Source organism: Ursus maritimus, unplaced genomic scaffold (genome assembly GCF_017311325.1).
Source record: "Ursus maritimus isolate PB19 unplaced genomic scaffold, ASM1731132v1 scaffold_34, whole genome shotgun sequence".
Taxonomy (NCBI): Eukaryota; Metazoa; Chordata; class Mammalia; order Carnivora; family Ursidae; genus Ursus; species Ursus maritimus.
Window position 1 is genome coordinate 18,299,292 of NW_024426008.1, and position 71,805 is coordinate 18,371,096.

The 71,805-nt window shown below is 44.1% G+C and overlaps 1 protein-coding gene and 1 non-coding gene across 2 annotated transcripts; one reads left to right on the forward strand and one right to left on the reverse strand.

The window, feature by feature from the left end:
• Positions 1-7,926: 7,926 nt before the first annotated feature.
• On the reverse strand, positions 7,927-29,481 carry FXN (frataxin). Its single transcript, XM_040620264.1, has 5 exons — positions 29,282-29,481; positions 22,290-22,387; positions 20,045-20,165; positions 12,934-13,031; positions 7,927-9,593 (listed from the first exon to the last, which is right to left on the reverse strand). Exons 1-5 carry the CDS (start codon positions 29,447-29,449, stop codon positions 9,443-9,445), a joined length of 636 nt encoding a protein of 211 aa, XP_040476198.1. The 5' UTR covers positions 29,450-29,481; the 3' UTR covers positions 7,927-9,442.
• A 37,977-nt stretch (positions 29,482-67,458) lies between these two features.
• Positions 67,459-67,561, forward strand: LOC121100158. The gene has a single exon (XR_005831899.1). It is a non-coding gene; the product is annotated as a U6 spliceosomal RNA (small nuclear RNA).
• Positions 67,562-71,805: the final 4,244 nt, after the last annotated feature.

A 71,805-nucleotide genomic window follows, 5' to 3' on the forward strand; every position in this document is an offset into this window, starting at 1 on the left:
ATAACAAAATACATTTATTTAAAAGAAAACATTATTTTATAATTTTGTAAATCTCTAATGTTTGGCTTAAGTCAAAGGTACCAGAATATGCCACTCCAAGACAGGCCTCTTTGGCGTATGAATTATTTTGGGCTAAAGGCCAGTGAGAATCAGCCGACTCAGGAAACACTCTACGAACTGGCCACAAGTTTTCCTTTTGTAAAGGGGAATTTACATTTCTAAAGGAAATTTCCAGTTGTAGAGATACCTCCCTCCCCCTGACCTGGTAGAGGATTTAACAATTCTTATGGTGGAGAGAACAGTAACTTAAATTTGCGTTACAAACTTTACTAAACAAGTCGGTGTAGGATCCCTCTCCTGGTCACCTTCCCAAAACTCGGCTATCCTGCCTGGAAGGCCAAAAACCTTCTGCCTTTTTGTTGAACCTAAGATGGTACAGAAGCCCAAATTCCAACCACCCCTTTGGGCAACTCATCCTCGGTCCTCCCTCCTGTTCATGCGTAATGCATGTGTTAATAAACTTATATTTGTTTTTCTCCTGTTAATCTGTCTTTTGTCAGTCTTTTTTTTTTTTTTAAGATTTTATTTTGAAGTAATCTCTACACCCAACATGGGGCTCAAATTTATAACCCCGAGATCAAGAGTCACATGTTCCTGGTTTTTGTCAGTCTGATTTATAGGGCCCCAATTTGACAATCTAAGATGGGTCAAGGAAAAGGATTTTCCCCCTTCCTTACACCCTTCATTGACAGTCTCCCCCGCCCCCCCAACCATTTTTCGATAAAATTTACATTTCTTATTAACACTTTTGGAACTACGTATATTTGGAATTTATTTGGGCTACACTGGTAAACCTCTAATCACAACACATTCATGTTTATGGAGCCCTTTTTGTGTGCAAGGAATTGTGCTCGGTGCCGGGGCTACAGCAGTCAATGGAGGGATGCAGTTCTGGCCTCGTGGAGTGTATGACCCAGCAGAGGCGACATTCCCATTGCCATCAGTGCTGGGAACAAGAAATACCGTGCACCGAGATTATGCGACCATCAAGGGGGTCCAGGTAAAGAGGCCCAGTGGAGGAGGGGACAGCAAGGCTGAGCCAGCAACATTTTTCGGGTTAAACAAATGCCCTAAGCAGGAAAGTGGGGAATAAGGACCAGCTTGGGTTCAAAGCTGGCCAAGCCTCAGAGCCAGGAGAAACAGCACCTTTAGGGAGCTGGGGATTTGGAATTGTAGCTGAAGTGTTGAAGAGTGGGGGGGTGGGAAACGTAATTATACTGCAGTGTCAGTGCAGGATTAGGTCAGAGAAGGTCGGTTTTCATGCCTGGTTCTGCGGAGGTTTTCCAGAGGTAAGGGATCATATTTACACTTTCGAAAGCTCCCTCCGGCTGCAGCATGGAAGATGGGCTGAGAGAAGGGGGGGGGGGCGGAAGCAAGAAATCTTCTGTAATAATACAGGCGAGAAAGGATGAGGACCTGATTGTGGGTGGGTACGAAGTAGTTCCGGAATGTTAGTGCGGTCGGAGCCGATGGCCAAGAAGGAATTCTTGAAACGTCTTCGGTGCAAAAAGGTGATTTTATGAAAGCAACGGGACAAGACCCATGGGCTGATTATATACTATGGGGTTGGGGGAGGTAAGGAAAAAGGGATGTGTCCAAAAGAGCTTTCATATGCTAAAGAAGGCCCTTAGGATACTGGAGGCCTTGCTATTATCAGACTAAGGTTGTTTTTCCCTCTAGCAAAGCATTAACATTAAGATAGTGAGAAGTTTCCTGGAGGAATGTCACACATATTGTCCCTCCCAGGAGGCTGGGGAGGTTGTGGGGTGTCACCTTGTGCTTTGTCTTCAGCTTGCCTTCTCCTCCCTCATCAGGTAGAAGGGGGCGAATTTAGAGAATGTTTGGTGAAACATTTGAGGAGACTTGCTTATGGGCTGCTGAGATGAATTCCAACATAATCAAGTGGATATGCTCTGAATAGTTTGCACAGCTCTAGGTGGCACCTTTCGCGTCACATTGTGATTATTTTGATCTCTGTGAATAGTGATGCCTAGATTTGTGCAGTGCACAGCCTGGGCAGCCTTACACGGTAACTCTGTAAATTCATCTGCTTCTATTACTTTTGAGCTTGGAGATTTTTAAAGTTTTCTTTCTCTTATGGTTTTATTTAAGCTGCTTGCTTTTGGAAAAATTTCAGTTAACATTGAAGGGAGGGGTTGGAAATAAAAGTTAACTAGGGAATGGCATTGTCTTATTTTTCCAAATAATTTAGCCACGTTTTCCACTTAACATGGCAGAAATAAGAGCTAAAAACTTTGAGGTCAGGGTGCAGCACTACCAATTCTCCCACAAGTTGCAGAAACAGAACTGTTAAAGTAGACTTACAGGGTCCGGGTGTTGGGCTAAGATCACTTTTTGCCCTTAGCAAAGTATTAACATCGAGGCAGTTGAGTCCCTAGCAGAATGTCACTCTGCCTGTTTCAAGGACTTGTCAATAGGCTTCAGTTAGTAAGGAAATTAGTGATTTTTCTTCTGCCTTTGTTTCCCACGTCAGGTACATGTGCTTTATTCAACAGTTTAAATAAATCTTCAGTGAACAGCTCAATAAATCTGTTCTGGTTTATTGACTTAAACTCTCTAGTTCTGGTTTATTGTCTCCATAAGACTAGAAACAGTCTATTTCTTTTTTTGTCACTGAAAGTTTGTACCCTTTTACCAAACTGCCCTTTATTTCCCCCACCCCAAACCCTGGCAACCACTTTTCTACTGTTGCTATGAATTCGACTTGAAAAAAAATATTGATTCATCGGTTGATTTACAGATTTCACGTATAAGTACCATGCAGTCTTTGTTGTCCTCTGTCTGGTTTATTTCACTTAGCATGATGCCCTCCAGGTTCATCCTTGTTGTAAATGACAGAATTTTCTTGTTTTTTAAGGCTGAATAGTATTGTGTGTTTGTGTTCGTGCATGTACACACATGCACAATGTACATAAACATCACAGTTTCGGGGCACCTGGGTGTCACAGTCGTTAAGCGTCTGCCTTTGGCTCGGCGTGATCCCAGCATTCTGGGATCGAGCCCCACATCAGGCTCCTCCGCTAGGAGCCTGCTTCTTCCTCTCCCACTCCCCCTGCTTGTGTTCCCTCTCTCCCTGGCTGTCTCTGTCAAATAAATAAATAAAATCTTTAAAAAAATAAAAAATAAAAATAAAAATAAACATCACAGTTTCTTTATCCATTCATCCATCAGCAGACACTTAGGCTGTTTCTGTAACTGGGCCATTAGGAATAATGCTGCCATGAACATAAGACGCAGATGTCTCTTCGAGATAATGGATTTGTTTCCTTGCATATACACCCATAAATGGGAAAACTGGATCATACGGTAGTTCTATTTTTCATTTCTCCAGGAGCCTCCGTACAGTGGGACTAATTTACATTCCCACCAGCTGCGCACAAAGGTTCGCTTCTCTCCATATCCTCAAAGACACTTGTTATTTCTTGTCTTTTTGATAATAGCTATTCTAACAGTGTGAGGTGAGATCTCACTGTGGTTTAGATTTGCAATTTCCGCATGATAAGTGATGTTGAACACCTTTTTTATACCTCTTGGTCATTCATATGTCTTCTTTGCAAAGATGTTTTGTTTAGGGCCTTTGCCCATTTTTAATTGGGCTATTTATTTTTTGCTATTGAGTTTTATGAGTTCCTTGTGTCTTTTGGTTATTAACCCCTTATCGGATATGTAGTTTGCAAATATTTCCTTCTATTCTGTAAGTTTCCTTTTCATTTTGTTGATGGTTTCCTTTGCTGTGCAGAAGTTTTTTTTATTTTGATGCGGTCCCACTTGTTTATTTTTCTTTTGTTGCCAAATCCAAAAAGTCATTGCCAAAACTGAAGTCAAGAAGATAACCCCTGTGTTTTTTTCTGGGAGTTTTATAGTTTCAGGTCTTAGGTTCAAGCTTTTAATCCATTTTGGGTTGATTTTTGGTTTTGGTATAAATAGGGGTCCAGTATCACTCTTTTGCCTGTGGCTGTCTAGTTTTCTCATCACTTATTAAGAGATATTCTTTTCCTGGGGCGCCTGGGTGGCGCAGCGGTTAAGCGTCTGCCTTCGGCTCAGGGCGTGATCCCGGCGTTCTGGGATCGAGCCCCACATCAGGCTCCTCCGCTATGAGCCTGCTTCTTCCTCTCCCACTCCCCCTGCTTGTGTTCCCTCTCTCGCTGGCTGTCTCTCTGTCGAATGAATAAATAAAATCTTAAAAAAAAAAAAAAGAAAAGATATTCTTTTCCTGTTGTATATTCTTAGCTCCTTTGCTGGAAATTAATTGCCCATGTATGTGTGAGTTTATTTCTGAGCTCTCGGTTCCATCCCATTGATCTATGTGTTTTATGTCAACACTATACCATTTTGATTACTATAACTTTACAGTGTAGTTTGAAATTATTAAGTGTGATACCTCCTGCTTTGTTCTTCTTTCTTAAGATTGCTTTGGCTATTTGAGGTCTTTTATGGCTCCACTAAAAATCTTGGGATTGTTTGTTCTAATTCTGTGAAAAATGCCATTGGAATTTTGATGGGGATCTCACTGAATCTAGAGATCACTTTGTGTAGTTTGGACATTTTAACAATATTAATTCTTCTAATCCATGATCACAGAATAGTTATCCATTTATTTTTATATTCTTTAATTTCTTTAATCAATTTCTTCTGGTTTTCAGTGTACAGATCTTTCTTTTTCGGTTAAATTTATTCCTTTTTTTTTTTTTAAGATTTTATTTATTTATTTTGAGAGGGACAGCATGAGTGGGGTAGGGGTCAGAGGGAGAGGGAGAAGCCCCCTGAAGGGGAGCCTGTTGTGGGGCTCCATGCCAGGACCCCAGGATCATGACCTGAGCCAGAGGCAGATGCTTAACCCACTGATCCACCTGGGTGCCCTGGTTAAATTTATTCCTATGAACTTAATCTTTTTGATACTGTTGTAAATGGGACTATTTTCTTGATTTGTCTTTCTGATAGTTCATTGTTGTTGTATGAAAACGCAATTGATTTTTGTATATTGATTTTGTACTCTGAAGATTTACTGAAACTATTAGCTGTAATGGGTTTTTCTTGGAGTCTATACGGTTTTCTATATAGTCATGTTATTTGCAAATAGTGACAGCTTTACTTCTTCCTTTCCCCTCTGGATGCCTTTCTTTCTTTTTCTTGCTCACTTGCTTTGGCTAGGACTTCTAATATCACGTTGAATAAAAATGGTGGGAGTGGGCATCCTTGTCTCGTACCTGACCTTTGAGGAAAATCTCTGTGTTTCAGTTCTGAATATGATGTTTGCTGTGGCCTTGCCATATATGGCCTTTTTTTATGTTGAGATATGTTCCTTCTCTACCCAGTTTCTTGAGAGGTGAAACATTCAATATCTTAATTAATACATCCAGAAAAGATGGACCGTTGTGAACTCAGATTCTCTTTCTGTAGCGGACATCAGAATATAAGTGGGCTCAGTTTTATATATTCCAAAGGGGCCGTTAATTGGGATCTTTAGGATATTATGGGTAATTAAGTCAAACTAAGGATTTGAAAGCATTTCTTACTGTTGTAAGATGTCTAACAGTAATGTGATATGATGTCTAACAATAGTTGGATGCTGTGAGACAGTCATGAAGTCATAGTTTTGAACATCAGGAAAAATTTATGTGATTCATACCAGTGCCCCTCCTTCTCCTTCTGGTATGTGACTGTTTTCGTTTACAGAAGATAAATCCATGCCAAGAATTCAACTGGACATGACCTAAAATTACTTTAATCTTAGTGTATACCTTGGAGGTGTGAAGCCAGCTTTCCTTGACAGCCTTGCATAGCCAATCCACACAAATTTTTCACATTTATGAACATGGGTCTTTCTCTAGAAGTAGCAATGGGGTTTATTAAAATATGGGGGCAGGTATAGCTTAAGAGACATATTGTAAACTTATTAGTTAATACAAACTATCAAACTTAAAGTTGGCCAAATTATTTTTAGAACTCCATGGAAGATGGAGTAAAATATAAGCACTGTAGGGGGCAAGAAAGCTTGTTCCAGGAAATCCTAATCTATCACCAGGATAACCAAGGCGAGCATTTGGACTACGTTTGTGGCTCAGTAGAGGGTGTCACCAATAATACTTTGGGGGAAACCCCAAAATGTGATTGTGAACTTGTGCTGTATATATGATAATATTTGCCATGTACTGAGAGCTTTGCATGTGGGCTCAGGTGCCAGAGGTTAGATATCACCATTTTACAGATAAGAAAAGTGAGGCTACTGTCAATAAGTAGGTCCGTAGCAGAGTTTGGATACATTTAAAAAGTTCTGGTAAAAACCAAAACAAAAACAAAACTCAGGTTCGGTTTTGCATACCCAAGTGTATCTCTGTATCCTCAGAGAGAGGTAAATAAGTCCTTCCGGGCAGTTACATTTTCAAGTAGCCAGGGGTCTATCCACTCGGGAAGCTAAACGTAATAGAAAGCGTTCTGAAATTATATTGCATATTTTCTTGCCTCCTTTAACATGTAATACTGAACATTTTCAGTGTTTTCCTGAAAACTCATCCTTCATGTGGGTGAGACCACAACTGTGATGATGCTCCTGGGGTCTGAGGTGGGGGAGGCTCCAGGCCCCACACTGTGGTGCTTTTCCAGTTTGCTAGTCAGAGAACCATTTTTTTTTTTTTTTAAGATTTTATGTAACCACCATTTAGAGTGGGTGGGAGAGCACAAGTAGGGGTAGCTGCAGGGAGAGCAGGCGGAGGGAGAAGCAGACTCCCCACTGAGCAGGGAGCCTGGCGTGGGGCTCGATCCCAGGACCCTGGGAGCCTGAGCTGAGCCAAGGCAGGTGCTCAATCAACTGAGCCACCCAGGCGCCCCAGAGAATGACTTTTATTCCTCCCTGGGTGGCTGCTCTTGTGGTCTGGTTCTTTCACTGCCTCAAATGGGAATCTCCCAGGGCCTCAGAAAGGAAATAATTAAACCAGTGAGCATTGTATGTAAAGTAGAAGTAAGTAGGCCTAAGAAGCTAGGCCCTAAGGGAAGTATTAAGAGCACAGATCCCCTTACATTCTCCTGGTAACAGCAGCCTGATGAAATCTTTTTTATATCATGTCCCAGATAGGTGAGTGCATCAGTTAACTGACTTCCAAGTAAGCAAGATGGTGAGACTTTCATCAGGAGAGATAGATGGCGTACACACACACACACACACACACACACACACTTCTATTTATTTTCTCGCTGGTACTGAACTACCACACTTAAAAATTTCCACCCACACTAAAAAATAATTTCATTTTTGAAGAAAGGGAAAAAAAATTTTTAAGAAAGGAAATATTTTAAATAACCATTTGGTGTTTGTTTATATTGTTCCATTGTTAAGAGTTTTTTTTCCATAATAGAATGTGTTTTTTGTTCACCCTTTGCCAAACCCTTTGCTACACATTTGCATAGACTTGTCACTAATAAATCTTCCTTTAGTGAGAACAGAACAGGAGCATAACTCTGGAGGGGTTTTAATGTTCCTGAATCTTGGTTTCTTCATGTGTAAGATGCAGGTCAGTCAAGATTAAAATGAGTTCCTTTGGGGGCACCTGGTGGCTCAGTTGGTTAAGTGTCTGCCTTCAGCTCAGATCATGATCCTGGAGTCCTGGGATTGAGCGGCATGGGTGGTGGGCTCCGCGCTCAGGGGGGAGTCTGCTGGAGATTCTCTCCCTCTCCAGCTGCCTCTTCCCACCCACCCCTACTCCTGCTCGTGCTCTCTCTCTTGCTCGCTCGCTTACTCGCTCACTCTCTCAAATAAATAAAAATCTTTAAAAATAAAATAAGATGAGGTCCTATGGTGTGGCAAGCTGTCTTAGTTTGGGCTGCTGTAACAGAATAATAGACTGGATACCTTCTAAACAACAGAAATTTATTTCCCACAGTTCTGGAGGCTGGGAAACCCAGGGTCAAGGCCCCAGCACATTCAAGGTCTGGTGAAATTCTATTTCCTGATTCACAGACGGCTGTCTTGTCACTGTGTCCTCATACGGTGGGAGGGGGAAGGAGCTCTGTGTGGGGGGGTGTGTCTCTTTTATAAGGGCTCTGTCCTTGTGACGCAATCCCCTCCCAGAGGCCCCACCTCCTAACTCCATCACACCAGCGGTCAGGATTCAACATAGGAATTTTGGGGGGACATAGACATTCAGTCCAGAGCACAAGCTCAGCACAGTAACAAGGTAAGATGGGTACTATCTGAACACGAATTCAACTGAAATTCTGGTGGAACAATACCAATAACCAGATATTTCTGCCATAGCTTAAGAGAACTGTTCGTTGTCATCTCCTCATCTACCAGAAGGCATTAAAACCAGCCGGTTAAGTTGGCCTGACAGGACCACTGAATGTCTGGATTGGGAATCCACTACATTCTGCCAGTTCCACCCTCATTTAACACGTGGGGAAACAGGTCCAGGAGTTTGTGAAACTCACCCAGAGATAGAGAACAGAGATGCTGTGTATCTGCATAGACTTGTCACTGAGAACTTTCTTCAGTAAGAAAAGGTGGCACTGAGCCAAGTGAAGGACCAGGGCTCTTTTCATTAACACAAACATCTTTTTATTTATGTGGTCCTTCACGTTTGCAAAGCACCTCCTCAGCCCCGTGACCTAGTTTATTACGTTACATCCACGAGCTTATGAAGATGGCCCGTTTCCCTTCTTGTCTTTGGAGTTTTCGCATTCTCAGACCTGTGCTGCGGCAGCTCAATCTATGCGGACCCCTCCCTTAAAAAAAATACACACACACACACAATGAAATGAAATGTGTGCATATGCCCCTATATATGTCTCTCTGAGTGTCTCCTGCAGGCTGCACCCCGGCAGACACGAATGCAAAGAGAGAATGATCTTTGGGTTTGAGAATTACTGACTGTCACTGACACTTTTGTACCAAAGGGCTTAGGAATGCTGACATTTTCCAGACGCGTGGTAACATTATAGGCAACCCCTTAATGAATCTCATTTGAGGACAGAAAGGGGAGGTCGGCCAGCTGCTCTTCATGTGGTTTTATGCAGTTAAGTCCTTCAAAGAACGAAGAGCGAAATCAAGTCATTTCTCCTTCTGAATTTTTCCTTCTTATTTTTCTTTGTTGTAAGGTTATATATAAATGTAGGAGTATAGGGACACTATAAAAGAGAAGGGATATCCTGTGAGGGAGGAAATCAGACAACAAATCCAAAAACACTATGGAAATTAAAAATCCGAACTTGGGGAAGGGTGGGAGGCAACACGTTCTTTTCACCAGAGCCCTTAGAGCCATGCAACTGTCCTCAGAAGTCAGAATGGACCAACCTAGACACTTGGCTGCAGGATGGAGCTGGGGTCTTGGCTTTTGCGCTGTTCATGTCTTTGGGATTGGGCTGGGCATCAAGGGCCCTTTCCGGAATAGGCCAGAGAAGATAAGTCCAGTTTGGTTTTTAAGGCTTTAGTCAGCTCCGTGGCCAGCAGCTCGTGGAGGGAAACACCGTCGTGGGCATACACCCAGTTCCTCCCCGTCCAGTCGTAGCGCTTGGGCCCGCTGCAAGACAAAATAAAGACACAGGAGTCCACGAGGACAGCCCTTGAGGAGGAACACTGGCTTCACAGATGCTGCCAGCAAGAAATGACCAGAAAGAAGCTCCAGAAAGTCAGCTTAACCTTTGACTTCTTGTCTCAGGGTCTTTCTATGTAAGAGTAAGGACACGATTATCCCCTGCAACAATTCGACAGAACAGTTCTCAAGACCCGAAGACATCTGAACCCTCTCAGTGAGTCTCTGTAAATCACACTCTGATCTTTCGCTTTTGGGAACTCTATGTCGTAGCAGTGTTGTTAAAATGGCGGCCATTCGTGTACCACTCACATGATTTGTCCCTTACCTATATTATTATTATTTTAGTACATTCATAACATGTGCAACCACCACCTTTCCCTACCAGAACACTTCATCACCCCAAAAGTGAACTCTGTGCCCATTGAGCAGTTACTCCCCTCCCTCTCCTCTCCCCAGCCCCTGGCAAGCACCTATACTGGTTTTTGGTAAATGTACTTTTTCTTGGGACGCCTGGGTGGCTCAGTCGGTTAAGCGTCTGCCTTTGGCTCAGGTCATGATCTCAGGGTCTTGGGATCGAGTCCCACATTGGGTTCCCTGCTCAGTGGGGAGTCTGCTTCTCCCTCTCCCTCTGCCTGCCACTCCCCCTACTTGTGCTCTCTCCCTGTCTGACGGATAAATAAAATCTTTAAATGTAATTTTTCTTTTTTTTTTAAAGATTTTATTTATTTATTTGAGAGAGGGAGGGAGCACGAGCAGGGGGAGGGGCAAAGGAAGGGGGAGAAGCAGACTCCCCGCTGAGCAGGGAAGGAGCCCAACCCAGGACCCTGGGTTCCTGACCTGAGCTGAAGGCAGATGCTTAACTGAGCCACCCAGGCAACCCCCCCCCCCCAATATATTTTTCACAACACTGAGAGTTCCTCCACCTCAAGCTCATCCAGTGAACAACAGTATACATCCATTCACGCTGGGAGGCTGTATTTGTGTGGCCCCGGGTGTAGTCGGATTTTGACATGTCTTGTCATTCCAGATGTACCCAACTGTGCCCATTAATTCTGCCTCCTCTCAGCCTGGTGGGGGGCGGGGGCGGGCATGCCAGCAGATAGTGATGGTACACGGGGGTGCTTTGCTGGAGGTGGAGCAGAGAGCCCTGGGGGCCAACGAGAAGGGGTGCCTGGGTTCACCAGTGCACTGAGGGAGAGATTTCCCAAAGTCAACAAGTTTGCCAGGGAAGAGGGAAGCTTAGCACGGAGCATCTTTGCGGACTATACAAACATCAAAGATTTCTGTATTATCAACCAAATGCTGGGGTTTGAACACTTTTCGAATCATGGAGATAATAGGGACAAACCCAAAGGGCTGGGGCCTTTGTTTAATACACATGACCAGCCAAATGCAAACTACTTGGGCCATAGAGAAAGAACTGATAATCCAGACCAAATCTAGAGAACATTCCCTTGGCCTTGGACTCTGATTTGCTGGGGAATGCCAGGTAACGCGTGAGAAACCCGCAAGCCCCTCCACTGCCTCCGTCCAGGTATCCACCCAGACCCCTGCTTTCTCCCATCCTCCCACCACCTCCGGGTGGGCAGGCTGGCTGGGAGTGACCACTGTTTCCACAGGACCTGAAACGCTGTCATGTGAAAAAACATACGTATATCAGAAATGCAGTCCCGTGAAAGATTATTTTGGACGTGAAAAGTTGAGTGGAAAATAAGTTTTTTTCTTGAGGAACACAGTATCTGTGATAGTAAGTGGCTGCTTGGCAGATTTTCTTTCCAGATTCCCATCGTGAATTACAGATTAAACAAGCCTGGGGTAGGATCCTATTGCTGGTAGGTGTGTCCAAACATGATACGGACTTTTCTGGTTTCCAGACATGACAGAAAGGGAATTCCTTCAGTGCACCCGTGATAGATGGTTCCGGTGCCCTGCCGATATTTACACAGCCACCAATCCCCAAAGGTGATGGCTGGGTTTGAACTGATCCACCCAGTTTCTCATATGATTCCTCCAGGTGAAGGATAAGAACGGACAGTCCTCATGCCTGGCTCTGGTTAGGGTTAGGACAACTGTTGGAGGCCAAAGAGAACAGGCTAATTGGCCCACACAAGATAACACACCCAAGCTCAAAGTAATTGGGTCTAAAAAAGCAATGCAGTCTATAGGGGTCTTGCTAGAAAGGGGTGATTTCTGGAGTTGTTTGTTGAATTATAACATACTTCCTAGATGAGGCTGGGGCAAAGGAGGCAGAACACTTTATTTATTTTGAACAAATAATTACACACCATGGCATGAGAAACAGTGTAATATTAACTGCCTAAAAATGATGTGAACGTTGGGGCAGAAGAAGAGCTATAATTTTTTTTTTTAGATTTATTTATTTATTTGAGAGAGAGAGAGAGAGAGAGAGCGAGCCAGGGGAGGGCCAGAGGGAGGAGAGAGAAAATCTCAAGCAGACTTCCTGTGAGTACAGACAGGACTCAGGGCTCGATCTCACTGTGGAGATCATGACCTGAGCCCAAGCGTTGGATGCTTAACTGACTGAGCCACCCAGGCGCCCCTATAATTTTTTTAAAAATGTAAATACCACTGGGCTTTCAAAGAATTGCATGCTGGTTATATTTGGCCTTTCCCAATGCACAGTCAGCATGTTGTCTTTGGAAGCGCTAATGAGTGACCCAGGAAGGGTTGGTCTGAGAACTTGTGAGTTTCTCTCTATAACTCCCTTATAACCACCCAGATAGATGCAGGCGGATGAGGGGCCCTCTCTCCCTGTATGTGCTCAGGCCTTGAGATGCAGGGCAGGCGGCCTCCAGCACAGTGGTTCCATGAGATTGAAAGCACATCAGTGATAAAGGCAGGAGAGATTCAATGCCCTGGAGTCCCAGCTTAAGAGGCTCTCCCCCCTCCACAGGGCACGCAGCCCGATTTCACAGAGGGAATTCAACCAACTTCAAGCGAGATGCTCAAAGCAAACTAGAGGTCAAACTTTAACCTGCTTTGAAGACAAAGTGCAACTCATTCTGAGGCTGTGGCATTGTAAGTGGCTTTTTTAAAGGCAGGGCAATGATTTCATAGAGAGAAACTGTCCAGGCCAGCTTCTGAAAAGTTATAAACTTCTTGCTTCAGATCTATATCTCAATATGTGCTTATAGCGGCCGGATTACTGGTAGACCCAAATTGCTGAAGCAGGGTTAACTGTCCTACGAGGCTGGGGTGAGCCTGAAGCATCAGGAGAGGGGTGCTCACGGACCACCCACCCGTGAGGTCACCATGCACACCTCACAGGAGCTCAACAAGGGCAGATGTGGACTTCTGGACATACCTGGAGGGTGAAGATAACCAGATCTGCTTGTTCGGGGTCTGCTTGTTGATCACGTAGGTTCCTAGATCTCCACCCAGTTTAACTGTTAAAACACCACTCTGGCGGATCAGGTGGCAAAAGCATGAGGAAAAGAGAACAAGACAGAGTTATTACTTTGCCACAACTGCTTCAGATTCTGACACTTACACAAGTACGCAGCACACACCGCGAAGAAACGTCTTTCGTGTTAGACACGGCAGATCATGCAGAAAGCACCCCGCTCTCAGAGTCAGACTGTGATTGTTCACGATAGCACTCAGACCTCACCGCGCTTTCCCTCGTTCCCTGGGAGGCTGGCGAGGCGAGAATTCTCACTATTCCCGTCTGGAGGTGAGGAGACAGCAGCGCTTGTCTGAGGAGTGACAGCTGGCAAACAGGAGGCTCCGTCCTGCCTGCTGCCTCAGTTCCCTCAAAGACCAGCCCGAACCCACAAAAGGATGTTAAAAAATGCAGACCCCAACTCTACCGGAGTCCCACGTCATCCCAAAGATCGGACAGGACATCTTCACTACCAAAACAAGGAAAACAGGCAAAAAAGAAGGAAGTAGTCAAACCACTGGCTTTGCTGGTCTTAGAAAAGCCACAGAGCCAGCTCGGCTGGTAGGAGGCTGGCTCTCCAGACAGAGTTTTTATTTTCAGACCCTTCCCACGCATGTCACAAGCTGCTCTCAAGGGCATTATTTTCCCCTAAAGAGCCCTGAATTCTTGAAAAGATGGGTTGGTCCATCTTTGCTCAATAAATGCTCATTTAAATTTGAAAAAACTCTTTCAACAAAGGAGCCCTTTACTCCCAAGGTCTGAGGTTTCTTTAGAATGCGCAGAATATTACAGAAGCAGCCACACAGCTCAGTCCCTTCATTGGGGCGGGTGTGCCGGAGACAGCGGCTCGCTGTTCCCCACCCCGGGCATAACCCGCGGGGAGACACACCGCCACCTTTCTCTGGGCTTCTCGAGCCCCGGTCCCATCAAGAGGCCCCAGATGTTTCTTAGAACACTTTGTGTTTGGTTTGCAAAGACAGAGAGCTATTGAAAAGGTAGACGGCAATGACAATAATAATATATAATAATAATAATGTAACTCACAGGCAAGGGAGGACTCTATTGGGTTATACTTTAAAAAAATTTTATTTACTTATTTGAGAGAGAAAGCTAGAGGGAGAGAGCACAAGATGGGGGGCAGAGGGAGAGGGAGAAGCAGGCCCCCCATGAGCAGGCAGCCCGACGCGGGGCTCGGTCCCAGGACTCTGGGATCATGACCTGAGCTGAAGGCAGACGCTGAACCCACTGAGCCACCCAGGCGCCCCAGTAACATGTTTTCTGATTAAAAAAGAGAAAAAGAGAAATCATACAGACATCGGGAGTACAGAGAGTGTACATAAAATGAAAACATCAATTATTATTGATGTGATATGAAAACATCAATATTAACGACTACTGTCCAGGACCTACTCTGTGCCATGCACTGTATTTGGCACTTTGTGTACAACTGTTTCCACTGTGACCATAACTATCAGAGGTGGGAATCATTATCCCTGTTTTACAGATGAGGGAAACAGGGACAGAGTAATAAAGAATACTTAGTAACTGGCAGAGCTGATCTTAAACCCAGTTTGGATTGTCCTGTTTGGGTCCAAAAGAAGCCGTTCTTGCCCTACTAACACCAAGTGTTCTCTCAATCCCATTAACTGGCGATAAAAGCTGCTCACCCCCAGGTATCGGCTGCCAGTTTGTAAACGGATTTCTGAAAAGGGCTGGGATCACAGTGTACATTAAGTTTGTTTTTCCTTTTAAAGTTCATTTTTTAGTAATCTCTGCACCCAGTGTGGGGCTTGAACTCACAACCCTGAGATCAAGAATCACATGCTGCACTCACTGAGCCAGCCAGGCACCCCCTAAGTTTGTTTTTCAAAAAATTTTTTCCTGACGGTGCCTGGGTGGCTCAGTCAGTTAAGCATCTGCCTTCAGCTCAGGTTGTGATCTGGGGGTCCTGGGATCGAGCCCCAGGTTGGGCTCCCTGCTCAGGGAGGAGTCTGCTGCTCCCTCTGCCTCTGCCTGCTGCTCCCCTGCTTGTGCTCTCTTTCAGTGTCAAATAAATAAAAATCCTTAAAAAGAAATAAAATAAAATAAATTTTTTCTTGAATCCCACCTTTACTATTTTGGTAGGACTACCACCTTTCCTTTACTTGGAAGTGTCTCATTGAGGCAACTGGGGGGCTCAGTCGGTTAAGTGTCCAACTCTTGATTTCAGCTCAGGTCATGATCTCAGGGTTGTGAGATCAAGCCCCCATTTCATCGGGCTCTGCACTGGGCACGGAGCCTGCTTACAATTCTCTCTCTGCCTCCTTCCCTCTGCCCCTCCCCACCTCTTTTTAAAATTAAAAAAAAATTTTTCCCAATACCCTCTTAAAAAATAAGAAAAAAGGTATATTAAAACTCCACAATTCAACAGTTTTAATATTTCACAAAGTGTTTTCATAAAGTGCACAAACATCACTAATTCTCGGCTATTTCCACCACCCCAAAGAGAAACCCCACACCCATCAGTCCTTACCCATTCCTTCCTCCCCCCATACAAACTTTCATGACTTCTTTTTCCATGAGATAGTAGGCTCAGGGGACCGAGACATAACTGTTTCCAGTTTGACCTATTTGTGGCCCCTCAGTGCCCCATTGTGCCTTGCGGCCCCCCCCCCCAACGTGGGGAGGTGCAGGAACAGCGGAGAGGGCAGAGGGCGGGTCTGAGTCTCACCAACCCTGCCACCTTCCTCAGGACAACGTCTGTGCTGCCTCCTTCGGAGACACAGTGCAAGGATCGAGGGGCACAGGTGCTCAAGGCTTGTGTAGGCTCCTGATCACGGCCACACCCTAGAACAGGACACCAAATCAAGGATGGCACATCCAATCACTGAACGCCAAAATCCACTCTTTCCAACTCAGAATCTTCTGGAATTATTCCAGGGAACTGGCCACTTGTTCACAAAGAGCATGTTAACAAAGCAACCCTGAGATTTCTTCTAGGTGTGCAGACCTCAAGTGGTCTCCTCCACCCGGCACCTTCTCTGCAGCGCCCCTCCCCGCACAAGACCTCGACCCCAGCTGAGGCACCCCGGACATGGTTACCCTGAACCCCCCACAGCCCCTGTGCCTTCCTCCCTGCCTCTGAGCTGCTCTCTTGTTTGCTGGACACCCGTGCCCTCCCCTCCACTACTCTAAGCTCCTTGAGAGCAGATCTGTCTTTTCAGCTAAGCACCCGCGGTGTCCAGCACATACGTTCTTAGTGCGAGATACGGGATGGAGACAGTGCATCTGTGGAGGAACGAACGGCGCCGACGGTGACCAGGGCTGGTGATAACACGTGCGAAGTTAAGGGCAAGGTTACATGAGGCAGAAAGTCTCAGCACTTAGCCAGCCAACCCCCCTCCTGTTCATTGTGTGTCATCATTTTTTCCCATGGAGCCAGAGGCTGTTTCCAGAGGAAACCGGCAAGAAGAGGAAGGAACGGAAGGAAACGAGCTGCCTTACTGGTTCTCTGGGAGTTCTTAATGCTCTTGGAACTATCCGCGAGTAGCCCAGATGAAGAGGGCTTTTTGTTCATTAGTATTATTCCTTAAAGGCCACTCGGAGGCTATTTTGGGAGTGTGGGCAGACTTAAATGCATGGGAGGGAGGGGGAGTGGGGGAGAGTCAAAATCCTTGGCAGGTTCAGCCAGGGGCACTAAGCAGTCAGAATCAGCCCCTGTGCAGGGCTGGTGGAGGCTTATTCCCCCAGGAAGTATCAGCCCCGCACACTCGGGAGCAAGAGGAGCACTTCCGTCGTCACTAGCTCGTTTTGTAGAAACAGACACCTATGGGACGATGCGTTGCGTCAGGAGACTTCAGGTATATGTGGCTTCTCACACTCCAAAAATAGATAGCACTCTTCAGGAGTAAGAATAACGAATGTGAAGCCCTTTTACAATGTAATGCTAACAGAAATCCGCACAAGTAGAGGGACGTCACTCACTTCCCGGCTGAAGAAACTGCCCCGCACAGAAGTTAAGATAATTCACTTACAGACTCTCGCTAAGAAAATACAAACCCAGGACGGGCTAGAAGCTTTGTCTCCATAGCCAACCAGATGCTGCCCCTGAGCAAGCGTCCGTAACCTGGGACCCAGAGGGGGTCGTCGGGGGTCTGCAGGCTGCCCCGGCCTGCAGCTGAAATTGTACTCGCAGGCGTATGGGGAAGGTTTTCTTGGGAGAAGGTCCGGGAAAGGTTAAGGAATCTTTGCTGTGCGGCGGCGAGAGGCCAACAGCTTAGCGAGTCAAGAACATGACAGCAAACAGATTCTCAATACAACGTCAAAGAGGCCACGGCTCCACAGGGAGAAAACGAAGGTGGCTTGGAAGTAACCCCTCAGACAGCACGGTGCTTCTCACGGTCCTGGTCAGGCGGGCTCTGCCGGTCAAGGGCAGCGGACTCCACGGATGCCTAGTGCCGGGAGGTGCTTTCTGCTCTGGTGGGTCGTCCCCTCTAATGGCAGGGCCAGTGGGGGTGAGGGCTGGACCCAGACACTGACCCCCCCAAATTACCCACTCCACTGACAGGAAGACACGGCTGCCAAGGAGCTGCTCACATTTCTCGCTCCACAGGGAGCAAACAGAACATGTTCTTGGGTCTACCCAGAATACTGTTTTCTGTCTACTTGGCCAGGAGCAAGTTGGTAAAACATCTATGATGCTGAGTGGCACCAATGAGAGACTGTTTCGGAAAAGTACGTGGGCCCCACTTCATTTGTATACCGAATCACCATTTATTAAGTTCCTATCACGTAGCTGGCGTGTTTCAGGCACTGGGATACCAAGAGTGGACATTGTCCTGGCTGCCAAGAACTCAGTCCCGCCACGGGAGCTGATGTGTAGACAGACAGTTAGTACACGGGGTGATCAGTGCTGTACAGACTCATCTTCAGAGCACTGGGCAAGGAAGTAGGCATGGTATCTGCCTAGAGCATGTAGGAGGGCCTCCCAGAGGAGGCCATGCCCAACTGGACCCTGGGGACAGGGAAAGACTATACCCCAACAAAGCTCAAGTAATAGTGTTATGCGTGTTCTGTTGCCTATAATGTAGTTTCAATAGAGTTATACGTGAAATGTATAAGTTAGCACCTAAGAGACTCTAAACAGGAATTCACACCCCAGGGTAGAGAGCATTTCAAAGCTCTTCAATCTGAAGTCCCAACAACAGAGTCAGCTACTGTCTGCCTTTAGTTTCTACGTCTGTACTAGAGAATTTCCTAACTGGTAAATGATTTGTTAGAAATAATTTTTCCTTGGTGAGGAGAATGATACTTAAGGTATATGGACTGGCCAGAAAAACCCAGGTGCCTCTTCCCTTTGTAGGAACAGGTTACAGAATCTGGAAACGCCAGCTGCTGGGTCACTCTTCAGAGAGGCACTCTGCAGGTCAGGTAAGACCCTGCAATCCACCACTGAGCAGGAGCACTTTTTCTTTTAAAGATTTATTTACTTATTAGAGAGAGAGAGAGAGAGAGGGAACGGGGGGGGGAGGGGCAGAGGGAGAGGGAGAGAGAATCCTCAAGCAGACTCCTCCCTGAGTACATAGCCTGATTCCAGGACCCTTGAGATCATGACCTGAGCTGAAACCAAAAGTCAGCCACTCAACCGACCAAGCCAAGAGCGTTCGGTGCTTGATTCCAGGGGGTAAACAGAATCCAGCTGCTAGAACACTGGCACATTTGCTTCTAATGAAACACTCGTGCAAAATACTTGAGTCACTAAGTATTCTCACTGATCTTAAAAGAATGAGTGGTGTGACTGTTTTTATGGCATGTTAATGAATGTTTACATGTATGGCCGAGTTTAGCCTGAGACTTGGTTTCCCTGTAAGTACAGCCAGTCCCTGATAGGGAGGCTGGGGGAGCGGAGACCTGTAACTTGCCCAGCTCCATCATCCCACAGACAGTCATGCTGGGGGGCCAGTTAGTAAGGGTTCCCCAGCAGCTTGCCTTCTGAGGCTGTCTGCGTAAGCACTTCTAATGCCCCGCCCCAAATGATGCCCACAGCAGTCACTGAATCCACCTGGAAGGCATCCAACCCTTTCTTGCCCGTTCCCTTAACTTTGCCCTCCAAATCCCTTGCTGTCCTTACAACCAGGCTTGAAATTTTCTTGCAGACTCTTGCTACCTGCTCCATTGGATGGAGTCCCTTCTCTGTCCACAGTAATACCCAACACCATTTCTATCACGTTAGCCTGACAGCTGGTTGTCCTAAAAAATTCCACTTCATAACATTTCTGACTATTAATTAATTGCCGTCGAGAGGATTAATCTCCGTGGGGGATTTTTTGGCTAAAAAAAAGAGCTGCTCCCTAAGGCGTGAACAGCATTCTAAATGCAAAGTGGACCCTTACTCACGTCCGCCACCTGGCGGCCAGTCGATGTAGAGCAGCACTCCCTAGGCTTCAGGGCTCTGCGGCTCCCCCCAGCTTCATTTGGGATCACCTGAGGAGTGATTATAAAAACAAACAAAAAAACAACCTCCCCTGCCCTGCCTGGGACATACTCCCAAACCAACTAAAGAAAAATCTCTAGGGGTGGGACTCAGGGTGCACATTAGAATCCCGGGTAAGCTTTTCAAAAATACGCTTCCTGAGAGCACACCAGGACCCGCTGATCAGAATCTCCCAGAAGCAGGGGTGGGGGGGGCCCTGTCTGTGTGCTCTGAACACACCCTGGTTAAGGAGGAGTGGTTTAGTTCAGGGCTCCTCGTGCCCTCAGGACAGTCATCTTGCTAGATAAGCACAGGCCTGGGTCCCTCCCTGATTTACCTTCACAGAAGCTGAATGGAGCTTGAGAACCTGTATTTTTAAGCAGAAATGGGGCTCACAGAGGCCGTGACTTGCCCAAGGTCACAAGCCTGGTGGGGCAGGGCTGGAACACCAACGCCAGTCTATGGGTCCCACCCGTAACCACATGCTGCTGGATGCTTAACTCTGCTGGAGGGGAATTCTTTGTCCTAGTGAGACACAATTCTTAGGGAGGAAACAGAAAAAGGAAAATAAGCAAGAAGTACCCCAAACGAGACATCATAGTCTTCGAATGTGTAAGGTTTGTCTGCAAGGTCTTCGAAAAACTCTGCTAAGGAGTCCAGTGTCTTCTCAGCCAGTCTTTCATAGGTGGTCTCATCCAGAGAGCTGCAGGGGAAACATGAAAACCCCCCCAAAACACACGTTTACCAAACTGCTCCATTTTATTAACATCAAACCCACACATCTATTTATTTACTTATTTAATTTATTTTTAGTAAATATGCCCAATGTGGGGCTTGAACTCACGACCGGGAGATCAAGAGTCACAAGCTCCAGACAGAGTCAGCCACCCCGACACATCAGTTTTTTACTTAAATTAAAAAATTCATGGGAAATAGCTACCATGTGCAGAGAAAAAATTTAATCAGCACGAACGAGTTTCTATAGGGGCGCCTGGGTGGCTCAGTCTGCCTTCGGCTTAGGTCATGATCCCGGGGTCCTCAGATTGAGTCCCACGTCGCACTCCGTGCTCAGTGAGGAGTCTGCTCCCCCGCTCTCCCTGCTTGTGAGCTCTCTCTCTCTCTCTCTCTGTTAAATAAATAAATAAATAATCTCAAAAAAAAAAAAAAAAAGTTCATAAAGAAGGAAACCTTTCTTCCCAAATAGGCAGCCCCCATCTGCAGAGTCAACTATGAATAAGAGTCTCTTCTGTGTCCGTCCGGAATTTTATATTCTTTTTAATATAGAAATTGAAGCACCTTGCAGTTTTTATTTAATATATCCTGGAAACTGTTCCATATTAGCACATACAGATTTTCATGGTATTTTATTTTATATTATTTATTCAACCTGACCCCTTCAGCTGGACATTATGCTTATTAAAATTGCCTGTATTAATGATTAAAATTATGTTGGGCAAACCACAAAGTGGGAGAAAATATTCGTATTACATGTATCTGAAAAAGAGCTTATTTCCAGAATATATAAAGAAATACAACTCAATAAGAAAAAGAAAACCCAATAGAAAAAACGGGTAAAATACTCGAACAGATATCATTTTAAAAAACATATCCAAATGGCCAGTGAACATATAACAAGGGGTATAACTTTATTAATCTTTAGGAAAATACACATTAAAAAAATCACAATGAGATACCCTCAGAATGATTAAAAAGAAAGAGACAGATAACATCAAGAGTTGGCCCGGAAGTGAAGCAACCCCTCTCCATCGGGTGTGTGGGTGTGTGTGTCTGTAGGTCAGAGAAGCCACTCCTAGACCGGAGAGAGAGGACTGCATGTCACCTGAAAATCTTGGCCTTTGAGGTGGATGGATGAGAGACTGTATGGGCCTGTGGTGGCAGCCTGGGGTTTAGGGGCCTGTGTGTGTGTGTGTGTGTAAGGAGGGTCCACGTACATATCGGGGGGGGGGAGCAGACTAGCAATGCTGGGGAGCTCTGCACCAGAACCCATTGCTTCCTTCCAGGGCACGCACTAGGCCATATTTCCCAGCATCCCCTGCAGTCACCTGGGGTCATGTGACACAGCCCCTCCCAATAAAATTTGAGTGAGGGACAAGTGCCACTACCAAGACTTCCATTCTCTTGCCCTTTCCATGGAAGGGAACCTGGGCGGGGGGACCTGGATTCTACCGTGTAGAGGACAGTAAGGTACTGACAAGTGACAGGAAGGTGGAAGGACCCTGGCTGCCTGAATCCCTGCACAGAAGCATGCCCGCCCTGCACTGTCGGAACACAGGGACACAAACCACTGCTGGCTCGAGCCGTTACAGTTACACAGGCTTGGCCGACCCATCTGCTAAGTCATCAAAGAGAATAAGAACAGAACTCTGGAAACAACCTAACTGTCCAGCAACAGGGGATGGTACCTACGTAAAGTTTAATATTCTTTCATTTAAAATAATGTGGTAGAGGGGAGCCTGGGTGGCTCAGTCAGTTAAGCATCCGACTCTTGATTTCAGCTCAGGGCTTCATCTCAGGGTTGTGAGTTCAAGCCCCATGTTGGGCTGTGCACTGGGGGTGGAGCCTACTTAAAGAAGATAGTTGGTGATACGGAGAGATGCTTATGAATGCTCCTGCTAAGGGAGAAAACAGGTTTTGGAAGGGATGGGCTTTTTTTTTTTTTTTCTTTTTTATAAACCGGTAAGAAGAAAGGAAAAAAAAATTAAAAAGCTAATAGAAGTCTGAGCAGGTATGCACATGTTGTGTATTGAGAAAGAGAAGGAGGGAGGAGGGGGAAGGGCTCTCTGATGTGGAAGGGGCTTTATCTTACCCAGGGTCGCCCAAAGTCCCTGCTGTCCTCATATTCATCAAACAGACACTCTGCTTTTTGACATTCATGAGCTGATCGAGGCGGTGGAGGCTCAGATTCTAAAAGCCAAAGTCAAGAACATTATCATTTTTCAGTGCATTATAGTCCCTGAGCACAAGGTTTAAATATCACTTCTGCATTCAAGAATAAACCACGTTAAATTTTTCCAGGAGTATTTCTGGAATGTTTTCACCTTGTTTTAATGCATTACCTTGCATTCTCTCGGGTTCTCTCTAAGCCTGTGCTGCCCAACATAATAGCCCCGAGCCACAGGCAAACTTTAAATTTATTGTCACTTCCTATCACTTCCCACTAAAATTTGAGTGAGGGACAAGTGCCACTTCCAGGACTCCCATGTCCTGGAACGCCACGTTTAAGCCATGTTTCAAGTGTCCTGTGGCCTCATGTGGCCAGTGGCATACTGAACAGAGTCACCACCATGGGAAGATCTATGGGCAGCACTGCTCCAGGTTATTAGAGGTATGTGGTGGTTAGCACAGGCGAGCCGGGGAAGCATCAGCAAAGCTCACGGAATTTGACCAATGCAAGCAACAACGAACAGCAAGAGGCAGATGTCTGCAGATGTCCAGAAGAGAGGGTCGGACTGCAGACGGACAGGTCTCATTAACATGTCTACGGGAGATACTGTCATCTGTTGATTTCTCCCAACACATAATTGGAAGAGGGTCCAGGCACCCGTCTCTGGGGCCACCAGCGCTACTGACCAGCTGGAAAGACAGATGACATAACCAGAAGACAGTGACAAACACCAAGGGGACTCTGGCTGAGGGACCTGCCCCAGTGTGGGAGGGGACAGAGCCTGTAAAAGGAGAGAAAAGTGATACATCAGAGTGGAGATGGCAGGGGAGAGGATGGAGAGTTGGCCACAGGGCCTCGTGAAGGCACTCAGCTGGACTTCATCCTGGGAAGGCACCCAAGGGCTAGAAGGGGTTGGTGGTAAGATTCAACTTCTCCTAAGGTCACTCTGGAGCAGGGCTCAGAGGCTGTTGTTCTCTTGAACCATCGGTGTCCTTGGCAAGCTCAGAAAGGAGAAGGCAGAGGGCACCAGGCTGAAAAGTGACCAGAAAAGGGGGAAACGGGTGCAGAGCACAGAGGGCATGATTTTAAAGGGTTGGTTCTGAAGATGGGAGAGAGCCAGCGTTGACAACCAGTTATTGCTACTGCACATTCTAGAGTGTTCCCTAGCTGCTGGGTGTTGCTGCTCCTAGTGTTGATAGAAACGGACGGTGTTAGTCCTCATTACAAGCCTGTGAAGCAAGTACTACTAGTATAGTGGTTCTTCCCGACAGTCTGTTCTATAAAGTCACCATGAACAAGAGGTTAGTGAAATGCTCCTGCGGGAGATACAGGCTTAGGTTCCTGCAGGCTTCAGGTCCCATATGACCAACCAACCTCGCTTACATGCGTTTCTGTTTAAAGACACCTTGTCTAATATACATTGTTGATTCACGAACACTGAGCTCACGGCCAACAGTGCCGTAACTCAGGCCTGAATGAGGCTGATCTAACACACGTGCTTTCTCTGCACAGGCTCCTTGCACTTAGACCGCTAGACAGCACTCGGCACTATGCTCTGGGGTCATTTTAAATAGTGAAATCACCAACCAAAAACCCAAAAATGCAAACAATGTGCCACTAAATAGGTGGTGGAAAGGACACTTGTTGACCCCATGGGGTCTGAGACAAGAAGGCACTGTCACCTTGTTTGACCTCCGTGGAAACATGCAAGCATGCTGCTCCATGTATCTGAGAGTGACCACGAAATCCACCCTCCCTGGGTACTGATTTTGGGGTTACAGATAAATTTTACTGAGAAGGTGAATTCACAAGCCCAGGATCCATGCAACATCAGGATAGACTGTATTTGTAGTCTACGGATGAGGAAACAGAGCAAGTCACTCAGATACACAGATGCAAAGGGGAGGAGCAGGGATTTGAACCCACACCCTCTGGCCCCAGGATCCAGGCCACAAAGGAAAGAATCACACACCTGGGGTATCATACGTGGTTTCAGGCATGGAAGGGAACTTTGAGAACCAGGGGCTCAGAGTTTCCCTCCCCTACAGGGTCCTGGCCTCTCAAATCCTAGCTGTCGTAGTCTGACACCTTCACATAGCCTTTTTCCTGTTTCAGTTTTGGTTTTGCCTTTTCTATCTTGGATGGCTGTTCTTGGTGGGAGGTTTGATCTAATGCAAGTTACTCACAGCCAGAAGTAGAAGTCTACATTTCGGCTGTTTTTAATCATCAAAAGAACTGTTGCCAAAGACTCCTTGCTGGTCTCTTACCTGTTCTCCCCAAGCTAACGCTCCCTGAGTACCTGCTTTCCGTTTCCGAGCCCCCGAAGGCAGGGGTCACGGTACCCGCTGCACAGATGGTGAGGAGCATTAGACAGGAGGACGTGAATACCCCAAACACAGGGCTGGAGAGTGTCCAGTCAATTCCGGCTTTGGAGCATGTCAACAATAGTGTGGAGAGGCAGAAGGTGAGGCCCGCCTGCGTGGCTAGCAGGGAGGCCGGCCCTCACCCCACGGGTCCCCTCTGCAAAGCACGAAGCTGCAAACGCTGGAAGAGTGAGTCACTTCTCATCCACCGCTGGGGGGATGAACTGGTACCACCACTCTTGGCATCAAGTGAGTTGAATATTTGCTGGCCCCTTGCCTAGCAATGCCATTCTGAGAATTCAGCCACAAAGAGCCTCTGTCCCTGCACAGGAACGCCCACAGCAGCACCGCCGTGACAGCGGCACCATGGCGGTCACCCGGATGTTACCAGGAGACTGGATAGAGTGTGATGTGCTCACCCAATGGGATACTACCCAGCAGAGAAAATGAAGAAATGACAACCATGTGCATCAGTGTCACGAGCCTCGAAAAGGACACTGAACATAAGGAACAAGTCACAGCACAATAAATGCAGCAAATTTTTTTTTCTATCAACGGCATGTGCTTTAGGGAGACATACATAGAGGGTGACACTCTAGGAAAAGGAGGGGATGCCTGACGGAATTCAGGAGAGCAGGTTCCCCTCAGGGAGGCCCAGGGGTCCTCGGGAGAGCCTTCCAAGGGACAGATAACATCCAGTCTCTCTTTTTTTTTTTTTAAAGATTTTATTTATTTATTTGACAGAGAGAGAGACAGCCAGCGAGAGAGGGAACACAAGCAGGGGGAGTGGGAGAGGAAGAAGCAGGCTCCTAGTGGAGGAGCCTGATGTGGGGCTCGATCCCATATCGCTGGGATCACGCCCTGAGCCGAAGGCAGATGCTTAACGACTGAGCCACCCAGGTGCCCCAACATCCAGTCTCTTAATCTGGTGATGAGAGTGTGGCCGTGTGTTACTAATCTTTGAACAGCACAGACATTTTACAGACACTTTTCTATGTATAAACTCACATACACTGTCTGTGGAAGACAATAAAAACATGAACTTAAAGTGAATCAGGGCATAACCTGCTTGCCAGGCCTGAGGCCAAAAGACCACGGGGTCCTAGGTGACGATCTTGACCCTCTACGAAAATTCATGGGTGTCTGCAAGCCTTTCGAGGTGTGATGCGGCTGAGGCAGGGCCTATGAAGTTGAGTACGAGGTGGCGACATATCTCTCCTTGGAGCTGCCTCCTGTGTGACAGGGGAAGGGTTTGAGGACCAGCCACCGTCACGCTCTCAGTGGGGCAAGAGGCTGCCTGACGGAACCAGGGGCCTCCCTGGGCCACGGAGTCACTTCCAAGCCACACTTGGAAGGAAGGCATTTCTGTGGATTCCGGGTTCCGCTGAGCAGCCAGACCTAAGAATGGACAATCAGAAGCTAAATACGCTCTACCCCACAGCTATGTGCCGGCTGCCAGCCACACACATGTGGCCCCGGGGCTCCTGAAATGTGGCCCGTGGGACCAAGGAACTGGACTGTAAACCTTACTTACTGTAATTTTAAAATGAAACTTAATAAAGTTTCTGGAAAATTTATTATTTTTATTTTTTTAAGTCTTTTTTTTTTTTTTAAGATTTTTATCTATTCATTTGTCAGAGAGAGAGCACAAGCAGGGGGAGCAGCAGGCAGAGGGAGAAGCAGGCTCCCTGCTGAGCAAGCAGCCTGATGTGGGGTTCGATCCCAGGACCCCGGGATCAGGACCTGAGCCGAAGGCAGATACTTAACTGACTGAGCCACCCAGGTGTCCAAGTTTCCGGAAAATTTAAAATGTTCTGGAACAGCTTGAGTGTGTGTATTTGTTTTTTCAATCGTGAATTTTATAAAATACACATCAGGAATTTCCTCAAGTTCAGTTTAACATCTGAGCTGACATGTGCTGACATGGGAAATACACACTGAATTTGGAAGAATGACTATGAAAAAAGACTGTTAGACATCTCAATGATTTTTCAGTATTGATTACATGTTGAGATGATAGTATTTTGAAAAACTAGATTACATAAATGTATTGTTGAAAAAAAAAATTTTTTTTTAACTAAGCTGTAGGCCCAACATGGGGTTGAACTCATGACCCTAAGATCCAGAGTCGCATGCTCTACCAACTGAGCCTGCCAGGCGCCCCTCTGTGGTGTTCAAATTAATTGCACCTGCTTCTTTTTATTTTTTCAATGTAGCTACCAGAAAATTCAGAATTACACATGCAGCTCCCATTGTATTTCTTTTGGATAGTGCTGTAGTAGTAGGAATAGGGGGCAGAGAAAATAAGGATGGGGAAGAGGCCCCCACAATGAACTCAGGTCCTGATGAGTTCTGGAGTGCAGGGACTTTGGGGGTCAACCTGAGGATAGTTAAGGCCTTGGAAAAATCGAACATGGTGGTCCCAGTTGCCGTTGTCATCCACCCAGCTGCACAAGTACAGGAGACGTGTGAGGGAACTGTGTTACAGACAAGTTCAACAAACCTGATTAATTTACTACGGTAGAGGGAGCCCAATGGGTGACCTCCCAACCTCCCAAGACCCCTAATCCCAGTGTGTGTCCAGTGCCCACCTCCTGGGTGGCAGCTCTAAGCTAGGCATGCTTCTGAGTCCACAGCCCTTAAACAGCCCCTAGGCACCGTCCCAAAGACCACGCCATTATCTTGTCACTGTCCTAAATTAAAAACTGCTGGCAACCCATGGCCACACCAGCAGGGGGCGGAGTGCAAGCCAGGGCAGCTTCAGGTGGGAGTAGCGCAGGAGAAGGGTAATAAATGTCTGTGTTCTGCACGGGGACAGTGCCGGGGCACGATTTCCACAGCTGCCTGTATTTCCCGAGAAGACGGGTAATCCAGTATCAAGAGCCCAACTTGAGTGTTGGCAACCAATCCTAAATTTTCTTCAAACATGGCCAAATAACAAGGTAGTGGGAAGTTCAAGTCTAAAGTCCAAATTCCAGAGCTCCACAGGCAATTTGGGTTGGAATTCGCCTGCCTCCTTCACTACCTGAGAGGTCTATCCAGCAGACCGGCCACTCAGCGCTGGTATTGCCCAGGCCTGTGTCTCCTTCGGGAATCCCCTTTTCTGCTCCCTTGCCACCTTCAAGACCCTGATTAGGGGCGCCTGGGTGGCTCAGGTCGTTAAGCATCTGCCTTTGGCTCAGGTCCTGATCCCAGGGTGCTGGGATTGAGCCCCACCACGGGCTCCCCGAGCAGGGAGCCCGCTTCTCCCTCTCCCCCCTGCTTGTGCTCTCAAATAAATAAAATCTTTAAAAAAAGGGGGGGGGGGCGTCTGGGTGGCTCAGTTTGTTAAGCGTTTGCCTTCCGCTCAGGTCCTGAACCCCGGGTCCTGGGATGGAGCCCTGCATCGGGCTCCCTGCTCAATGGGGAGTCTGCTTCTCCCTCTCCCTCTCCCCACTGCTCCTGCGCTCTCTCTCAAATAAATAAAATCTTAAAAAAAAAAACAAACCAGGGAAAATTAATTTTTAAAAATCTTAAAAAGAAAAAAGAAAGGCCCCTGATTAAACATCGCGTCCATCCGGCTAAGTCTTCCTCAACCCCACAGCCATTTTTTGGGCTTCCTCCTTTCAGGTCTTGGAGTGACTGGGTCAGACGCTTCTTTGCAGCCCCAAGGGAAGAAAAACGGAATTAACTTCCAGGGCTGAAGACTTTATATTACGTTAATCCAGTGTAATCCTCACAACAGCTCTGCAAAATGGGCGGTACCCTCTCATCTCTTTACCCAAAAGGAAGCCACGCCTCGGAGAGGTTCCAGATCTCCCGAAGTCACACAGCTCTGCTGAATCGAGCCAGAACTTGGAGGGCAGGCCGGGTCATTTTCCAAAAGCTTTGCTGCTCTAGCTGCTGTGGTCCACAGCCTCGGCGTTTCCACCTCGCTCGAAGGAAGCGTTTCGTTCATAAAAGCCCATGCTTGGAAACATCGCTCTAGTAATATTATATATACACACTATTATAAACTATTATGGTGGTATAGTGTGTACTATTTTATTCTATTTATATATATGTACCATGCTAATATTACATATCATACACATACATATGTATCTTACAGTACTTAGTACAGTATACACTATCACTTAAATTGAAATTCTGGCGAAGGGAAGTGGCAAGCTCGGCGACAACCACGGACCCCCGAGAGCGGTCCCGGCCACTTTCCCTGAGTCGGCGGCTGCGAGCCCCCTGCGTTGCGTTCCCTCGCAGTTACACCGCATTGTCCTTTTCACCCGAAAGCAGAGGCCGGTGCAAATGTGACACGGGGAAACAGAGGGCGGACTGCGCGGCCGCGCGCCCGGTAGGGAGCAGCGCGCGCTCCACCGCCGCGCGGCCACAAGCAGAGCGCGTCCCCGGCCCGCGGCCCCGCCGGAGCGCAGAGGGCGCGCGTGCCCGCAGCAGCGGAGTGGGCGCGCGTGCCCGCAGCAGCGGAGTGGGCGCGCGTGCCCGCAGCGTCCCCAGCGTGCGCGGCCTCCCTCCGCCGGCGTGCGGCCCAGACGGCTGCGCGGCGCGGGTACTCACAGCGTGGCAGGGTTCGCGGGTCGCTGCGGTCCAGATGCTCAGGCCTCGGCGGCCGTAGAGCGGGGAGGTCCTCGTCGGCCGCCGGGCCCCACCGCCGGCCCGGGCTGAGCCCGGGAGCGCCGAGCGGGGCAGGAGGCCGGCAGCCGCGCGGCGCCCGAGCGTCCACATGCTGCTCCCAGTCTGCGGCCGCTCCGCCCTCCTGCTCCGGGGACGCCGCGGCGACACCTGGTGGCTACGGGTGGCAGGCGTCGCGGTTCGGCTCCGCGCTCAGGTCCCCTCTTCTGTCGACAGTGGGAAATGGCCCGCGGTGATACCTCAGGGAGAACTTCCCAGCATTCCACTATCTCTGTATTTAACACAGATGGCGAGTGCGCTTCGTGCAAAGCACGGGGCTTGCGCCTTGGGCAACTTGTGAGTGCGTAACCAAGGTCCCTGACCTCGGAGACTTGGGCCTAATGACCTACTGCTGCAGAATTCTGTCTAGGAAGGATTTGCGAGCTGCAGGCTTGCTTGGCTGTAGTAGGTTATAGCAGGTAGGAGAGTGCTGACAGGAGGATTGCCTGGTTTACACCCGAACTCTGTACTTCCTAGCTGTGTGACCAGTGGGCAAGTTAATTCACTTCTCTGTGCCTCTTCTGTAAAATGGAGTTTATAGAAATTCCGTCTTAGAGTTGTTTGAAGGATAAAATGAGTTAATCAATGTAAAGTGGTTTTTTTTTAGACCCTGCTAAGTGTACGGTAAGTATTAAGTTGTTTTTTGTTTTTGTTTGTTTTGTTTTTAAGATTTTATTTATTAATTTGAGGTAGAGATTGAGAGAGAGAGAGATAGAACACGAGCCCGGGGGCAGAGGGAGAGAGAGAAGCAGACTCTCCACTGAGCAGAGAGCCGGTCATGGGTGATCCCAGGACTCTGGGATCATGACCTGAGTTAAAGGCAGACGATCAACCGACTGAGCCACCCAGGCGCTCCAAGTATGAAGTTAATACACTTTAAAAGACAATTTTCCTTCGGTTGTATATTGCAAAGGAAAGCAAATTATTAACGTTTCTTTCATATTTTATATAGACTTGAGAAAATACCACATGTGCGTACCAGAGAATATAATTTTTACAGAGAAGATAGTGGACAGAGATTCTTGGGACCCTGTAGGACCCGCACCTTTCCCCCTCTCTCCCTTTAGTGGCGCTAAAGTTTTTCCAAAGCCACCTTGGTACTTTGTGAATAGTGGAGATAAGACACAGGTATAAATGTGTGGGACACTAAATGACAAGTGTCAAGAACAGAAACTATCAGGTATCAGCCCTGAGTGGGACAGTATATACAGCTAGGGGTGGGGACAATCAAGGAAGTCTTCATGGAGGAAGTAGCATTTGCACAGGGCTCAAAAGAGTAGAGGAGGTGGGATCTGATTGGCTGTCAGAGAGGTAGTCCAGGGCATTCTTTTGGATGAGAGACATTCTCTTGCCTTCAGTTAACTCTAAGTTATTTATTGCATACCTGTTATGTATATGCCAGGCATGGAGAAGCCATTTTCCCCCTGTAGATACAAAGTGAGGGTAGGGGGTGTGTGCGCTCCTGGCACCTAGTGAGTAGAGCCCAGGGATGCTGTTAGATAGTGTGCTATAGACAGGATGGCCCCCTACAACACAGAATTACCCAGCACAAAATGGTAATGGTGCCAGGGCCGAGAAGCCCTCACTGGGGCCTCACCAAGAAGCCCTCACTAGAGGCAAAGGGAAGTGTTTTGGTTGCAGGCCACAGCCCCAGACCCTGCCACACTAATAGTGAGGCCTTTCTCACACCCTCAGAACTTTATTATATACTTGGAGAGTTGCACTATTATTAACCAGCATGCTTAGCATGTTCTGGCATAGAGAAGGCCCTGGCACATTCTCCGAAGTTTGCTCCCTGCAGAGTTGGTATCACTGCCCTGTCTTTTCCACCAAGGAAGCAGGCTCAGAGTAGCAGAGCAGAGAACACGAAGGCCTCCCAAGAATCTCTGCTTCCCAGTCTGTATGATTTCACTCCTGTGTGGAATCTAAACAAAGAAACAAAACCAAATGAATAAAAAAAAAAAAAAATCAGAATCAGACCTGTAAACACAGAGAACAAACTGATGGTTGCCAGAGGCGCAGGTGGAGGGTGGACCCTGTAGGACCCGCACCTTTCCCCCTCTCTCCCTTGCTTCAGCCCAGGGGCAGGCAGGTGCTGGGAGGTGGTGTGTAGGCAATCCCAGTGCCTGTCCACTTGGAGGGGGGAGAGAATTCTAGAACTCACATTCTCTGCTCTTAGAGGACTTTGATTGGACTTATTCTAGGGCAGTGATTCTGAAGACGTTTGGACCAGCAGCTTTAGCAGCACCTGGGAACTTGTTAGAAAGGCAAATTCACGCGCCCTATCCAGACCTACTGGATCAGAAACTCTGCGGGTAGTGCCCAGGAATCTGAGGTTTAACAAGCCCTCCGGGGAAATCGGATGCAGCCTAAAGTGTGAGAACCACTGTAGTAGGGTATGTCTTGGGCAAAATTGTGAATTAAGCCAGTGTCACCAGGATGATCTTTTTTTTTTTTTTTGATGATACATATAGAAAAGCAGGTTTTATTAAAAAAATTATTTAGGGTATCTGGGTGGCTCAGTTGGTTAAGCAACTGCCTTTGGCTCAGGTCGTGGTCCTGGAGTCCCAGGACGGAGTCCTACATCAGGCTCCCTATTCAGCGGGGAGTCTGCTTTTCCCTCTGATCCTCCCCCCTCTCGTGCTCTCACTCTGTCTCTCTCCCAAACAAATAAATAAAATCTTTAAAAAAATAAAAGAATGGGGGCGCCTGGGTGGCACAGCGGTTAAGCGTCTGCCTTCGGCTCAGGGCATGATCCCTGCGTTATGGGATCGAGCCCCACATCAGGCTCCTCTGCTATGAGCCTGCTTCTTCCTCTCCTACTCCCCCTGCTTGTAATCCCTCCCTTGCTGGCTGTCTCTATCTCTGTCAAATACATAAATAAAATCTTTAAAAAAAAATAAATAAAAGAATGAACAAATTATTTTTAACTGAAGTATAGTTGACCTACAATCTTATATTAATTTCAGGGGTACAATATAGTGATTTGACAATTCTATACATTATACTATCCTCACTGTGATAAGTGTAGTTGCCATCTGTCATCATACAATGTTATTACAATATTACTGACTATATTCCTTATGCTGTACTTTTCATTCCCATGACTTATTTATTTTACAAGTGGAAGTTTGTACCTCTTAATCCCCTTTACCTATTTTGCTCATTCCCCATCCGCCTGCCCTCTGGCAACCACCAGTTTGTTCTGGGTATTTATGAGTCTGGTGTTTTGCTTGTTTATCTGTTTTGTTTCTTAGATTCTACATATAAGTAAAGTCATATGGTATTTGTCTTCCTCTGACTTATTTCACTTTGGCATAACATTGTCTGGGTTCATCCATGTTGTTGCAAATGGCAAGATTTCATTTTTTTTATGGGTGAGTAACATTTCTTTTTATATATATGCCACATATATTTATTCATCTTCCCATGGATACTTACGTTGCTTCCATATCTTGGTTATTGTAAATATTATAATGAACATGGGAGTGTATATATCTTTTTTAATTAGTGTTTTTATTTTCATCAGGTAAATACCCAGAAGTGGGATTACTGGATCATATAGTACTTCTAATTTTTCTTTTTTAAAAGATTTATTTATTTATTTTAGGGGGGAGGGGCAGAGGGAGAGAGAGAGAGGGAGAGAGAATCCCAAGCAGACTCCCCATTGAGCATGGAGCCCAATGCAGGGCTTGATCCCACAACCCTGAGATCATGATCCAAGCTGAAAACAAGAGTCTGACGCTCAACTAACTGGGCCACCCAGGCGCCCTGTACTTAAAATTTTTTCAGGAATCTTCATATTGTTTTCCATAGTGACTACACAAATTTACATTCCTACCAACAGTGCGTAAGTGTTGCCTTTTCTCCACATCCTTGCCAACACTTGTTATTTCTTTTTTTTTTCTTTTGGAGGTTTTATTTATTTGAGAGAGAGAGAGAGAGACCACGAGCAGGGGAAGAGGCGGAGGGAGAGGGAGAACCAAGTGGGGCTCGATCCCAGGACCCTGGGATCACAACCTGAGCAGAACATAGACGCTTAAGGCAGACGCTTAACCGACTGAGCCAACCAGGTACCCGACACTTGTTATTTCTTATCTTATTGATACTAGCCATTCTGACTGGTATGAGGTATATTTCACGGTGGTTTTGCTTTGCATTTCCCTGACAGGATAATCTTTCTAAATCTAAAAATCTAAATCTAAAATGTGAATGTAACCCATCAGTTCCATTTTACCACCATCAAGATAAGTGCCCTTTCCACTCCCTGTGGACCCCACTCTCCAGCTAATTTGAGGGTACCAATTATGATTACGTTTTGCTGAGTAAAACATAGAACCAGAAATTAATGTTTTAAAAATTGAGAAGTTTATTTCTCTTTCACATCCAAAGATGTCTAGAAGTTGGCTGTCCAGGGTTCTTGGGCCGTTCAGCAAAGTTATCAGGGAGTATGATTTCTTTTTCCAAATCAGTGATTTATTGTTTTGTACAAATGATGTGTATTTTATAGAAATTCAAGAAATTTATTTATTTATTTAGAGTGTGCACAGGGTGGGGGGTGTGTATGTGGCAGGTGTGGAGGGCCAGAATGAGAGAGAGAATCCCGGACAGGCTCCACACCCAGGGCAGAGCCTGGGGCAGGGCAGAGCCTGGGGCAGGGCTTGATCTCATGACCTGAGATCATGATCTGAGCTGATATCAAGAGTTGGATGCTTAACCGACTGAGCCACCCAGGCACCCCTAAACTTCAAGAAATTAAAAAAGAAGTTTTCAAAAGAAAGCAAGAGAATACCCATCAGAAATAACTGTGGTAAGCATATGATGAATATCCTTTCATGCAATTCAGCCGGTGTGTTTATTTTGTCTACTGAATTAGCTGGTCTCATACAAGGCAAAATCAATCTTTTTTTTTTAATTCAATTAGTCAACTTATAATACATCATTAGTTTTTGATGTAATGTTCAGTGATTCATTACTTGCATATTACACCCAGTGCTTATCACATTACGTGCCCTTCTTAATGCCCATCACCCAGTTACCCCATCCCCCCACCCAACTCCCCAAATCAGTCTTTTTTAAAGATTTTTTAAGTAATCTGTGCACCCAATGTGGGGCTTGAACCCACAACCCTGAGATCAAGAGTGGCATGCTCCACCAACTGAACCAGCCAGGCACCCCCAATATCAATCTTTTTATTTTTATTTTATTTTTTTAAGATTTTATTTGCGAACAAGAGAGTGAGAGAGAGGGGTAGGGCAGAGGGAGAGGAAGAAGCAGACTTCCCGCTGAGCAAGGATCCTGACCTGGGGCTCTATCCCAGCACCTTGAGATCATGACCTAAGGCAAAGGCAGAGGACTAACTGGGCCACCTGGGTGCCCCAATCAATCTTTTTAAAATACATGACTCTCATATCTTAAATGCGTAACTTAATAATCTCATACATATATAAAACATAATGATCCCGTTCCCCAAGAAAAGTTATATATCATTAATTTAAAATTTACATACATTTAGTAAATTTTATTTATATATTGTATAATATCTAATTTTGATACTATAATTCATATTATAAATTTTATGTGTATTCACCTATATTTTATAGTTTATAATTCGTATTATAAATATATATTTATATGTATTATGTAATATATTACATTATGTAGTTGAAATATAAATTATATATAATTATATAATGATAAGATAATAATGATTAATTACTATTATTATATAATTATTATATAAACAGTGTTATAAAATTGGTATATAATTATTAGTTACCATTAACTATATAATCAATTTGATATAATTATATATAAATATATATATTTCTTGGAGAAAGAGATCTGACTTCTGCTTACCCCTTTAAACTCATCCTGTACCCTCTCCATGGTCGCCATACTTTTGTCACACTTCCTAGTCTTTCACCTTGCCGTGCCCTGCTGTGTCTTAGACCTTTGCTCTTGCTGTTCTTCCTGAAACACTCTTCGTGCAGCTGATCACAGGAGCGCCCTTCTGATCTGCAGGCCTCCGTCTGCACGTGTCCTCCCTCAAGAGCCCTTCTCCGACCACTGTATCTAAAGGAGACATCTCCCTCCACCCCATTTCCCTTGGACACTTCCGTCCATTGATTTCCTCCGTAGTGATGAAGGACGTTGGAAGGCAGGCAGGCAGGGACGAGGGGCCCCGCCCTAAGAGGAAACCACCCTTAAAAGGATTTTACACCATCCTGGAAGGAGCCCTCCACCCTTTCCCATGTGATAGAGAGATGACGAAAACCTGATTGGATGACAGGCACAGGGAGGGTTAATCACATTAAAACAGCCGGCAACAAGGGTAACAAGCCCATAAAAGCCCCTAGACTTAGAAACTCCGGGGGCAACCCTCTCGGGTTCCCTCCCTCCTGGGAGCTTTGTCCTGTCGCTTTGCTGTCACTCAATAGCCTCGCTTTGCTGCCCACCATTCTGTCCGGGACACCTCCTCAGTCTTCCAGTCCGCGTGACAATAGCATGTCTCCCAAATGGCAAATAACGTTGTTTGCGCTTTACCTGCCAACTGACCGTCTGCCTCACTAGACTATAAGCTCCCTGTCTGTTGGGTTCACCGGGGTGTCCCCGGCGCTGGGCATGGCGTTGGGCATGCAGTAGGTGCTCAGTCACTGTCGGCTACATGAAGGAACGGATGAATAGGGATAACGGGGTACTCGCCACATAGCATGGTGTGAATTAAATGAAATAGTGTACGAACTTGGCTCCTAGTAAGATCTCAACAGTTACTTTATTCCCCTTCTCCGTCACTGAGCCTTGGGCTCAACTCCGACCGCTGGAGGCGACCTTGGGCTAGTCATTGCACCTCTTGGGCCGCGGATTTATTCCATCAAGCGTCGGTCGAGTGCCTGCGCACGGTTCTAATGCTGGAGATACGGTCATGAATAATTAAACAAAACTCCTTGCTCTCTTGGAACTTACATTCTAAGATCTCCAACGGCCCAGTATTTTCTTAGATTCTGTGTCACGCAGGAGCTGGAATGACCTGGCGGAGTTGGGAGCAGATGAGGAATGAGGATGGCCTGGCCTAACGACTCGGGAAGGGAGGGGACAGGCCTCCGCTTAATTCCATCCAGTTCCAGCAGGTTTCTAAAATCATTTGGCTGATCTTGAACTGGGCATGTTTGGGAGTGTGCTTGATAGGGCACAACATCGGATGGTGTGACTGCAGCTCTTCAGTCTGAGAGCACGTCAGAATTTGAGGAGGTGGAGGACTGCCAGAGGAACCCTGACCTCCCGCCTCCTGGTGCGGTCCTCTTGCTCCAAGGAGCTCAAACAACCGCAGTTTCCCTGCTTTCGGGAACCTCAGTCCCAGGCAGGGCTCTGATTGGCTCTGCTGGGCTCATAGGCCCGCCCCCTGAAGCAATCACTGTTGCTAAGGGGATGGGGTAAGCTGATTGGTCAGGCCAGGGGGCTAGGGCAAATTAGCGGACCAGGAGGGTGGGAAAGTTTGCGGGGGGAGCTAAGAAGGGAGTGCTGCCTCCTTCCGCAGTAGGTGATAAAAACTTAAGTCTCCAGCTGCTCACTCATCCTTGCCTGGCCTTGGGCGTCAGCTCCGTGCTCTGACTCAGAGCCTAACACTTAACTTACCGCCAGGAGGTGACTTCAGCTCTGGGGCAAAGCAAGTCCGTTGCATTTGCTTGGATTGATTGATAAGAGAAATTACCCAAGATGTTCTCTCTGACAGTTGCCAAGGGCAAATATTTCTCTAATGAGGGATGAGAAGTAGCAGTATGTCCCAGGAGTCTGATTAGCGGACCAGAATCTGAATCCAAGCTTGGCAGGCCATTTGATAACGCGACTTTTGAGCTTAAAAGAGAGTAAGCGCATAAAATAGTCAACAAATGAATTGATCGATCATTCCAAAATGTTTTTGACAATAAATATGAAACCTGTACATTATTTAAATAATGTGCTAAATATTGAAACTTTCAGTAGTCAGAAAAAAAGGAGGTTTGGATTTCTGTGCTAAGAAAGGCTCCCCACAGGGTCCCTGGGGGCCACGTGTGCTTGATCCCTGAGCTGACAGATGAAGAAAGCCTCTGGCAGAGGCCTCTCACTGTACAAAAAACTCTTACTGGAGACTGGTTGAGAGGGCGAGAGGAGAGAAGCATGTGATACATGTGAAGTATCACTTTAGAGGGTCATTCTTGTTGAATTAGCGTTAATATACTGATAGTCTTAAGGAAGCAGCCTGATGCAATAGGAACGTGTGGATTTTGTGGATTGAGATGTATTGCAAGGCAAAGATATTAACATAATGAAACATAATTCTCCTATAATATATATACTGAGCATGTGTCAAAGATTAATTAATTAGAGAGGCGTTATGGACGCAACGGTGCTCTTCCAAAATTCATAGGATGCCGTCCTAACCTCTAGTACTCCAGAATGTGGCTGTATTTGGAGACAGAGTTTTCAAGAGGTAATTAAGATTGAATGAGGTCATGAAGGTGGGGTCCTAATCCAATATAACTGGTTTCTTCATAAGATGAGGAAGAGATACTACGGGTGCAGAAACACAGAGGAAAGAGCAGATGAAGAGGGAGTACAAGAGAGGGCTCAGGAAACCAACTGATACCTTGTGCCAAGGCCTTGATCTTGGGCTTCCAGCCTCCAGAACTGTGAGATACATTTCTGTTGTGTAGGATGCCTATTGTGTGGCTTTTTTTTTTTTTAAGATTTTATTTATTTGATAGAGAGTGAGCACAAGTTAGGAGGGAAGGGGAGGAGGGGAAACGGCAGGGGCAGAGGGAGAGGGAGAAGCAGACTCCCTGTTGAGAAGGGAGCCCAATGCTGGGCTTTATCCCAGGACCCTGGGATCATGACCTGAGCCAAAGGCAGATGTTTAACTGACTGAGCCACCCAGGTACCTCTGTGTGGCACTTTTTATTGGTCACCCTAGAGAATTAGGGAGCCAGCAGGAAGGCACAGCTGGTTTAAAGAGGGTGGAAGACTGACCTGGAACAAGAGTACTGAGTCAGACACACAATTGGTGTCCTTCCGGTATGTACAACTCCAGCCTCTGGGTTACCTTCCTAGACAAGAATCATTTGCATCTTATGAGTTTTCTACAAGGTTACATTTTTGAGACCTAATTTAATAGCCAATAATAAGTCAGATGTAGTCACTGTCCTAGAGCAGGGTTTCCAAACAGCGACACTACTGACATTTTGGACCGACAGTTCTTGTGGGGGCTGTCCTGTGCGTTCCGTGTGCAGCAGCATCCCTGGCCTCTACCCACTAGATGGCAGTAGTATCTGCTCCCCTCACGGTTGGCCATGTGGCTTTAAGAAGCAGGTTCATGGGCTCTTGGGTGGCTCATTGGGTTAAGCCCCTGCCTTTGGTTCAGGTCGTGATCTCGGGGTCCTGGGATTGAGTCCTGTGTCGGGCTCCCTGATCAGCAGAGAGACTACTTCTCCTTTTCTCTTTGTCCCTTCCCTGCCCCTGTTTGTGCTCTCTCTCGCTCTAATAAAAAAGTAAAAAAAAAAAAAAAAAAAAAAGCAACATGTTCCTACACCTGGGGCCACCGAGGGTGGAAAGCACCCCTGGGACACTTTGGCTGGTGTTGGTCTGTGCCTGAGGGGCCTGCAGGATCACTGAGAAGCTGGGTCCCTGCTGGTGATCTGGGGGCCTCCCATCACCACTCGGGCAGGACAGAGGAGTGGGTGGTCTTGACAAGAGTTAGGGAAAAGCAAGGGGTTACCCTTTCTTCACCCTTGGCCATCAGGGAGTGCCAGCTCTCTCCTCTCCCCCAGCCTAATGCAGTTGTCACCCCCTCTGCAGTTTTCTGCCGGACCCAGGGGCCCTCCTTGCTCTCTCTCAGCCTTAGGCAACCAAGAGACCCTGAGCGTGTATATGGGATCAGGACTTCTGGATGACAGTAACTGGCATCTTTGTTGCTATCCTACTTCTGTTTTTCAGAGGCGAGCTTGTTGATGAAATGAATTTAATTTAGATGTGTATTGTGAAAATATTTTATGCTGAGGTAGGAGTTGAGGGGGAAGGAGATTTTATGGTCCCGGCCCCCCTCCCTGAAGGAGACAACGGGATTACTTAGGAAACTAGCCCAGATCCCTCCATGGGACACTATTGTCCAGCAGGCGGGACTCCTGCCTTGGGTCCTGGGACTCCTGGAAGGGTTATACTGGATTCGTGGTTATTTATTTATTTATTTATGCGCTTATTTATTTATGAGAGACAGAGTGTGTGAGCAGGGAGGAGGGGCAGAGGGAGAGGGAGAGAGAGAATCTTGAGCAGACTCCATGCTCATTGCGGAGCTGGACCCGGACTCCATCTCGCAACCATGACATCATGACCTGAGCTGAAACCAAGAGCTGAGCCCTTAACCGACCGAGCCACCCGGGCGCCCCTGGGGTAATTTATTTTTAATGGGGGGAGGGTGGTTCAGAGCTGGTTCAGCCTAAGGTGGGGACAATTGCTCCTCATGCCCTGCTTGTTAAATACCAACTGAGAGTCAGCCTGGCCTTGAGGCTCTGGCCAGGACCTTTCCCTGCCTCTAGACAGTGAAGAATTGCCTCAGAGCTTTTGCTGGTACTTTCCCCACCGGCTCCTCAGCTCCCTGTTCATTCCAGCCACGCTTGGCTTGCCGGGGTAAAAGCCATGTGAACTACTATGAACTGTTACTTACACACAGCTCCATGAACTGTTAGTGAGCTCATCTGTGTGGACTGTGACCTGCCAGTATGCTCAGGGCTGCACCGTGCAGCAGGGAGGCCCTGGGGGGGGGCGGGCAGGAAGGGATGGGCAGGGGCAGGGCACCCCACTCCAGCCCCACCCCGCACATTGGCTGACCCTGAGCAGCAAGGCCCTTCATCTCCCTGCATTTCAGTTTCCTCATAAACAAAATGGGGGATAAACGTGCTACCCTGTTTTCCTTAGAGACCGTGAGAGTCAAGTGCAGGAATTTTGAAAGAGCAGCAGTACTTACGAGCTATGCTCTTCCGGGTGGGGACTCTGGAGTGTTTCTCACAGACATGGTGCAACTGAGTGGCTCATTATTCCCCACTTAACAAATATTTCACGAAGCCCTACTGGGTGCCAGGTACTGCTGTAGGTGCTGATGATACAGCAGTGAGTAAAACAGGCAAAAATCCCTTCCTCCTTACATTCTACTGTGGGGAGACTGAGGGCCAACAACAAAAAAAAGTGAAACATTGTTAGTTGGTGACAGGTGGTACGGGAAAAACTAGGGGGAGGAAGGGGAGAGGAAATGTAGTAGCCAGCCCCAAACGGCCCCCACCCCTGGTATTCGCACCCTCACCTAGTGCCCTCCCACCCCGTCCCAGGCTTGGTCCGTGTGACCAGTAGAAGGTGGCAGAAATGATGGTATGTCACATCTGACATTAGGTCTTAGGAGACCAGCTTCCTTCCTGGGCTCTCAGAGCACTCACTCTGGGGGATGCTGGTTACCATGCTCTGAGGACCCTTGGGCAGCCTGTGGGGAGGCCCACGTGGATAGGAACTAAGGCACCCATCAAAAGCCAGTGAGGGAATGAAGCTTGCCAACAGACTACAACCTCACAAGAGACTCCGAGCCCGAACCTTGGAGAAAGCCTTCTCTTTAGTGCTGTAGAGAATGTGGGCGGAATGTGCTCTCTGCTTGGCTGCCTGCCATCACTAGGCAGTGGGCTAAGTGCTCTGTGTGTGCTGTCTCATTTAATCCTCCTCTAACAGCCATATTGGTGGTAATTGTTATCTCCATTTTCCACAGCAAGGCTCAGAGGCTAGCTCACTTGCCCAAATCCTCCAGCTAGTAAGTGCCCGAGCTGGGATCCACACTTGAGTACTCAAACTGTCGTGCTAGTCTACCTTTCCTTTGCTCTTTCCAGACCAGGCTTTGGACTTCCTTCTTTTTTTTTTTTTTTTTTTTTTTTTTTTAAGATTTTGTTTATTTATTTGAAGGAGAGAGAGAGAGAGAGAGAGAGAATACAGCAGCGGCAGACAGAGGGAGAGGGAGAAGCAGGCTCCTCCCTGAGCAGGGAGCCTGATGTGGGGTTCGATCCCAGGATGCTGGGATAATGACCTGAGCCGAAGGCAGATGCTTAACTGACTGAGGAACCAGGCACCGCAGCCTTCGCACTTCACACTAATATTCTTTTCCCTTTGTCGAGTTATCTCTTGTCCCCCACATCATCCCTAAGTGTTGACATTCATTGAGCCCTTTGGCTGTTTTAGCACTGGAGTCTTGAATGGTGACTCCAGGGTTCATGGGGGAGGGTCTGTCTACCATACGCCCCAGTTTCATAGTTCCTGGAATCTTCTTTCTGCTGACCTTCTCACACAGCTCCGGCAAGCCATTCCCATGTTGGGTTGTTTATTTGCTGATTTGCTGTTAGAACCGTTCTCCTTTCCTGCCTCTTTTTCTCTGTATTATAGGAGAGCTGATGCCTGCAAAGCACATCTCCCAAACTCCCTTGTCAGTTAGCTTTGTAATAAGTTCGGCCAATGAGAGGCAATTGGTGGGAGATGAGAAGGTGGCCGGAAGAGAGAAGCCAGGGGTCCCTACCTTCCTTCCCTGCCTCCCCACCTCATCCCTGCAGGCAGCCCCTCCAGTAGTGATTGGGTTCCCTCTGTGGTTCAGCCTCTTGCTGGCCAGGCCACCCTGGCTTCAGCCTCTGCTCCTGGGCTCCTGTGACACACCTCTGTTGGTTCCTCTGGTTGAACTTGTGGCCACACAGCTTCCTGCATTTCCTAGTCTTGAGCTTGTGCACCCCTTGGATTAAATTTTCTCTATGAATTGCTTGAGCTAGGTTTTAGTTTTCAGGCGTGATCCTAACGGATATCTAGCTTTATACCCTGGACTTTACTGTCATCTTAAATGGTTCTTCCTCAAATCTCTTTACAGGATCCCACTTTCTGATGAGAATCTCCAATGCTTCTATGTCACTCACATTCTTTCTTCCAGTTCCAAGTTTGCCTCATGCATCCCTGCAACCATCCATCCATCCATCCATCATTATTTATTGCATTGTGGTTGCTGATGATAGATATAGTGATGACCAAGATTGATACCAAACATGTTCTCATGCAGCTCATGTTTTTTATGGTTTTTTAAAAAAGATTTTATTTATCTATTTGACAGAGATAGAGACAGCCAGTGAGAGAGGGAGCACAAGCAGGGGGAGTGGGAGAGGAAGAAGCAGGCTCACAGCAGAGGAGCCTGATGTGGGGCTCGATCCCAGAACGCCGGGATCACGCCCTGAGCCGAAGGCAGACGCTTAACCGCTGTGCCACCCAGGCGCCCCTATGGTAAGAACATTTAACATGAGATCTACTCTCTTTTTTTTTAAAGATTTTATTTATTTATTAGAGAAAGAGAGAAAGCACGAGCAGGGGGAGCGGCAAAAAGGAGAGAGAGAAGCAGACTCCCTGCTAAGCAAGAAGCCCGACTCGGAACTCGATCCCAGAATCCTGGGATCATGACCTGAGCTGAAGGCAGATGCTTAACCAACTGAGCCACCCAGGCATCCTGAGATCTACCCTCTTGACAGATTTTAAGTGCACAGTAGTATAGTATTGTTAACTATAGGCACCACGTTGTAGAGCAGGTTGCTAGAACTTATTAATCTTGCATAATTGAAACCATATCCCCATTGAAAAGCAACTCCCCTTTTCTCCCTCCCCTAGCTCCTGGCAGCCAACATTCTACTCTCTATTTCCATGAGTTTGAGTATTTTAGATACTTCACATAAGTGGAATCTTGCACTGTGACTGGTTTGCTTCTCTTAGCATAATTCCATCCGTGTTGTCACGTATGGCAGGATTTCCTTCTTTCTAAAGGCTGAATAGTATTCCATTGCATGTATATATTACATCATCTTTGTTCACGTATCCGTTGATGGTTATTAGGTTGTTTCCATATCTTGGCCATCATGAAGTACAGATATCTCTTCAAGATCCTGATTTCAATTTTTTTAAAAAGATTTTATTTTTTTAAAGTAATCTCTTTACCCAACATGGGGCTCGAATCCACACCCCCAAGAACAAGAGTCACATGCTCTACTGACTGAGCCAGCCAGGTGCCTCTCAATTTTTTTTTTTTTAATATGTATCCAGAAGAGAAATTGCTAGATCATGTGGAAATTCTATTTTTAATTTTCTGAGGAATCTCGATACTGTTTTTCATAGAGACTGAATCAGTGTATATTCTCACCAACAGTGCACAAGGGCTCCCTTTTCTCTATTTTTTTTTTTTTTGAAGATTTTATTTATTTGACAGAGAGAGAGAGAGAGACAGCCAGCGAGAGAAAGAACAAGCAGAGGGAGTGGGAGAGGAAGAAGCAGGCTCCCAGTGGAGCAGGGAGCCTGATGTGGGGCTCAATCCCAGGACCCTGGGATCATGACCTGAGTCGAAGGCAGACGCTTAACGACTGAGCCACCCAGGCGACCCTCTATATTTTCACCAACACTTACCTTTCAATTTTTTGATAATAACCCTCCTAACAGGTGTGAGGTGATATTTCATAGTGGTTTTGATTTGCATGTTTCTGAGTAGTGATGTTGAGCATCTTTCATTTATCTGTTAGTCATTTGTATACCTTCTTTCGAGAAATTCCTATTCACATCCTTTGTTTATTTCTTAATTGGGTTACTTTTTTTTTTTTTTTTAAGATTTTGTTTTCAAGTAATTTCTACACCCAAGGGGGGGGGGCTCAGACTCACACCCCAGAGATTCAAGAGTCGCAGGCTCTTCCAACTGAGCCAGCCAGGTACCCTGTTTATTTTGTTTTTGTTTTTCCTTTTTTGCTATTGAGTCATAGGAGTTTCTTCTATAGTTTAGGTAGTAACCCCTTAGCAGACATACAACTTGCAAATATCTTCTCAAATTCCATGGGTTGCCTTTTCACTCTGTTGATGGTTTCCTTTGCTGTGCAGAAGCTTTTTAGTTTGAAGTGTCCCACTTAACTATTTCTGCTTTTGTTGCTTATGCTTATACAAGAAACCATTGTCCAGACAAATGTCATAAAGCTTTCCTCCTATGTTTCTTGGAGTTTTAGTTTTAGGTCTTAACATTTAAGTCTTTAATCCATTTTGAGTTGATTTTTGGGAGGAGAGAGGTAATATAAAAGTATCTACAAAAGCCACATAATTACTCTAATAGGGTAGTTATTGGGTGTTGTAGGAGCACATGGGAGTGTCTCAATCCCCCAGAGGGTTGGTGAGGGCATGAGTCCTTGGGGCCTGACCCATGACGAGTTGGCCAGACAGAGGAGAGCAGGGAGGAAAGAGTAGAGCAGGCTGAGAGGAGAATATGCACAGACCCAGAGGCCAAAAGAGGAAAGTCCCAATGCTGGGCAGGCTTGAAAAGGGGGATTCTCAAACAGAACCAAACTGGGCTGTATTGGACCCCACCCGCTTGTGGAGCAAGGCTGCAGTCCACCTCTAAAGTTACAGTCTTCCCTTTCCTGTCCTACTCTCTGGGTTAGGGAGGCACTTCTATACGGCACAGCACCGGTAGGCTCCAGCTCCCTTATCATTTGTGTCCCTTATAATGGCTACAGATTTCCTCACATGTCCTGTGCTTCCTTACTTCTGGAGTTCCTTCTCTGGAGCCATGGTGAGCCCTATTTTTCTTACTTTTTTTAATGTAGCCTTCTTTTGTTTTAGAGAGCTAATTATTCAGATAATGAGAATTGGGATCTCTCATGTAGCTCTTTGCTCCATAGGCTATGAAGTGTCTCCGTGCTCCTGTTGGGAAAACACAGATTCCCTGGAGGGACCAGGCAGGTGCCAGAATGGGCGGCGGCCCTTTGGAACGCATGGCCCTCCTGGACTGCCTTCCCCCTCTGCTTCTGCTGGAGACACAGGGATAAGCACTGTTTGGCCTCTGTTAACACTGATACAAGAAGATGGACAGCCCAAGCAGGACGATAAGCAGCAGCAGTCACTGGCCCTGCCCTGGGCTGTGGTGACAGTGGGGAGGGCGGGGAGGCTGGGGAGTGCAAGAAAATGCTTATAATAAGATGTGGCTGCAATTCTGCGCAGTTGAATAGTGTCCTGTGGGAATGCAGGCCTTCTGTGGACAGATATTCCAACAGAAGACTGAAATCTGTATGGTTTGGCGTACATGCAATTGACTCACTTTTAATTATTAGAAAAAACATTTTAATTTATTTTTTTTAATTTTTAAAAGTATTTTTTGTTTGTCAGAGAGAGAGCTAGAGAGCGATAGAGAGCACACAAGCAGGGGGAGGCACAGAGGGAGAAGCAGGCTCCCTGTTGAGCAGGGAGCCCAATGCGGGACTCGATTCCAGGACCCTGAAATCATGACCTGAGCCCAAGGCAGATGCTTAACCGACGGAGCCACCTAGGCGTCCCAGAATTTTAAATTTAAATATACCGTACAAGCCATGGTAATACAGATCAAATAAGATACTGACGGGTTTATTCAGGGGTTCTTAACTTTGGCTGCACATTACAATCACTTGGGGAGCGTTTTTTTTTTAAGATTTTATTTATTTATTTGAGAGAGCAAGTGTGTGAGAGAGCACGAGGGGTGGGGGAAGGACAGAGGGAGAGAGAGAAGCAGGCTCCCTCTGAGCAGGGTCTCCCTTCCAGGACCCCGGGACCATGACCTGAGCCCAGGGCAGCCGCTTAACCAACAGCCACCCAGGCGCCCCCACCTCTGGCCAATTAAATCAGAATCTCGGGGGGCAGGATGAGTCATCAGTTTTTTCTAATGTCCCAGGTGATTCCGATCACCGGATGTGTTTGTGGGCTCCAGCACACGGGACCTCTGATTTATAGGCAAAGTTTGGCAGAGAGGATAGGGTGAATGCTCTGTACCTGGGGCCTTTTCTAGCAATAATTGACAGGTGCACCTCATCACCAGATATCAAGTGCCCGGGATGGGACCTCCGTAGGAAAACATGTCTGCTCCTCTGTTCGCTTTCTCTTGAGGGCCCCAATCCTTTGTCATGAAATATGTACTGTTTATGGTGATGGTGGAAGAGGTCACTGAGAAACTCATATGTTGTTTTACCTTAAATGGTTGCAAAAGCTTCTTTCATGGCTCAGACGCCTGGCTCTAGCATCTTGTCCTGGGTACAGTTTCTATCTTGGTACCTAGCTCCACTGTCTACGTGTTATAATGACCAGGCATCATGCGCGTGGAGTCACTTTGCAACCATGCGAACAATGCCCAGTCGGTAGGTACGTGTGAGGAATTCCGTTCAAGGTCTCGGAAGGACTGGATATGGCATACCTCGTCCGATTCAACCTCGGTGGGCAAATGGCAGCGTCTGATATGCCTTCCCCCTTCCTCAAATGGGGGTGTTTCCCACAGTCCCATCCTTGACTCTCTTGTCTCTCTTGGATCACATACTTGGGCTATCCTCATACTTCTTAAATCTGTGCCACCAATTCTTATTTCCAACAGTCTATTAGACATTTCCACCTGAATGTCCTATAGGAAACATGGACTTAGTGTGATCAATCGTGAATTCATTATTTCAATAAATTTGTACTCTCTTCCTCCATGTGCCTTTTTTTTTTTTTTTGAGGAATTTACTAGAAGGACACATAAAGAAAGAATTGAAAAAACAGTGCAAAGAAGGACAGGTGCCGAAGAGATTTGATTAACAGCCCCAAGAGGCACGTGGGCAGCCTTTTAAGCTGCTGTCTTTGGCTGACTCATTTGCAAATGCCTCCAGCCCCCATGTATTTCTGCTCTAGATTCAAATTTCTGAGAGAGAGAAACTGATTGGCCTGGCTTGGGTCATGGGCCCACCCCTGACTTGACTCGGGGGGTGGATCCTGTGATTGAAAAGCCCATTGGAATCAGATGAGATAGGATCAGTCCTTCAAGGTGCTGTTAGCAGGGGAAAGCAGGGAGCTTGCAAAACAAGCGGGGAAGTTTTGTAAAAATTGTCCCCATTTTATTGTTTTAAACAGTATAGAAGTTACACATAAGTAAATGCACTTGTAAAAAGCCAGATAAGGAAGAATATAGAATAACTAGTTCTTCATTCTGCCGTCATCCTCAGAGGTAAGTTCTACCAAGTTATGGTCTATTTTTACAGATCTTTTTTTTTCTGCTTTTAGATATATATGTAAATATGTATGAAAATATGTATACATACATTAATATAACTGTTCCTTTTCATATTAATATGACTTACTGCCTTCATGTAACTTACAGGTTTTCCCATTTCAAAACTCATAGCTGTACCTCGTTTTTATTTTAGTAAGTAAAGTAATTCATGGTCAACACTAATTTAAGCAGTTCAGAAGTTTGTAAAATGAAAAGTAAAAATTTCCCTTCCTCCAATCCACACTTCCCTACGTTTCTAGTGTTGTTCCCTAGAGGTAACCACTGTTAACATTTTCTTATTTATCAGAAGGTGTACTATTAGGTTAACAGGGGGGCTATTTCCCGGACTGTTTACTTTTGGTGTCGTGACGTTACAATGCTGATTATCATGTGTCAAACCATTTCTATAAATGTAACAAAACCACTGGTACCAATGGATGGATGATCACCAAGATTTTTAAGAATTGTAGCACTTCATTTTTATTTTTTATTTTTAGAAGTGAGTACATGGCTGTGGGGGCTGGGGGTAGTGGTGCGGGGAGGGCAAAGAGAGGGTTAGAGGGGGAGGAAGAGAGAATCCCACAGCTTGATGCGGGGCTCAATCTCACGACCCTGAGATCATGACCTCAGCTGAAATCAAGAGTCAGATGCTTAACTGAGCCACCCAGGCCCCCCCCAGAAATGTAGTACTTTATAAGTGACTGGCCATAAACTCTCTCTCCACCTTCTAAGCTTCCTGACTCGCATAATAGAGTTTTTTCACCTTTCATATAAGAGGCCATGCCAATGTTTAAGTCAACATTGTATAGCTATCCTTGTTGCTTATACATCTGACCTAGAAACCCGGTGTTCAAAGCTGTTCTACACTACTCTGCTACTAGGAGGAAGACAGACGGGAAGCTGGCTTGTCAAAATCCAGTTATGATGAGCAACTCTCTCTGGACCAGAACCTACAGTATTATATCAATAATTCCTATGGAGATAGACATTTGCAGTTCTTGCTTGAATGCTGGTGAAGTTCTTTCCACTGTTCTCATAAAATATCTTCCAGATAGAGATAAGTTCGAACTGAATGATACGAGCTTTCTTGTACTGTTAGCCATTTGGAAACAGCTATGTAAATGGTCAAAAGGGGAATCAGCTGGTGTGACTGCCGGTGAAGAATTCTCAGGGAGAGGGATTATCTTGATGGCCTTCTAATGGGCACGCAGGAAGCGGGTCAGGCTCTCACCTGCTCCTTGGGCTCGGTAGCTGAGCTCCCAGCAGCACGTGGTGGACACACGTGTCCTGCCGGTCTCATTTTTCCAGTCAAAAGAAAGGGCTTATGTGGACGCAAAGGGATCTCCATGCTCTTGGTCATGCTGAGGACTCCCCTGCTTCCCCAGAAGAAGAAAAGCAGAACAGAAAGTAGAGAGACGTGGAGTGTAATTATTCTGTGCTGGTTCTGGGACAGCTAAATACTGATGTTCTGACCTCTTCTTCAGGAAATGTTTCTGGTGTGCAGCCTATGCTCAGTCAAGACCCTGTGTTTTTCTGATTGAACTTCAGTGACTAATGTCATGTGAACTTATGGAATGACACATGACTGCTTCTAACGAACTGTCCTACTTTGACGGCATGGGACTTATATTTTAAGGGCAATTTAGCAGTGATTGCTCTTGGTATATCTGTTCTATTGAATAATCTAGAGCTAAGTCAGAAATGGGTAGAATTTCAGCTGGTTTACTGTGATGAAAGTGAAAATAATCTAAGATCATTCTGTGGAGAAGCCTTAGAATTCCCATCTGCCAGGGAACTGCCTTGAACCAAAACACAGAGGGGCAGTCGCCCCCCCCCCCATACTATGTGCTTCTTGAGGAAATGTGGGTTTCCCTTTCCTAAATGTTGGGCTTGTTATCTGTCCCTAGGTCTTTCCTCCTTCCTCCCTCCCTTCTAGTCTAACCCTCTCTGAATATATAGTCAATCCCCTCTTAATCACTTAACATTAAACCGTAAACTCAGAACTAGGAATTGCACACAGTAGATAATTGGTTAATCCATTTTTGCTGAATTAGAAAAAAAATTTCACTTAGAGTAGAAACCTACTTGGAGTCAAGCAATCCAGAATTCCTCGCCGTTTTGTTGGGCTCCAGACTGTACGGCTGGGGAAATGGGTGTCATGTTCACTTGCAATAGCTGAAAGTGACGGAGGCAGGGGTGGGTGAACAAAACCGTGGGCTTGCCGAACTGTCAAACTCAAAGGACAAGATGAAGAGAAAGTGGGAGGAAAAATGTGCATGGCCGTAGCTAGGCGTTTGTGATACAGGACACTTTGTTGTGGGGAATCCGCTGGTCAGGGGCAGTTCGGAACTCTGTTCCGATGTGGTGGCCTGAGGAGTGAGGAAGGGCCCATCACTAACACCCTCTGCCTTCCCATACATTCCTATGGTATGTTTTAAAAATAATTGATAGAACAAATAGAAAATCATTAAGAATATAGATGACTGGAACAAGACTATAAACAACCAGATGAGCTGACATTTATAGAACACTCCACCCAACAGAATACACATTCTTCTTGAGAGCACACGGAACGTCGACCAAGGTAGACCGTATTCGGGGCCATAAAAGAAGTGCCAATAAATTTAAAAGGATTTAAGTCATAAAAAGTATATTCTCTGATCACAATGGAATTAAATGAGGACTCAAGAAGAGGAACATTCTTTATTTTTCTTTTAAGTGTTCCATTTAATGAAGTTTGAGAAGCGTATAAAGTTGCATGATGAATATCACAATCAAAGAGCATTTGTATCACTGCAGGGAGTTTCCTTGTTCCCCTTCTGTAGCGAATCCCCTTGCTTCAGTCCCTGTCAGGCACGGAGCGGATTTTGTCCAAGAACAGGAAAATTCTTAGTTATCAAATATTTGCGAACTACATAAAATACTTTTATTTTTGTTTTTTTATAAAACACTTTTAAATGGTCCATGGATCAAAGAAGAAATCCTAAGGGGACTCAGAAAATATTTTGAACAAAAAGAAAATGAAAGCATTACCCAAATTCGTGGGATGCCACAAAAATAATACTTTGGAGGACACTTGCTTGCACTAAATGTCTGTATTTGAAAAGAAGAAAGATTTGAAATCAGTGGCCTTAGTTTCCACCTTAAGAAACCAAAAGAAGGGGCGCCTGGGTGGCACAGCGGTTAAGCGTCTGCCTTTGGCTCAGGGCGTGATCTCGGTGTTATGGGATCGAGCCCCACATCAGGCTCCTCTGCTATGAGCCTGCTTCTTCTTCTCCCACTCCCCCTGCTTGTGTTCCCTCTCTCGCTGGCTGTCTCTATCTCTGTTGAATAAATAAATAAAATCTTAAAAAAAAAAAAAAGAAACTAAAAGAAGAGCATATTAAACCGAAAGTAAGCAGCAGGGAAATAATAGGTATTTTTTACATTTTTAAAAATTGAGGTATAGTTGACATAGAATGTGTTTTAGGCATGTGGGATAATCATTTGATACAAATAGATACTGAGAAATGATTACCACTGTTAACATCCACCCCCTCAAATAGTTAGCGTTTTTCTTCTTGTGATTAGAACTTTTAAGATCTGTTCTCTTAGAAGCTTCCAAACATACAGTATGGTATTGTTAACTGTAGTCACTATGATTTTTATCTTATGACTGGAAGTTTGTACCTTTTGACCACCTTCACCCATTTTGCCCAAGTCCCACCCCCAGCCTCTGGCAACCACCGATCTGTTCTCTGTATCTGTGAGTTAGGTTTGTTTTTTTAATATCATGTAGAGGTGACCTCATGCAGTGTTTGTCCACGTCTGACTTATTGGACTTAGCATATTCCCCCAAGTGTCATCCATGTTGTTGCACATGGCAGGATTTCCTTTCTATGGCTGAATAATTGTGTGTATGTGTATGTGGGTGTATATATATGTCACATTTGCTTTATTCATCATCCATCGATGGACAGTTAGGTTGTTTCCGTGTCTTATCTATTGTAAATAATGCTGCAGTGAATATGGGGGTGCAGATACTTTTTGAAATAGTGGTTTTATTTCCTTTGGATAAATACTCCAAAATAGACTTGCTGGGTCATAGGTTGGATCATTAACTTTTTGAAGAACCTCCGTTCTCTTTTCTTTCTTTCTTCTTTTTTTTTTTTTTTTAAAGATTTTATTTTATTTATTTGACAGAGACAGCCAACAAGAGAGGGAACACAAGCAGGGGGAGTGGGAGAGGAAGAAGTAGGCTCCTAGTGGAGGAGCCCGATGTGGGGCTCCATCTCAGAACGCTGGGATCACGCCCTGAACCAAAGGCAGACGCTTAACGACTGCGCCACCCAGGCGCCCCATCCGTTCTCTTTTTCATTGTGGCTGCACCAATTTACATTCCCACCGACAGTGTACAGGCTTTCCCTTTTCTCCACATACTTGCCGGCTCCTGTTTTTTTTAAATCTTCTTGATGATAGCTATTCTAATACGCGTGAGCTGATAGTTCCTTGTGGTTTAGATTTGTGTTTCCCTGATAGTGACGTTGAGCATCTTGTCATGTATCTGTTGGCCATGTAGATGTCTTCTTTGAAAAAAATGTCCATTCAGTTTCTCTGTCCATTTTTAAGATGAATTATTTCTTTGTCATTGGGTTGTGTGTTTTTTATGTTTTTTGGGTAATAACCCCATACCTGATATGTTTTGCAAATATTTTCTCTTTCCTTAGTTTGCCTTTTCATTTTCTTAATTGTTTCTTTTGCTGGCCAGAATCTTTCAAATTTGATGTAGTCTTGTTGATTTTTTTTGGGGGGGGGTGGGCATTTGTGCTTTTGGTGTTCTGTCTAAAAAATCATTGCCAAGACCAATGTTGAGGAGCTTCTTCCTTATGTTTTATTCTGGGAGTTTTACAGTATTAGTTTTACAGTTTTTGATCCATTTTGAGTTGACTTTTCTTGATTAAGATAGAAGTTAGTTTTATTCTTTTACATGTTAATATCCAATTTCTCCAATACCATGTATTGGAGACTGTCTTTTTCTCCATTTTTGTCTCCCTTGTCAAATATTAGTTGACCATATATGCATGAGTTTGTTTCTGGACACTTGATTCTGTTCCAATGGTCTATGTGTCTGTTTTTCTGTCAGTTCCATACAGTACTGATTACTATAGCTTTGGAGCATGGTTTGAAATCAGAAGTGTAATGCTTCCAGCTTTGTTCTTTGTCAGCATTGCTTTGGCTATTTGGGGTCTCTTGTGATTCCACTAAATTGTAGGACTGTGTTTTCTACTTCTAAAAAGTGCCATTGGAGTCTTGACAAGGAGTGCATTGAATTATGGATGACTTTGCGTAGTATGGATATTTTAACCATGGTTTTTTTTGTTTGTTTGTTCGTTTGTTTTCCATCCATGAGCAAGGTATACTTTTCCTATATGCTTGTCTCTTTGATTTCTTTCCTTTTTTCTTTTTTTTGGAGGTAGTTTTTATTTTGTAATTTTTTTTTTTTTTTTAGATTTTATTTACTTATTTGTCAGAGAGGGAGAGCACAAGCAGAGGGAAGAGGGAGAGGGAGAAGCAGACTCCCCGCTGAGCAGGGAGCCCTACTTGGGGCTCAATTCCAGGACCCTGGGATCATGACCTGAGCCGAAGGCAGACACTTAACTGACTGAGCCACCCAGGCACCCCTTATTTTGTAATTTTGAGATTAAACCATTTTGATGACCTTCAGGTTTTCATTCTTCTTATTTATTTTTTAATTCAAGTATAGTTGACATAAAATACTAGAGTCAGGTGTGTAACATTCAGTAATTATATACAAAACAAAATGCTCACAACAATAAATGCAGTTACCATCTGTCACTACAGTCACTATATAAAGTTATTACAATATTACTGAGTATATTTCCCTATGCTGTAATTTTCCTTCCTGTGACTTATTTATTTTATAACCAGGAATTTCTTTCTCTTAATCCTCTTTACCTATTTGCCTATCTCCCCAACTTTCTTCCCCTCTGGTAATGACTGGTTTTCTATATTTGTGAGTCTGTTTCTATTTTTGTGGTTAGTTTGTTGATTGGTTTTGTTTTTCAGATTTCACGTATAAATGAAATCAAATGCTACTTGTCTTTCACTGACTTAGTTCACTTAGTGTATAATACTGTTGGGATCCATCCATGTTGTCACAAATGGCAAGATTTAACTTCCGTTTATGGCCGTGTCATATTCTCTCTCCACCCCCTCCACCCTGTGTGTGTGTGTGTGTGTGTACATGTGTGTGTGTGTGTGTGTGTACGTGTGTGTACCACATCTTCTTTATCCGGTCATCTACCGATGGACACTTGTGTTGCTTCCATATATTGCTTATTTTAAATCAACATAGGAATGCATATCTTTTTGAATTAGTGTTTTTGTTTTCTTTTTCTTTTTTTTTTTTTTAAAGATTTTTTATTTATTTATTTGACAGAGATAGAGACAGCCAGCGAGAGAGGGAGCACAAACAGGGGGAGTGGGAGAGGAAGAAGCAGGCTCCTAGCAGAGGAGCCTGATGTGGGGCTCGATCCTGTAACACCGGGATCACGCCCTGAGCCGAAGGCAGACACTCAACCGCTGTGCCACCCTGGTGCCCCAGTGTTTTTGTTTTCTACAGGTAAATACCCAGAAGTGGAATTGCTGGATCGTATGGTATTTCTATTTTCAGTTTTTTTGAGGAAGCTCCATACTGTTTTCCACAGTGGCTGCACCAGTTTACATTCCCACCAACAGTGCACGAGGCTTCCCTTTTCTCCACATCCTTGCCAACACTTGTTACTTTTTGTCTTTTAAAAAATTTTTTAAAGTAAGCTCTAGGCCCAACACGCGGCTTGAACTTACAACCCTGATACCAAGAGTTGCATGCTGTACCGACTGCACCAGCCAGGCACCCCTACTTCTTGCCTTTCTGATTCTAGCCATTCTGGCAGCTGTGAGGTAATAGCTCATTGTGGTTTTGATTTGCATTTCCCTGATGATCAGTGATGTCGAGCATCTTTTCATGTGCTTATTGGCCATCTGTACATCTTCTTTGGAAAAATTTCTATTCAGGTCCTCTGTCCATTTTTTCCCCCTCTATTTTTTTTTTTTTTAAGATTTTATTTATTTATTTGACAGAGACAGAGACAGCCAGTGAGAGAGGGAACACAAGCAGGGGGAGTGGGAGAGGAAGAAGCAGGCTCACAGCAGAAGAGCCTGATGTGGGGCTCGATCCCATAACGCCAGGATCATGCCCTGAGCCGAAGGCAGACGCTTAACCGCTGTGCCACCCAGGTGCCCCACCCCCTCTATTTTTTAATCAGATTATTTTTTGGTATTGTTGTATGAGTTCTTTGTATTTTTTTTATATTAACCCCTTATCAGATACATTATTTGTAAATATCTTCTCTTATTGAGTATGTTGCTGTTTTGTTTTGTTGATGGTTTTCTTTGCCTGGGAAAGGCTTTTTAGTTTAATGTAGTCCCAGTAGTTTATTTTTGCTTTTGTTTCTCTTGCCTGAGGAGACCTGTTTCCATTGCTAGGGTTAATGTCCAAGAGATTACTGCCTATGTTTTCTTTCAGGAGCTTTATGGTTTCAGGTCTCACTTTTAGGTCTTTAATCCATTTAGAGTTTATTTTTGTGTGTGGTGTGAGAAAGTGGTCCAGTTTTACTCTTTTGCATGTAGCTGTCCAGTTTTCAGCATCATTTATTGAAGAAACTATTTTTTCCTCATTGCACATTTTTCTCCTTTGTTAAGTAGATTAATTGGCCGTATAAGGGTGAGTTTCTAGGCTCTCTACCCTGTTTGATTAATTTATGGGTCTGTTTTTTGTGCCAGTACCATACTGTTTTGAGTACTACTATAGCATTGTGGTATAAGCTTGACATCTGGGAATGTGATACCTCCAGCCTTGACCTCCTTTCTCAAGATTGCTTTGGCTATTAGGGGTCTTTTGTGGTTTCATACAGGTTTTAGTATTATTTGTTCTAGTTCTGTGAAAAATGCTATTGATATTTTGATAAGATTTCATTAAATCTTTAGGTTGCTTTGTACAGTATGGGCATTTTTTTTTTTTAAAGATTTTATTTATTCGACAGAGATAGAGACAGCCAGGGAGAGAGGGAACACAAGCAGGGGGAGTGGGAGAGGAAGAAGCAGGCTCACAGCGGAGGAGCCTGATGTGGGGCTCGATCCCATAACGCCGGGATCACGCCCTGAGCCGAAGGCAGACGCTTAACCGCTGTGCCACCCAGGCGCCCCACAGTATGGGCATTTTCAATCCATGAGCATGGCTTATTTTCCTGTTTACTGTCATCTTCACTTCTCTCATCAATGTCTTCCAGTTTCAGAGTACAATTTTTTCACCTCCTTGGTTAAATTTATTTTTAGGTATTTTATTCTTTTTGATGCAATTGTAAATAGGATTGTTGTCTTAATTTCTCTGTTATTGTATAGAAATGCAACAGATTTCTGTAAATTAAATTTGTGTCCCATAAATTTATGAAATCATTTATCAGTTCTAGTAGTTTCTTGGTAAAGTCTTTAGGGTTTTCTTTCTTTCTTTCTTTCTTTCTTTCTTTCTTTCTCTCTCTCTCTCCTCTCTTTCTTTCTTTCTTTCTTTCTTTCTTTCTTCTTTTTAAAAAATTTTCTATGTTATGTTAGTCACCATACAGTACATCCTTAGTTTTTGATGTAGTGTTCCATGATTCATTGTTTGCATATAACACCCAGTGCTCCATGGAATATGTGCCCTCCTTACTACCCATCACTGGCCTATCCCAATCCCCTACCCCCCTCCCCTCTGAAGGGGGAATGAACCACGAGAGACTATGGACTCTGGGAAACAAACTGAGGGTTTTCTATATATAATACTGTGTCATCTGCAAATAGTGACAGAAATACTACTTCTTTACCAATTTGGATGCCTTCTATTTCTTGTCTGATTGATGTGGTTAGGACTTCTGGTACTATGTTGAATAAAAGTGGTGAGAATGGACATTCTCACCTTGATCCTGACTGTAGAGGAAAAGCTTTCAGCTTTTTACTATTGAGTACATTAGCTGGGGTTGGTCATATATGGTCCTCATTATGTTGAGGTGTGTTTACGCTATACCCACTTTGTTGAGAGTTTTTATTATGATGGATGTTTAATTTGTCAATTTTTTCCTGCATTTATGGAGATGATCATATGATTTTTATCCTTCATTGTGTTAATGTATCACATTGATCAATAGGCAGATAGTGAACCATTCTTGCATCTCTGGAATAAATCCCATTTGAATGCAGTAAATGACCCTTTTGCTGAAAAATTGCTAGTATGTGTTGAGAATTTTTGTATCTGCGGTCATTAGGGATATTGAAGTATAATTTCCTTTTTTAATAGTGTGTCTGATTTTGATATTAGTCATGCTGGCTTTGTAGATTGAATTTGGAAGAGTTCCTTTCTCCTCAATTTTTTGGAAGAATTTGAGAAGACTAGATATGAATTATTCTCTAAATATTTGGTAGAATTCACCTGTGAAGCCATCTGATCCTGGACTTCTGTTTGGTAGTTTTTTGATTACTGATTAAATTTCATTACTGATAATTGGTCTGTTCAGATTTTCTTTTTTCTCCTGTTTCAGTCTTGGAAGATAGTATGTTTCTAGGAATTTATCCATTTCCAGGTAGTCCAGTTTGTCGGCATGTGATTTTTTGTAGTAGTTTCTTAGAATCCTCTTATTTCTGTAGTGCGGTTATAACTTTTCTTTCATTTCTGATATTATTTTACTTTAATTTTTTTAAAAGATTTCATTTATTTGTCAGAGAGAGACAGGGCACAAGCAGGGGAAGTGGCAGGCAGAGGGAGAAGCAGGCTCCTCACCAAGCGGGGAGCCTGATGCTGGACTTGATCCCAGAATCCTGGGATCGTGACCTGAGCCAGAGGCAGACGTTTAACCGACTGAGCCACCCAGGCATCCCTCATATCCGATTTTATTTTATTTATTTATTTTTAAGATTTTATTTATTAGAGAGCATGAGTGTGGTGAAGGGCAGAGGGAGAACCAGACCCCTGCTGGGCAAGGAGCCCCATGTGGGGCTAGATCCCAGGACCCTGGGATTATGACCTGAGCAGATGCTTAACCAACTGAGCCACCCAGGCATCCCCCTCATATATGATTTTATATGAATTCTTTCTTTCTGTTCTTCTCTATTTCTTTCTGATGAATCTGGCTGAAGGTTGATCAATTTTCTCCTATCAAAAGAACAAGTCTTGGTTTCATTGATTTCTTTTTTTCTATTGTTTTTTAGTCTGTATTTGATTTGTTTCTGCTCTGGTCTTTATTACTTCCTTCCTTCTACTAACCGTGGACTTTGTTTATTCCTTGTAGTTCATTTAGGTGTGAGGTTAGAGTGTTTATTTGACATTTTACTTGTTTCTTGATGTAGGTCTGTCAGGGAGGAATCATTCTTCTATCCTCCAGATCTTCCAGCTGGAATAAAATCAAATTCACACAAGACAGGTTTAACAGGACAAAAAAAAAACCACCAAAAAACAAAAAACAAAAAAACCCAAAAAAACCCAATAATGACATTGGACCTAAAGAAATGACAAAGGCAGGCAGTTTATATATATTTTAGACAAAGAGACAATAAATTTGTGAGGAATTTATGGGATATGGAAAATAGGTGTGGGGGAGCTTTAACTACTAAGGAATTCTAGAATTTGGCATGAGGTAATAGATTAGTAAAAAGGTAACAGGATTTGTTTTTACAGTTTTCTCAACTTTTTTTTTTTTTAAGATTTTATTTTTTTAAGTAGTCTCTCTACCCAATGTGGGGCTTGAACTCACAACCCCGAGACCAAAAGTCACATGTTCTTCCAACTGAACCAGCCAGGTTCCTCCAGGTTTTTCAGCTTTTAAAGTCCCCATCTCCAGTAATACGGATGTCTTTTTACTTCTTAGTATGTAGGGAGGATATTTTTCACATGGGAGATTCGTTTTCTGCCTTGGGGTGGACAGTGGAATGTCTTCTGAGTGTCTTTGTATGGGTTGTTTCTTAAGTAACTTTTATTTAAAATAATCATTATGCTGAAGTGGCACCTTTTGGTGCAAACTGCCCTTGACCCCTACACTTTGCTCTTAGAACTGTTCTTGTCGTGTCCCAAAGATTTTGGAATATTGTTTCCATTTTCATTCATATCAAAGTATTTTTTGATTTCCTCTTTGATTTCTTGGTTGACACTCATATATTGTTCAGTGACACACTGTTTAATCTCCATGTGTTTGTGTCTTATAGTTTTGTAACTGATTTCTAGTTTTATACTTGTTGAAAAGATGCTTGATAGGATTTCAATCTTAAATTTATTGAATTATCACCTAAGGTGATTTTTTTTCTGGATATTGTTCCCTGTGTACTTGAATATGTATTGTGCTTCTTTTAAATGAAATATTGTGTGTATATCTCTTAAGTCCATCTGGTCTCGTGTTATTCAAAGCCGCTGTTTCCTTATTGGTTTTCTGTCGGGATGACCTATCCATTCATGTAAGCGGGGTGTTAAAGTTCCCTACTATTCTTGTATTACTGCCATCTTCTCCCTTTATGTCTATTAATATTTGCTTTAATATTTCAGTGCTCCTTGTTGGGTACATAGATATTTAAAATCATTACCTGCTCTTGTTGGATTGATCCCTTTATCATTATGTAATGCCCCTTTTTAGTGGAAGTATAGTTGATACAATATCACATTAGTTTCGGGGCGCCTGGGTGGCTTAGTCGTTGAGCGTCTGCCTTCAGCTCAGGGCGTGATCCCGGAGTCCTGGGATCGAGCCCCACGTCAGGCTCCTCTGCTGAGAGCCTGCTTATTCCTCTCCCACTCCCCCTGCCTGTGTTCCCTCTCTCGCTGGCTGTCTCTCTCTGTCAAATAAATAAGTAAAATCTTAAAAAAAAATCACATTAGTTTCAAGCGTACAGCATAGCGATTTAACACTTCTATATGTTATGCTGTACTCACCACAAGTGTGGCTACTGTCTGTCACCATACAATGCTTTTACCATACCGCTGACTTTATTCCCTACGCTATACCTTTTATCCCCTTGACTTTATCATCTCATAATGGGAAACCTGTATCTCTCACTCTTTTTCACCCATTTTGCTCATCCCCCCATACCTCCTCCTCTCCGGCAACCATCAATTTGTTCTCTGAATTTATGGGTCTGTTTCTGTTTTTTGTTTACTCATTTGTTTTGTGTTTTAAATTCCACAGTATAAGTGAAATCATACAGTATTTGTGTTTGTCTGACTTCACTTAGCATAAACTTTGACATTTTAATTACTGTGTGCTGTGGTGTGGACTTCCTTAGATTCATCTTGTTTGGAATTCTTTGTGCTTCCTGAAATTGGATGTCTGTTTCCTTCTGAGCATTACGGAAGTTTTCAGTGATTATTTCTTCAAGTAAGTTTTCTGCCCTTTTGCTCTCTTGTCCTTCTGGGACTTTTATAATGTGATGTTCATTTGCATGTTCATTTGCTTATCGGTGTCCAGCAGATCCCTTAGCCTATTCTCATTTTTTAAAATTCTTTTTTCTTCTTGCTGTTGACCTTGGATGCTTTCCATACCCTGTCTTCCAGAATGTTGATCTGCTCTTCTGCATCTGCTAATCTAGTGATTTCCATTAGTGTATTTTTCATTTTAGTTATTGTGTTCTTCAACTCTGATTGGTCCTTTTTTATATTTTCTATCTCTTTGTTGAAGTTCGCACTGAGTTCTTCAACTCTTCTCTCTAGTCTGGTGCATATCTTAATGATGATTACTTTGAACTCTTGATTACGGGCGCCTGGGGGGCTCCGTTGGTTAAGCGCTGCCTTCAGCTCAGGTTATGATCCCGGGGTCCTGGGATCAAGCCCTGCTTCTCTCTTCCTTAGCTGCTCCCCCAGTTGTGCTCTCTCTCTGTCAAATAAATGAATAAATAAAATCTTTAAAAAAATATTTAAAAAGCCTTCTTGATTAAGCTTATTGTTTATTTGTTTCTTTTTCTGAGGTTTTGTCTTGTTTTTAATTTGGAGCGTATCCCTCTATGTGCCCATTTTGCTTGACTTTCTGTGTTTGTTCTGTGAATTAGGTGGAACTGCTACTGCTTCTAAACTTATTTGTTATTTAATTTTGAAAGAGTTTACTTGTCTATTTGAGAGAGAGCGTGCATGTGCACAAGTAGGGGGGAGGTGCAGAGGGAGAAGGAGAAGCATGGAGCTAGTACCCAGGATCCTGGGATCATGACCTGAGCTGAAGGCAGAGGCTTAACCAACTGAGCCACCCAGGTGCCCCTACTTCTCCTAAACTTAAGGGAATGGTCTTGTCTTGTGTGTGGTCCCCTCTTCAGATTGTGCCTGGTGACTTTAGCCAGAGCTGTGGATCACAGGGTACTCCCTGCTGAGGCTGCCCTGCTGGGATGGGGGAGCTGAAGTGGGTATGGGCAGGGGTGGTCCTAAGGCTCTCCATGTAGAGGAGTCCCCGGCCAAATACCTGAAGCTGAAGTGTGTGCAAGCCAGGAGGTCCTAGGGCTCTCTGTACAGAGGACACCCTGGCAGGACAGCTGAAGCTGAAGTGGGTGGAAGTTATGTAATGCACTTATTTTTGTCTTGTTACAATCTTTGTTTTTAAGTCTATTTTGTCTGATAAAAGTTCTGCTACCAAAGTATTTTTTTTCATTTCCATTTGCATGGAATATCTTTTTTCCATCCCTTCACTTTCAGTCACTATGAGCATTTAGGTCTGAAGAGCATATCTTGTAAATAACGTATAGGTGGGTGTTGGTTTTTTTATGCTTTTAGTCACTCTCTTACCTCCGACTGGAACATTTAGTCCGTTCACATTTAAAGTATTAATTGATAGGTATATACATACCTATTGCCATTTTGTTAATTGTTTTCTGGTAGTTTTGTAGTTCTTCTCTATTCCTTTCTTGTTCTCTTGTGATTTGATGTCTTTCTTCTTTTTTAAGTAAGTTCTATGCTCAACGTGGGGCTTGAACTCTCAAACCCAGGATTGAGAGTTGCATGCTCTACCCACTGAGCCAGCCGGGTGCCCTTGATGTCTTTCTTTAGTGTTTCACTTGGATTCCTTGTCTTTATTTTTTGATTTGTGGTTATTGTTGTCATAAAAAAACGGACTAGGTATGTAGCAGTCTATTTTAAATTGACGGTCTCTTCCATTTGAACACATGCTAAAAGCACGTGTGTGTGTGTATAATTTTTTAAGTTGTAATTTTTCAAGTTTTAATTTATATTATATTTATATATATAAATGTTTTAAGGTTTATTTAATCTCTACACTCAATGTGGAGCCTCAAACTCATGACCCTGAGATCCAGAGTCAGATACTCTTCAGACTGAGCCAGCCGGGCACCCCTAAAAGCACTGTATTTTTATTTTCTTCTTCCATGTTTTATTTGATAGCATATATATACACACACACACACACACACACACACATATCTTATATTTTAATTTGTGGATACCTTAACTATTGCAGATACAGTTGATTTTACTACTTTTAAAATATTTTTTGTAAGGCTGGTTTAGAAGTGACGAGCTCCTTTAACTTTTGTTAAAGGAAAACTATCTTTCAGTTATGAATGATACCCTTGCCAGGTAGAGTATTATTGGTTGTAGGTTTTCTTCTTTCAGCACTCGAAACATGCCCCTCTCTTCTGGCCTGCAAAATTTCTGCTGAAATATCAGCTGATAGTTTTCTGGTGCTCCCTTGTATGTAACTAGTTGCTTTTCTCTTGCTGGTTTTAAGATTCTTTATCTTATATTTTTACTACTTTAATTATTTTGTGTCTTGGTGTGAACCTCTTTGGATTTATCTTTGGGGCTCCCTGTGATTTCTGTATCTAGATGTCTGTTTCCTTCCCCAGGTTAGAAAAGTTTTCAGCCATTATTTCCTTAAATAAATTTTCTGCCCCTTTTGTTCTCTCTTCTCCTTCTGGGACCCCCAAAATGTGCATGTTAGCATGTTTGATATTGTCCCAGAGGTTCTTTAACCTATCCTCCTTTAAAATGTTTTTCTTTTCTCTTTGCTGTTCAGTTTAGAAGATTTCCACTACTACCTCCCATATCCCTGATCTGTTCTTCTGTATCCTCTAATCTGCTGTTGATATCCTTTAGCGTATTTTTCGTTTCAGTTACTGTATTCTTCAGCTTTTGTTCTTAAATTTTTGATATTGTCCCAGAGGTTCTTTAACCTATCCTCCTTTAAAATGTTTTTCTTTTCTCTTTGCTGTTCAGTTTAGAAGATTTCCACTACTACCTCCCATATCCCTGATCTGTTCTTCTGTATCCTCTAATCTGCTGTTGATATCCTTTAGCGTATTTTTCGTTTCAGTTACTGTATTCTTCAGCTTTTGTTCTTAAAAATTTTTTTTTTTTTTGGTGGGGGCACCTCAGTGGCTCAGTCAGTCAAGTGTCCGACTCTTGATCTCAGCTCAGGTCTTGATCTCAGGGTTGTGAGTTCGAACCTCACGCTGGCCTCCACAGTGGGTGTGAAGCCTCCTTAAACATTTTTTTGGGGGGGAGTATTGTTGTTATTCAGTGTTAAATTAGTTTTAGGTGCACAGCATAGTGATTTGACAATTCTATACATTATGCAATGCTTACCACAACAAGTGTGGTTGATTGGTTCTTATTTCTGATTTTTATATTGTTTAATTTTAAACTTTTATTTATTTAAGATTTTAAAATGTTTAATCTCTGCACCTGACGTGGGGCTTGAACTTTGAACTCTGAGGTCCAGAGTTGCATGCTCTATGGCCTGAGCCAGCCAAGTGCCCCTGTTGTTTAATTTTAAAAATATTGTCTTTTGTTGAACTCAGTTCGTCCACTCGTCTCCTAAGTTTGGTGAGTATTTTTATGATCATTGCCTTGAAATTTTTTATCAGGTACATTGCTTATCACCATTTTGAATAGTTCTTTTTCTGAGGTTTTGTCCTCTTCTTTCATTTGGAACATACTCCATTGTCTTTCATTTTGTAGGACTCTGTGTTCCTTTCTATTTGACGTATTACTTAGGTAGCTCTGTCATCTGGTCTTGAAGGGAGTGACCTTACATAAGAGGCACCCTGTGGGGTCCAAAAACACAATCCCTCTGGTCACTTGGATCAGGCACTCCAGGGCTGTCCTCTGTGTGTGCTGTATGCACCCTCCTTTTGTGACTGCTGTGTCTGCTGAGCGTACTGGGGAGTGGGGTTAGCCCTGGGTGAGGCTGTCGAGGAGGCCCACTCATGACCATTGTAGGCATACAGGTGGCTGGCCTGGTTCCTCCCTTCCCCAGGGAAGGAGTCACATTGGAGGGTTGCCAGTCTAGCTGAGGCTTCCCACCATGTATGCCAGGGTGTGAACTGCTTTCGAGGGGTACCTGTGAGGGTAGGTGCGTTGGGTTGGGCAAGGAACACCAGGGCAGAGCAAGTGTACTAGAAAGGTAGATGGAAAGTGTCAGAACTGGCATACACCAGTGTCAAGCCAGCTTGGCTGAAGGAGGGCAAGAAAGATGACCCCTGGCAGCACTTCCACCTCCAGAGAAAGTTCCTATAGATCCCTGCCCCTCCAGCACATGCCCCCAAATTAATCAATACATTTGCTACATGTATGGCCCAGGTGCCTTTTGAACTGCTGGCTCTATACTGAGTGATACGGTGTACTGTCCCTTTAAGAGTAGTCTTGGTTTCCTATAGCTTTTCAGCTCTCCCAGAGGTAAGCTCTACTGATTTTCAAAGCTAGATATTATGGGGCTTTATGTTCCCGGTATGGATTCTCACAGCAGGTGATGCCCTGTATGGGCTTGAATCCCTCACTCCTCAGGGAGGACCTCCAGGCCTACATATTCCTCCTGCTTGTGGCCATGTGGGCTCTTGGTTCCCAACCAGAATGTGTCTCTTCCCTTCCTACCCTTCTCAATATGGCTTTTTCTTTGTATTTTTAGCAGTTGATCTTAGAGACTGTTCCTCTGTATGTAGTTGGAGCCCTGGCGTGTTCATGGGAGGAAGTGCATTCAGGACCTTCCTCCTCCGCCACTTACACTTCACTCTGTGTTCTTTGATTTATTGCTCTCTTGTAGTTTTCAGAGTAGAGATATTTTAGCTCTGTGGTTAAGTTTATCCCTAGGTATTTTACTCTTTTTGATGCTATTATAAGTGGTATCGTTTTCTTTTTCAAATAATTTGTTGTTAGTGCACAGAAATACTACTGATTTTTGTGTATTAATTTTGTATCCTTCAGCTTTATTAAATTCATTCCTTAGGTCTAATAAATTTTTGGTAGAGTCTTTAGGGTTTTCTTTTTTCTTTTTTTTTTTTAAAGACTTTATTTATTTATTTGACAACAAGAGACAGCTAGTGAGAGAGGGAACACAAGCAGGGGGAGTGGGAGAGGAAGAAGCAGGCTCCCAGCGGAGAAGCCTGATGTGGGGCTCGATCCCAGAACGCTGGGATCACGCCCTGAACCGAAGGCAGATGCTTAACAACTGCGCCACCCAGGCACCCCTCTTTTTTTTTTTTTTTATTTAAGATTTTGTTTATTTGTTTGACAGAGTGAATGAGCACAAACAGGGAGAACAGTAGAGGGAGAGGGAGAAACAGGCTCCCGGCTGAGCAGGGAGCCCAACGCAGGACTCGATCCTGGGATCATGACCTGAGCTGAAGGCAGACGCTTAACCGACTGAGCCACCCAGGCACCCCTAGGGATTTCTATATATAAAATTTTGTTATCTGCAAATAGGTGCTTTTACTTTATCCTTTCCAATTCTGAGGTCTTTAATTTCTTTTTCTTGCCAGATTGCTCTGAGTAGAACTTCCAGTACCAGGTTAATTAGGAGTGGTGAGACTGGAGGTGTTTTATTGTGTTCTTGATCTTAGAGGTCGTACCGAATATGATGTTAGCTCTAAGTTTGTCATACATGGCTTTTATTATGTTGAGGTACCTTCCTCCCATACCTAATTAAGAATTTGTATCATGAAAGTGTGTAGACTTTTGTCATATGCATTTTCAGTATCTGTTTAAGTGATCATATGATTTTTTCCTTTTATTCTATTGTGATTTATAACATTGATTTTTTTTGTGTGTATGTTGAACATCCTTGTATTCCAAAGTAAACCCCACTTGATCATGGTGAATGAACCTTTTAATGTACTGCTGACTCGAGTTTGCTAGTATTTTCTTGAGAATTTTCATATCTCTTTTCATCAGGGATATTGACCCGTAGTTTACTTTTCTGGTAGTGTGCTTTCATGGTTTTGGTATCAGAGTGATGCTGACCTTAAAAAAAAAAAAAAAAAGTTTGAAAATGTTCCCTTCTTTTTAATTTTGTTTTGGAGGGGGGAAGAGTAGGAGGAGTATTGGCATTATTCCTCTTTAAATGATTGATAAAATTCACCAGTGAATATCTGGTCCTGGGTACATATTTGGGAGATTAAAAAAAAATTTTTTTTTAAATTTAAATTCAGTTAGGCAAAATCTTTGGGGGATTTTTAATTGATTGAATCTTCTTACTAGTGTTTTGTCTGTTAGCTTTTCTATTTCTTCTGGATTCATTTTTGGTATGTTGTATATTCCTAGGGATTTTTCCATTTCTTCCAATTTTCCAGTTTGGTACATAGTAACTTATTATAATAATTTATATTTCTGTATCATCAATTATGATGTCTGCTTTTTCTTTTATGATTTTGTTAATTTTGGTTCTCTTTTTTCCTTGGTTAGTTTAGCTAAAAATGTAATTTTATCACTTCAAAGGACCAACTCCTAGTTGTTAATTTTTTCTGTTTTCCTATTCTCTTTTTATTTCTCCTCTAATCTGTATTTCTTTCCTTCTTCAACTGTGGGATTAGTTTGTCCTTTTTCTAAGTCCTTAAGGTGTAAAGTTAGCTTGTTTGAGATCTTTGTTTCTTAATGCAGGTGTTTTTGCTATAAATTTCTCTTTTTGAACTGCTTTAAAAAAATTTTTTAGTTGGGATAGGCCGGTGATGGGTGTTAAGGAGGGCACATATTGCATGGTGCACTGGGTGTTATATGCAAATAATGAATCATGGAACATTACATCAAAAACTAAGGATATACTGTATGGTGACTAACATAACATAATAAAAAATTCTATAAAAAATTTTAGTTGACAAAGTTAGTTTCAGGCATACAACATAGGGATTCAGCAATTGTATATATTAAACAATGTTCACCACAATAGGCGTAGTTGCCATCTGTCACCATATAAAATTATTACAATATTATTGACTATATTCCGTAATTTTCATCTCTGTGACTTACTTTATAACATGAAGTTTGTACCCTTTACCTTTTGGATCCATCCCCCACATTCTTGCATCTAGTTATATCACCTGTTTGTTGTTTAGTGTTTGGTGTTTTTTGCTTGTTTGTTTTGTTTTAGATTCCACGTACAGGTGAAATCATAAGACGTTTTTCTCTGGCTTATTTCACTTAGCATGATACCCACTATGTCCATCAATGTTGTCACAAATGGCAAGTTTTCATTCTTTTTTGTGGTTGAGTAATGTTCCATTGTATTATTACCACATTTTCTTTTTTTTCTTTTTTTTTTTAGATTTATTTATTTATTTATTCGACAGAGATAGAGACAGCCAGCGAGAGAGGGAACACAAGCAGGGGGAGTGGGAGAGGAAGAAGCAGGCTCATAGAGGAGGAGCCTGATGTGGGGCTCGATCCCACAATGCTGGGATCACGCCCTGAGCCGAAGGCAGACGCTTAACCGCTGTGCCACCCAGGCGCCCCTATTACCACATTTTCTTAATGCAGTCATCTTTTTTTTTTTTTAAAGTAGGCTCTATGCCCAACGTGGGGCTTGCACCCCAAATCCCAAGATAGGGTTGCATGCTCTACTGACTGAGCCAGCCAGGGACCCCTGCATTCATTTTTTTGATGACCCTTAGGTTACGTCCGTGTCTTGGTATTTAAAATATTGCCTCATGATCGCTTTGGCAGCACATACACTACAACTGGAAAAATACAGAGAAGATTAGCATGGCCCCTGCATGAGGATGACCTAGAAATTAGCAAAGCATTCCATATTTTTTATATATACAATTGAATATTACTCAGCCATCAAAAAGAGAAATCTTATATTTGCAACGACATGGATGGAACTAGAGGGTACTATACTAAGCAAAATAAGTCAATCAGAGAAAGAGATTTATCACATGATTTATAAGTGAAAGTGATTTCACTTATATGAATTTAAGAAACAAAACAGAGGATCATAGGGGAAGGAAGGGAAACATAAGATGAAATCAGAGAGGGAGACAAGCCATAAGAGACTCTTAACTATAGGAAACAGGGTTGTTGGAGGGGATAGGGGTGGGGGGATGGGGCAATTGGGTGATGGGCATTAAGGAGGGCACTTTATGTGATGAGCACTGGGTGTTATATGCAGCTGATGAATCACTGAACTCTACCTCTGAAACTAGTAATATGCTATATGTTGATTAATTGAATTTAAATAAATTTTTTAAAAAATAAAATCTCTGGGATACTAAAATAATAGTGTAAGAAAAGTGAGATGTGACTAGGGCAAAATGTAAATGTAAAATGGGAGTACATTTTCCCTCCACCAGTCGGAAGGTAAGCTATTCTTTTCATGCAACTAATTTGTTAAAGCAATAGGATGGGCATTAGTAGATCTATATGGGATAGATATCCATCTATAGGTTGAGATGTATATAATATATGTATTAGGACATATAGATTGGGACTTGTCCACTTCTGTAACCGCATGAAAGGGATTTATAAGGACTTGGCTCACACAATTACAGAGGCTAATAAATCCCAAGATCTGTAGTAGACAAACTGGAAACCAGGAGAGCCAGTGATGTAGTTCTAGTCCAAAAACCAGCAGGCTTCAGTCCCAAGAAGAGCTGATGTTTCAGTTCAAGTCCAGAGGCAAGAAAAGCTCAAATACAAGTCAGGCAGGAGAAGTTTCCTCTTACTTGCAGGGGTGGGTGGGTGGGGTCACCCTTTTCCTCCTATTTAAGTCTTCAGATGATTAGATGAGATCCACTCACATCATGAAGGGCAATCTGCTTTACTCAGAAGCCATTTTCATTGTCTATCATCTAACCGGTGGTGTATCTTTTAAAGACTTGTACAAGTGTACACACATCCCTCTCTCAAAATCTCTTTCAAAGCAGAAAATAGAGGAATAAAAGAAAAAAATATTGTTTCGATAAGCAAAGGAATGCATATATCTTTTCAAATTAGTGTTTTCATTTTCTTTGGGCAAATAACCATTAGTGGAATTGCTGGACCATAGTTCTTTTTCTTTTTCATTTCTTTTCTTTCTTTGAAAGGTTTTATTTAATTAATTAATTAATTTGAGAGAGAACATGAGTTGGGGGGGAGGGCAGAAGGAGAAGGAGAAGCAGACTCCCTGCTGAGCAGGGAGCCCTATGAGGGGCTCCATCGCAGGACCTGGGGATCATGACCTGAGCTAAAGGCAGAGTCTTAGCCAATGGAGCCACCCAGGCGCCCCTCATATTTCTGTTTAACTTTTTGAGGAAACTCTGTACTGTTTTGCTTAGTGGCTACACCAGTTTACATTCCTACCAGCAGTGCTCGAAGGCTCTCATTTCCTTATATTCCCACCAACACTCGCTACTGTTTTTCCTTCTGCTAGGCATTCCGACAGGTGTGAGGTGATAGCACATTGTGGTTTTGATTTGCCATTTCCCTAATGATTAGTAATGTTGAGCATCTTTTCATGTATTTGTTGGCCATTGGTAAGTCTTCTTTTGACAAATGTCTATTCAGATCCTCTGCCCATTAAAAAAAAAAACCTTATTTTTATATTGGTGTTATGTTGTATGAGTGTTTTAATAGTTTTGATAATAACCCCTTATCGGATATTTTATTTGCAAATATCTTCTCCCATTCAGTACGTTGCCTTTTTGTTATGGTTTTCTTTTCTGTGCAAAAAGCTTTTTAGATTGATGTAATCCCAATTGTTTATTGTTGCTTTTGTTTCCCTTGCCTGAGGAAATATTCAGAAAAATGTCGTTAAGGCTATGTACAAAAGATTACTGCCTGTTTTCTCTTAGGAATGTTATGGTTTCAGGTCTTATATTTAGGTCTTCAGTTCATTTTGAGTTTGTGTGTATGGTAGAAGACAGTGGTCCAGTTTCATTGTTTTGCATGTAGCTGTCCAGTTTTCCTAGCATCATTGAGGAGACTGTCTTTTCTCCATTGTGTATTCTTGCCTCCTTTGTCATAGACTAATAGGCCACATAAGCATGGGTTGTTGCTGGGCTCCTTATCTGGTTGAATTAATCTGTGTATCCTCTTTCGTGTGCCACTTTGATTACTGTAGCATTGTAATAGATCTTGAAATCTGGGATTGTGATACCTTCAGCTTCGTTCTATTTTCTCAAGGCTATTTTGGGTATCAGGGTCTTTTGGGGATTACAATTATTCATTCTAGTCCTGTGAAAAATACCATTTGTATTTTGATAGGGATTGCATTGAATCTGTAGATTGCTTGGGGTAAGTGGACATTTAAACAACACTAATTCTTCTGCAGGAGAATGATGTATATTTTCATTTGTTTGTGTCATCTTCAATTTCCTTCATCAGTCAGTGTACTGGAAGGAGAAGAGAAAGAAAAGGGGCAGAAAACGTAAGGGTTAATAGCTGAAAATTTCCCCAGTGTGGGGAAGGAAACAGATATCCAGGTCCAGAAAGTACAGAGAGCCCTAAATATGGTGAAACCAAGATCCATACTATGACACATAAGAATTAAAATGTTAAACGATAAAGATAACGAGGATTTTAATTTAATTTATTTTTTATCTTTTTATTATTATTTTAAAGATTTTGTTTATTTGACAGAGAGTGAAGGCACCAACAGGGGGAGTGGCAGGCAGAAGGAGAAGGAGCAGCAGGCTCCCCGCTTAGCAGGGAGTCCGATGAGAGGCTCGATCCCAGGACCCTGGGATTATAACCCCAGCCGAGGGCAGATACTTAACTGACTGAGCCACCCAGGCGCCCCTAATTTAATTAATTTATTTTTAAAAGATTTTATTTATTTGTCAGCACACAAGCAGGGGGAGCAGCAGGCAGAGGGAGAAGCCCCATGAGGGACTGAGCCACCAAGGTGCCCCTTAAAGATTCTGTTTTTATTTTTATTTTTTAAAAAGATTTTATTTATTTGACAGAGAGACAACCAGCGAGAGAGGGAACACAAGTGGGGGGAGTGGGAGAGGAAGAAGCACGCTCCCAGCAGAGGAGCCTGATGTGGGGCTCGATCCCAGGACTCCGGGATCACGCCCTGAGCTGAAGGCAGACGCTTAACGACTGAGCCACCCAGGCGCCCCAAAGATTCTGTTTTTAAGTGATCTTTACACCGAAGGTGGGGCTGGAACTTAGAACCACAAGACCAGGAGTTGCATCCTCCACTAACTGAGCTAGCCAGGCACCCCTCCATCCCTTCACTCTTATTCTATATATATCTTTAAGGCTAAAATGAATCTCCTGTAGGAAGGATGTCATTGGATTTTTTAAAAAAATCCATTCAGCCATTCTATGTCTTTTGGAGAATTTAAATTATTTACATTTAAAGTAATTATTGACGGGTAAGGACTTACTCTTAGCATTTTGTTATTTTAGGTGTTGTGTAGATTCATTCTTCCTGTTTCTTAACCTTTTTTTAATTTTTTTTATTTTTTAATTTTTTAAAAAGATTTTATTTATTTATTTATTTATTTATTTATTTATTTATTTATTTATTTGACAGAGATAGAGGCAGCCAGCGAGAGAGGGAACACAAGCAGGGGGAGTGGGAGAGGAAGAAGCAGGCTCACGGCAGAGGAGCCTGATGTGGGGCTCGATCCCAGAACGCCGGGATCACGCCCTAAGCCGAAGGCAGACGCTTAACCGCTGTGCCACCCAGGCGCCCCTAACCTTTTTTTTTTAAAGATTTTATTTATTAGAGAGTGAGCAAGCATGAGTGGGGTGGGGGAGGGATAGAGGGAGAGGGAGAAACCAACTCCTCTCTGAGCCGGGAGCCCGACATGGGGTTCAATCCCAGGACCCTGGGATCATGACCTGAGCCGAAGGCAGATGCTTAACCGACTGAGCCACCCAGGCGCCCCAACCTGCTGTCTTTCTTTTTTTAAATGTTTTGATATCTTTTTATATCCATTTCCTTTGACTTTTTATCATGTTTTTTATGTTAAGTATTAGGTTTTTCCTTTTCAGTTACAAGGAAGCTTACATAAAATATCTCAAAACTATTTTAAATTGATAATAACTACAACAGAATTCTTAAAC

What these genes read in the sequence shown, in the direction of transcription:
- FXN (XM_040620264.1), bottom strand. Translation starts at nt 29,449, where the DNA reads ATGTGGACGCTCGGGCGCCGCGCGGCTGCCGGCCTCCTGCCCCGCTCG. An exon ending in CCCGCGAACCCTGCCACGCT is followed by an intron (nt 22,388 to 29,281) that starts GTGAGTACCCGC and finishes TTTGGCTTTTAG; the next exon opens with AATCTGAGCCTCCACCGCCT. An exon ending in ACTATGATGTCTCGTTTGGG is followed by an intron (nt 13,032 to 20,044) that starts GTACTTCTTGCT and finishes CTGATCCGCCAG; the next exon opens with AGTGGTGTTTTAACAGTTAA.